Raw genomic sequence first — 72,089 nt, forward strand, 5'->3', positions numbered from 1 at the left:
AGTGACGAGCAGCTACCACTATGTTGATCCTCTCATATACCCTCCTGTCACTCCTTGTCAGCCTCCCACCACGTTGACACTGCCCTCCTGCCTCTCCTCAATCTCTGCCTTGCTATTTTCTGGCTCAAGGCATATCAAGGAGCAGTCTGCTAAGTCCTGGCCATTATCATCATCAAAACACTGAAAATAGAAAAGACAAGGGTCTGGTCACTTCTCGGGAAAAGAAAGTATTGTGACAGTTTAAATGTTTGTCATTAAAATTAAATTAATCAGAGAGCAAGATCGCTCCTGCCTGCTGCTAGTTTACATAGTACACTTTCACCTTTACACTTCAGACAGTGTCGTTTCACAAATATCCTCCATGTCAGAGCCGGCCCAAGGCATACGCCAACTACGCGGTCGCTTAGGGCCTCCACGCCACCAGGGGGCCCCGAGATCACAGAGACGTTGTGATAAAAAAGTAAATATATACATGAAATTAAAATAATATTGAATAATTTAAACGAAATTGTATTACACCCGAAAAAAATAAATTCATTTTGACAAAATACCAATACTAGGTTAATTGATGCCTCCTGTTGGCTGCTGCCACCGTTGGGCAAATTTAGATGCACCGCTTGGGTCAGGTGGTCGATGACTAATTGTGAGGAATGAAGTGAGTGCAAGTCATGTCTCAGAAAAGAAATTATCCTTCTGGAGCGGAGAAAAGAAAAAAAGAAGTTGGAAGACGAGAAAAAACAACAAGACAAAGGTAGGTTTGCATGTCCAATATTACAATTTTTGTTGTCATTATTTGCGAAATGCTCCGTTCGTTTAGTGTAAAGTGCTTTAGGTGTCTTAAAGTCAGAGGCGATTGCTCTTAGACTGCAAGGGAAGCTCAGCTTCCCCTAAAATGTCAAAAAATAAGTGATCAAATATATACTGTTGTGTGTACATGTCATTGACTAAATATGCGCTACAATGCGCTCAACTTTTGTTCAGAATCAGCTTTTTATCACTGGTAACGACGCGGCTTTCCTCTCACTCAAACCCACAGCTTCACAGTGCTTTAAACAGTGTGGACGCTGAGCGTCCACAGACTTCAATAGCGACACAAAGCATGCAGCGAAACAAGACGAGTCATAGGATAAATGCTGGGCTTTGTCCCGCCCATCGGACGCTCAGCGTCTCTGGGTGTCTATGGGGCAGTGGGCTGACCTCGGCTGGCCTGGACGCTCAGCTTCTGCATGATGATTGGATGATCTGTCTGAGGCTGAATCCCTTTTTGATTGACAGTGAAATGAGCGAATCAGCGATCTTTTGGTGTAAACATCCGTGGGAGCATTTTCATTCTGTTCTGAGTTGAACCGGAGACTTTCCTAATCCTCTTAGCGGCATTTTCTTTGTTAAAAACGACTAGCGACAAATCAAGCTTCTATTTCTGGTGGGGTTGTTTTTGTAGCTGCTTGTGTTTGGAGACTGACTTCTATCACTCTATCTGACTTCTATCGCAGTTTCTGTCCCTACTGAGCAGCGGGTGCTGCTGAGCTCCTCCACCGTCACAAAGCACTCACAGGTGGACAAACTTCACACTAGCCTCACGTCAGTCCCAGCTAGCGAGCTAGCTAGGTAGCAAGCTACACATAATGGCAGACAATTTGAATGTTGTGGACCGGATTTTGGCGAAGCCATTTGATAGTCTTCCTTACGAAGAAAAACGTGGAGTTAAACAGCAGGGCAGATCAACTCCTCAGATTAATTTGGTGCAAAAGGTGGGAAAAGTAGCTCAGCTCTCAATGGTTTGCAGGCCAAAGTTAAAGCAATAGCCCCCAGTGCAATGTTTGTGCATTGCTATGCACACACATTGCTGTTATGTTGTGGATTTCTATGTTCATTTTGGAGATTATTTAAGTATTGTATTTATTATTTAAGTATTTAATTTTGATTACAACTTTATTTTTCTGTAAGATAATGTGAATGTTATTTGATTCTATTTTGTATTTGGATATTGAACATTTTGCACACCATTGCACACCCGCGCTCCGAGCGGCCATCGACAGGCTGAAACGACCAGATCATTTCCAAAGTGAAGGCTGTGTTGATCCGGGACGTCGTCTGACTACCAGAGAAATTGTGGAAGAGGTGTACATCAGCACTTTTGCGGCACATTCCACTGTTACAGGAGATTTTGTAATGAAAGACGTGTGGAGGAATTCGCGCGTCAGGACAGAGCCACTCATGGCGCACAACAAAAAGCACGTCCGATAGTATATATATATATATATATATATATATATATATATATATATATATATATATATATATATATATACGAGGTCTGTTAGAAAAGTATCCGACCTTATTATTTTTTTTAAAAACCATATGGATTTGAATCACGTGTGATTACATCAGCCAAGCTTGAACCCTCGTGGGCATGCAAGAGTTTTTTCACGCCTGTCGGTGACATCATTCGCCTGTGAGCACACCTTGTGGAAGGAGTGGAGAAGTTGCTGAGAGACTGGCGCTGTGCTTGATCAAAATTTTTTCAAAAACTATGAGGCACATCCGAGTGGACACCATTCGAGAAATTCAGCTGGTTTTCTGTGAAAATTTTAACGGCTGATGAGAGATTTTGGATTGTTTCTATTGCTGTAAGGACTTCCCACGGAGCGGGACATCGAGCAGCGCTCCGAGGCGACGTCGTCATCCTGTTTCAAGCTGAAAACCTCCAAATTTAAGCCTCTGTTGACCCAGGACGTCGTGAGAGAACAGAGAACTTTCAGAAGAGGTCGGAATCAGCAGTTTATCCGGACATTCCACTGTTAAAGGAGATTTTTTTAATGAAAGACGTGCGGACGGATTGGCACGTCGGCTCGCAGCCGGCGCGGCGCACCCGCCACAAGAAAAACACCTGCGTTGGAAGCCTTAAGGACAAGTTGGAACATGACCTGCTGTTAAACAATTTCTCAGATACTCACTCAACTGAAAGTCACCAAAAGCCGCCTGGATTTTACAAATGGTTATCAACATGGAGGTGTTTTTCCTGTGGCGGGCCCGTGTCTCACGCTCCATCCGTCCCTCACTCATGAACAAGACCCCGAGATACTTAAACTCCTCCACTTGAGGCAAGGACACTCCACCGACCTGAAGAGGGCAAAGCACCTTTTTCCGGTCGAGAACCATTGCCACGGATTTGGAGGTGCTGATCTTCATCCCGGACGCCTCACACTCGGCTGCAAACCACCCCACTGCACGCTGAAGGTCCTGATTTGACGAAGCCAACAGAACCACATCGTCTGCAAACAGCAGAGATGAGATTCTGTGGTTCCCAAACCAGACCCCCTCTACACCCTGGCTGCGCCTACAAATTCTGTCCATAAAAATAATGAACAGAACCGGTGACAAAGGGCAGCCCTGGCGGAGGCCAACGTGTACTGGAAACAGGTTTGACTTACTACCGGCAATGCGAACCAAGCTCCTGCTGCAGTTGTACAGGGACCGGATAGCCCTTAGCAAAGGACCCCGGACCCCGTACTCCCGGAGCACTCCCCACAGGGCGCCCCGAGGGACACGGTCGAACGCCTTCTCCAGATCCACAAAATACATGTGGACTGGTTGGGCGAACTCCCATGAACCCTCAAGCACCTGATGGAGCGTGTAGAGCTGGTCCAGTGTGTTGCGACCAGGACGAAAACCACACTGCTCCTCCTGAATCCGAGGTTCGACCATCAGTCGAATTCTCCTCTCCAGTACTCTGGAATAGACCTTACCGGGGAGGCTGAGGAGTGTGATCCCCCTATAGTTGGAACACACCCTCCGGTCCCCCTTCTTAAACAGAGGGACCACCACCCCGGTCTGCCAATCCAGAGGCACTGTCCCCAATTGCCACGCGATGTTGCAGAGGCGTGTCAGCCAAGACAGTCCCACAACATCCCGAGACTTAAGGTACATACTTACTGTATTACGGCATATATCAGCGTGCTTCAACATGCTCCTAATTTATACAAAACTTGGCTATAACTTATTAGACAAATGCCTGCGTATGCCAGCATTTTTAATACTGTCGGTCGGCATACGTGGGCTAAATCATCAAGGTGTGACGGGTGTAAGCAAGCGACACTGCGTGACAACACTTCAACCAATGAATTAGCACATTACCGTAATTTCTGATCAAAATCACCCTGCCCTCTGTTGATTATAAACAGTCTATGTTTGATTCTCATAGAAATAGTGTGTTCCTTATTGGTTCAATACAGGATGCATGTATTAGTTTACAAATACAGGACGATTCTGTTTTTCATGGGATGGTTGCCAACCTTACCTACTACCAAATTTAAGAAATTATTTAGTTCATTTTACAAATGTCCAGAATTCCTATTGAGCAGAATAATCTTCTCTCTCTGAGAGCCCTGTTAGTTATACAGTATTATACAATATTATACAATATGCAATGCATTTATTTTGGAAGTCTGCTCTGAGTAGACAGGGTTCACCAGGGAACACCAGAGCTGTGCAGCAATGTGGAAACTACATCACTAAAGTTTTATGTTTTATTGGGCTGGATTTATGAAAACAGACTCAGTGCTGGATTTGGCTGAACTGTCATCTTAAGATGACTTGCAGGTAAGAACAGGTAGATTGGAATTAGAGTTAGCAGTTACACACGACTAGAAGCTGCAAACGTTTGCAGTAAAGATTATTGTATGGCACGTGCCAATAAATGGCATATGTCCCGTGTTTGAAAGTGTAACAGCTGGCTTCTGCATGCGTGCCTTGCTCCATAAATCCCATTGGACACTGACGTGTGTCCAGTTTTGCCCTTTTGCTGCGTCTGTCACCGCTCATCTGATGGTATTTTCGTTTCATTTGCCTTTGCTGCTTTGCTGTGCCAGGCGTGCCAGCATGTGACATTCACAGAGGTGCAGGAAAAGGACAGAGGCCCACATGTTCTGTGTGGATTCTCCAGACTAAAAACCTATTTGAGCCACCAAGCTTTGGCGTAATCCTCATAAAGCCCCCATGTTATTCACCGAATGGTTACCACAAAAGCCGTTAGCATTGCCAAACAATGAGATGAATGCAGACATGATTAGAAATGCCATATGAAATTAAAGAGCCAGCTACTGCGTGGGCATTTCTAGATATTTGTATTAATTTCCATGTTATTATCTTATTGCTTGCATAAACAAACTGGATAGCAATATCAGCTTGGCTGGATTTGTTTTGTTGTGAGATCTTGTGCTTTGCTGATAGAAAACAAAATACCCCAGATGGGGAAGGTGGACTAATCTATGAGTTATACACCAGCAAATAAACTGCAGTGCAAATTCAACAAGTATAATTGCATAGTGTATGTATCCCGCTCCCCTAAAGTTAAAGTATGTACAAAGTTTTCATATTAACTCAGCCCAATACCTACCCTATGGGGGAAAAAATGCCACTGTAGCAAAGAAAGCTATTTTTCTCATGACCTTTCTGATACAGGCTATTCTTACAAGCCAGGAAAGGAAGTAAAGGCCAATTGCCCCTCAAATTAACGTGCCACTTTGTACCGAACACTTTGTGCAAAGACGCAAGGTACTGTGATTGCAGTAGCATATTCATTCAGGCAACCTCTAGGCTCAGCTCACATCCATTAGGTGCCGCTTGGAGCCTCTGGTATGATAGCTCCCACGTTCCATCATCAGGGATGCACAGCAAACAGAGCAGCAGGAGAAAGGGGATGAAGTCAACCACAGCCGAGGGGTAATAGGCTGAAAGGTCAGTGATTTATTTATTTATTTTTTTCTTTCCTATATAGGATGCCAAAACAAGCTCGTGTCTCTCACTGATCATGAACATGAACATTATCTTAGCCTGCGAGGTGTAACAAAATCAGCTTGTCTAATAGTGGTAGGTAGTGTAACACATAAATGGGTGATTCTTTAACTACGGACACGATTGGCCTTGTAAATGTAATTTCCACCACACCATTGCCTTACAATATAAAGCGCCTTTGGGCAACTGTTTGTTGTGATTTGGCGCTATATACATGTGCTCTGATGTCACTGTTTATCTCCATAGAAACTACCCAAACAATCTTTCATACAAACTGTTTTAGGGACATTACAGTGTTGTGGTGGAAATTACGGCAATACACATACGGCAATAAACATTGAGTACCCCAATTATGTTTTGATTATTTTACTGATATTTTATTCAGAGATATTTTAAAACATTAGAAAAAAACGTTTCTTTACCATTCATTTTTATCATTGAAGATCAAAAGTCTGGGTGTGGGACAAGCACAAAATGGCAATATTTGCATATAATGATGCTGAAAAAAGGTGAAAAAGTCATCATAGACTACTAGAACAAATTTCTTAACACACTTTCATTGTAAAGATACTTATAAAAATGTGAAATTTCCCCTTTTTTCTGTTTTTCATACAATATGATCAAAGGATATAATAAGTGCCCGTAGTCTAAGAATCACCCAAATATACCATTATGTTCGATTCACAATTTGGTTAATACTGTCATACCAGTTCAGGACAGGAACGTTATGCATTGGTATTTCTGCTATGCTAACAACAGCCTTCTTGTTCTGTGATTCTTATGTGCTATGCGTTTTGCTCCTGTGCTGCCCCCAGTGGTGAAAAAAGGTGAACAGGGGCAGCACAGTAGCAAAAATCTGAATAAGGGCCCTTGTTTTTCATGACATATGCATTTGCAGATAAAAATGGCCACCTTTGGCTTCAAATATATCTTAGAAAATAGATACAGTTGTATGTAAAAGTTTGGGCATCCCTGATGATTTCCATGCTTTATAAATCATTGGTTGTTTGGATCAGCAATTTCAGTTAAATATATCATATAGCAGACAAACAGTGATATTTGAGAAGTGAAATGAAGGGTATAGGATTTACAGAAAATGTGAAATAATTCTTTGAAGAAAATTTGGCAGGTGCATAAATTTGGCCATCCCAACAGAAAAAAATACATCAATATTTAGTAGACCCTACTTTTGCAGAAATAACAGCCTCTAAATGCTTCCTATAGCTTCCAATGAGAGTCTGGATTTTTCTTTACAAAACATTTGTTGGTTTCCGAGCATGGACTGCCCGCTTAAAATCACACTACAGATTTTCAATAATATTCAGGTCTGGGGACTGAGATGGGCATGCCAGAACATTGTACTTGTTCTTCTGCATGAATACCTTAGTAGATTTTGAGCAGTGTTTAGGGTCGTTGTCTAGTTGAAAGATCCAGCCCCGGTGCAACTTCAACTTTGTCACTGATTCATGAACATTGTTCTCAACAGTCTGCTGATATTGACTGGAATCTGTGTGACCCTCAACTTAAACAAGATTCCCAGTACCTGCCCTGGCCACACAGCCACACAGCATGCTGGAACCACCTCCAAATTTTACTGTAGGTAACAAGTGTTTTTCCTGGAATGCTGTGTTCTTTTTCAGCCATGCATATCGCCCCCTTGTTATGTCCAAATAACTCAATTTTAGTTTCATCAGTCCACAGCACCATATTCCAAAATGAAGCTGGCTTGTCCAAATGTGCTTTAGCATACCTCAGGTGACTCTGTTTGTGGCGTCTATGCAGAAAAGGCTTCCTCTGCATTACAGCATCATACAGTATTTCTATATAGTTGAACGATGCACAGAGACACTATCTGCAGCAAGATGATGTTGTAGGTCTTTGGAGCAGGTCTTGGATTGACTATGACTGTTCTCACCATCCTTCGATTTAGGTTATCTAAGATTTTTCTTGGCTTGCCACTTCAGAGCTTAACTAGTACTGTGCTTGTGGTCTTCCATTTCCTCACTATGTTTCTCACAGTGGAAACTGACAGCTGAAATCTGAGATAGCTTTTTGTATCCATTCCCTAAACCATGATGTTAAACAGTCTTTGTTTTCGGGTCATTTGAGAGTTGTTTAGAGGCTCTCATGTTGCCACTCATTAGAAGAGATGCAAAGAGGGGAAACATTTGCAAATGGCCACCTTAAATATCATTTCTCATGATTGGACTCAACTGTGTAAGGAGGTCAGGGGTCAATGAGCTTATCAAACCAATTTTGTGTTCCAATAATTAGTGCTAAATGTATTCAAATTAATAAAATGACAAGGGTGCCCAAATGTATTTACCTGCCTAAATTTGTTTAAATAATTATTGCACACTTTCTGTAAATGCTAGAAATGTTGGGAAAGTGTCGTAACACGGACCCACAACAGGGGGCGCAAATGAACGGACAATGGATAAGAAAAGGAGTAACGATTTAATGTTGTGAAAGTACACAACGGAATACAAACAGAAATAATGGGTGCCAATTGTACACAAGAGGACTGTGGGCAGGCTCGAAGATAGGAGACCTCTGATGATCGAAGAGCCGGAGCCCACACCGCTTCCACCACCAACGGCCTGAAGAACACCGGAGCCGCCAAGTCCTGAGTCCCCAGGTGGTCTCTGTCCTCCGTTGTCGGCCCTGGTACTGCTGGCAGACAAGAAACAGAAGGCGGTGAGTGTGAGTCCTCACACCCAGCAACCTTTACACTCAATTCCTCCGGGAGGGAAAGCCTCCACCTCCAGATACGTTTTCTCTCGTGCAGCTCCTGTTTGTCCCTCTTCTGGATCTCCACAGGAATGCGGCTGCACACAGAACAATGTTAGACAATCGATAATTCAGCAGAGAAGGTTACCTCTAGTGGTAGATGATTTCTCGGCGAGGAGGTGGAGTTGTAATCCGCTTCTTATGAGGTGGTTGATGAGAGACAGCTGGTGTGGTTGACAAGTGACAGCTGTCACTTCCAATGGCTCCGGCGCCCTCTCATGCTTGAAGCCCGCACTCCAAGCAGGGCGCCGACTGGTGGTGGTGGGCCAGCAGTACCTCCTCTTCAGCGGCCCACACAACAGGACCCCCCCCTCAACGGGCGCCTCCTGGTGCCCGACCAGGCTTGTCCGGGTGTCGGTGGTAGAAATCGACCAGAAGGGCCGGGTCCAGGATGAAGCTCCTCTTCACCCAGGAGCGTTCTTCGGGTCCGTAACCCTCCCAGTCCACCAAGTACTGAAAACCCCGGCCCTTCCGACGGACGTCCAGGAGCCGACGAACAGTCCATGCCGGCTCCCCGTCGATGATTCGGGCAGGAGGTGGTTCGGGTCCAGGGGTGCAGAGTGGTGAGGCGTGGTATGGCTTGAGTCTAGAGACATGAAAAACCGGATGGATCCGCAGTGAAGCCGGGAGTGTCAGCTTCACTGCGGCCGGACTGAGGATTTTGGCGATGGGGAATGGCCCAATGAAACGGTCCTTCAGTTTCTGGGATGTCACCTGGAGCGGGATGTCCTTGGTGGATAACCACACCTCCTGCCCCGGTTGGTATGCAGGGGCCGGGGAACGCCGGCGATCTGCATGGGTCTTGGCCCTCGTCCGGGCCCGCAACAGGGCAGAACGGGCGGTCCGCCACACCCGGCGGCACCTCCGCAGGTGGGCCTGGACCGAGGGTACCCCGACCTCTCCCTCCACAAGTGGGAATAATGGGGGCTGGTAGCCCAGACACGCTTCAAAAGGGGAGAGGCCGGTGGCAGATGACACTTGGCTGTTGTGAGCGTACTCGATCCAGGCCAGATGGTTACTCCAGGCCGCCGGATGCGCAGAGGTGACACAGCGAAGGGCCTGTTCTAGGTCCTGGTTCGCCCGCTCTGCCTGGCCGTTCGTCTGTGGGTGATACCCGGACGAGAGACGTACGGTGGCCCCCAGCTCCTTACAAAAACTCCTCCAGACCTGCGAGGAGAACTGGGGACCACGATCCGAGACGATGTCCGACGGTATCCCATGCAGACGCACAACGTGGTGGACCAGGAGGTCTGCTGTCTCCTGGGCCGTTGGGAGCTTCGGGAGGGCCACGAAGTGGGCCGCCTTGGAGAACCGGTCCACTATCGTCAGTATGGCGGTGTTGCCCTGGGACGGCGGGAGGCCCGTGACGAAGTCCAGGCCGATGTGGGACCAGGGGCGATGAGGCACAGGCAGGGGTTGGAGGAGACCCCTGGTCTTGTGATGGTCCGCCTTGCCCCTGGCACAGGTGGTACAGGCCTGGACGTAGTCCCGGACGTCGGCTTCCAGTGACGCCCACCAGAAGCGCTGCTGGACTACTGCCACGGTCCTACGCACTCCGGGATGACAGGAGAGCTTGGATCCGTGGCAGAAGTCCAAGACGGCAGCCCTAGCCTCTGGTGGGACGTAAAGTTTGTTCTTCGGACCGTCTCCCGGGTCCGGGTTCCTTGCCTGGGCCTCCCGGACGGTCTCCTCCACGTCCCAGGTGAGGGTGGCCACGACAGTGGACTCGGGAAGGATGGTGTCGATGGGGTCCGACAACTCAGCCTTGGCCTCCTCTTCGTGCACCCGGGACAGTGCATCGGATCGTTGATTCCTAGTCCCGGGGCGGTAGGTGATCCGGAAGTCAAAGCGTGCGAAGAACAGGGACCAGCGGGCTTGCCTGGGGTTCAGCCGCTTGGCGGTCCGGATGTACTCCAGGTTCCGGTGGTCTGTAAAAACCGTGAAAGGCTCCATAGCTCCCTCCAACAGGTGTCTCCACTCTTCCAGAGCCTCCTTCACCGCGAGGAGTTCTCGATTGCCCACGTCATAATTCCGCTCAGCGGGGGTCAACCTGCGGGAAAAGTAGGCACAAGGATGGAGAACCTTATCGGACTCCCCGCTCTGGGACAGCACGGCTCCTATTCCTGAGTCTGAGGCGTCCACCTCCACTACAAACTGGCGAGTAGGATCAGGCTGCACCAGAACTGGCGCAGACGAAAACCGGCGTTTCAACTCCCTAAACGCGGCCTCGCACCGGTCCGACCAGGTGAAGGGGACTTTAGTGGAGGTCAGGGCGGTCAGGGGGCTAACAACCTGACTGTAACCCTTAATGAACCTCCTGTAGAAGTTTGCAAAGCCGAGGAACTGTTGCAGCTTCCTACGGCTTTTTGGTTGGGCCCAATCCCTCACCGCCGCAACCTTGGCCGGATCCGGGGCGACGGAGTTGGAGGAGATGATAAACCCCAGGAAGGACAAAGAAGTGCGGTGAAACTCACACTTCTCGCCCTTCACAAACAACCGGTTTTCTAACAACCGCTGTAGGACCTGACGTACATGCCGGACATGGGTCTCAGGGTCCGGGGAAAAGATGAGTATATCATCCAGATATACGAAGGCAAACCGATGCAGGAAGTCCCGCAAGACGTCGTTAACCAATGCTTGGAACGTCGTGGGCGCATTGGTGAGACCAAACGGCATGACCAGGTACTCAAAATGACCTAACGGGGTGTTAAATGCCGTCTTCCATTCGTCTCCCTTCCGGATCCGAACTAGGTGGTACGCATTCCTAAGATCAAGTTTGGTGAATATTTGGGCTCCATGCAGGGGTGTGAACACCGAATCCAAGAGGGGCAATGGGTATCGATTGCGAACCGTGATCTCGTTCAACCCCCTGTAATCGATGCATGGACGGAGTCCGCCGTCTTTCTTGCCCACAAAAAAGAAACCAGCACCCATCGGGGAGGTGGAGTTCCGGATCAACCCGGCGGCTAAGGAGTCCCAGATGTAGGTCTCCATTGATTCGCGTTCCGGACGTGAGAGGTTGTACAGTCTACTGGACGGGTACTCAACGTCCGGAATCAAATCAATGGCACAATCGTACGGTCGGTGCGGTGGAAGAGTGAGTGCCAGATCTTTGCTGAAGACGTCAGCCAGATCATGGTATTCCACGGGCACCGCCGTCAGATTGGGAGGGACTTTAACCTCCTCCTTAGCCGTGATCCCGGGAGGAACCGAGGATCCTAAACACTCCCGGTGGCAGGCTTCGTTCCACTGCACCACTGCCCCAGACGGCCAATCGATCCAGGGATTGTGCTTCACCATCCAAGGAAAACCCAAAATCACTCGGGAGGTAGAAGGTGTCACGTAAAACACGATCTCCTCCCTGTGATTCCCAGACACAACCAGAGTCACGGGCTGGGTCCGGTGTGTAATTAACGGGAGTAGAGTGCCATCTAGTGCCCGTACCTTCAAAGGCGAAGGCAGAGCCACTAGAGGGAGCCCCACTTCCTTTGCCCATCTGCTATCCAACAGATTCCCTTCGGACCCCGTGTCCACCAGTGCTGGGGCGTGAAGGGTTAAATCCCCACTCAGGATTATCACTGGGATTTGTGCTGATCTACGGGGTGTCCCTGTGTACATGTTATGGCCCACCCTTAGCCCAGTTTCTAAGGACGGGCGTTGGTGTTTGACCGTTTGGGGCAGTCTTTTAACATGTGTTCACATGAGCCACAGTAAAAACACTCCCCGCGGGCCAGCCTCCTTTTTCTGACATCAGATCTCACTTTGGCCCTGCTCGTGTCCATAGCTTCGTCAGCAGGGGGAGCTGTTGCCACACGGAGCCCACTGGCAATGGAGCGTGGTTGACGACGTCACCCTTTCTGACCCGGAAGAGAGAGGGACGGCTTGTGCCCGGCCACGCCCCCCGGCCTGCTCCCGACGGTGTTCATTTAAGCGGTTGTCTAAGCGTATAACCAGATTGACAAGCCCGTCGAAATCCTGCGGTTCGTCCTTAGCCAGTAAATGCTCCTTCAGTACTGGAGACAGTCCGCTTATGAAGGCAGCGCGGAGCGCAACGTCATTCCAGCCAGACCTCGCAGCCGCGATGCGGAAATCGACAGCGTAATCAGCTGCGCTCCGACGCCCCTGTCTCAGTGACAGCAGCACGGTCGAGGCAGGCTCGCCTCTGTTGGGATGATCAAACACTTGTTTGAATTCCCGTATAAACCCAGCGTATGATGTCAGAAGCCATGAATCCTGTTCCCAGAGCGCTGTAGCCCAAGCGCGTGCCTCACCTCGAAGCAGATTAATTACATAAGCCACCCGGGTGGCGTCTAATGCGTACATAACTGGACGCTGTGCAAAAACAAGCGAACACTGCATTAGGAAGTCTGCGCACGTTTCCACACAGCCTCCGTACGGTTCGGGAGGACTTATGTAAGCTTCAGGGGACGGTGGGGGGGGTAGTTGAACGGCCAGTGGAACATCTATATTAGGCTCCGGGCCAGCAGGAGGAGACACTGCAGCGACGCTCGACTCGCGTGCTTCCACTCTGGCGGTGAGAGCCTCCATCCTCCGATTGAGGATTGCATTTTGCTCGGTTACCAGCTGTAACTGAGCAGTGAAAGCGGTAAGGATTTGCTGCAGATCACTTACCACGCCTCCTGCTGACGCCTGCGCTCCTTGTTCTCCCATTGGCTGTTCAAGCTGTGGTTGACGCCCCTCGGGATCCATGACGAATGGCCGAGAAATCCTGTTGGGAAAGTGTCGTAACACGGACCCACAACAGGGGGCGCAAATGAACGGACAATGGATAAGAAAAGGAGTAACAATTTAATGTTGTGAAAGTACACAACGGAATACAAACAGAAATAATGGGTGCCAATTGTACACAAGAGGACTGTGGGCAGGCTCGAAGATAGGAGACCTCTGATGATCGAAGAGCCGGAGCCCACACCGCTTCCACCACCAACGGCCTGAAGAACACCGGAGCCGCCAAGTCCTGAGTCCCCAGGTGGTCTCTGTCCTCCGTTGTCGGCCCTGGTACTGCTGGCAGACAAGAAACAGAAGGCGGTGAGTGTGAGTCCTCACACCCAGCAACCTTTACACTCAATTCCTCCGGGAGGGAAAGCCTCCACCTCCAGATACGTTTTCTCTCGTGCAGCTCCTGTTTGTCCCTCTTCTGGATCTCCACAGGAATGCGGCTGCACACAGAACAATGTTAGACAATCGATAATTCAGCAGAGAAGGTTACCTCTAGTGGTAGATGATTTCTCGGCGAGGAGGTGGAGTTGTAATCCGCTTCTTATGAGGTGGTTGATGAGAGACAGCTGGTGTGGTTGACAAGTGACAGCTGTCACTTCCAATGGCTCCGGCGCCCTCTCATGCTTGAAGCCCGCACTCCAAGCAGGGCGCCGACTGGTGGTGGTGGGCCAGCAGTACCTCCTCTTCAGCGGCCCACACAACAGGACCCCCCCCTCAACGGGCGCCTCCTGGCGCCCGACCAGGCTTGTCCGGGTGTCGGTGGTAGAAATCGACCAGAAGGGCCGGGTCCAGGATGAAGCTCCTCTTCACCCAGGAGCGTTCTTCGGGTCCGTAACCCTCCCAGTCCACCAAGTACTGAAAACCCCGGCCCTTCCGACGGACGTCCAGGAGCCGACGAACAGTCCATGCCGGCTCCCCGTCGATGATTCGGGCAGGAGGTGGTTCGGGTCCAGGGGTGCAGAGTGGTGAGGCGTGGTATGGCTTGAGTCTAGAGACATGAAAAACCGGATGGATCCGCAGTGAAGCCGGGAGTGTCAGCTTCACTGCGGCCGGACTGAGGATTTTGGCGATGGGGAATGGCCCAATGAAACGGTCCTTCAGTTTCTGGGATGTCACCTGGAGCGGGATGTCCTTGGTGGATAACCACACCTCCTGCCCCGGTTGGTATGCAGGGGCCGGGGAACGCCGGCGATCTGCATGGGTCTTGGCCCTCGTCCGGGTCCGCAACAGGGCAGAACGGGCGGTCCGCCACACCCGGCGGCACCTCCGCAGGTGGGCCTGGACCGAGGGTACCCCGACCTCTCCCTCCACAAGTGGGAATAATGGGGGCTGGTAGCCCAGACACGCTTCAAAAGGGGAGAGGCCGGTGGCAGATGACACTTGGCTGTTGTGAGCATACTCGATCCAGGCCAGATGGTTACTCCAGGCCGCCGGATGCGCGGAGGTGACACAGCGAAGGGCCTGTTCTAGGTCCTGGTTCGCCCGCTCTGCCTGGCCGTTCGTCTGTGGGTGATACCCGGACGAGAGACGTACGGTGGCCCCCAGCTCCTTACAAAAACTCCTCCAGACCTGCGAGGAGAACTGGGGACCACGATCCGAGACGATGTCCGACGGTATCCCATGCAGACGTACGATGTGGTGGACCAGGAGGTCTGCTGTCTCCTGGGCCGTTGGGAGCTTCGGGAGGGCCACGAAGTGGGCCACCTTGGAGAACCGGTCCACTATCGTCAGTATGGCGGTGTTGCCCTGGGACGGCGGGAGGCCCGTGATGAAGTCCAGGCCGATGTGGGACCAGGGGCGATGAGGCACAGGCAGGGGTTGGAGGAGACCCCTGGTCTTGTGATGGTCCGCCTTGCCCCTGGCACAGGCCTGGATGTAGTCCCGGACGTCGGCTTCCAGTTACCTCTAGTGGTAGATGATTTCTCGGCGAGGAGGTGGAGTTGTAATCCGCTTCTTATGAGGTGGTTGATGAGAGACAGCTGGTGTGGTTGACAAGTGACAGCTGTCACTTCCAATGGCTCCGGCGCCCTCTCATGCTTGAAGCCCGCACTCCAAGCAGGGCGCCGACTGGTGGTGGTGGGCCAGCAGTACCTCCTCTTCAGCGGCCCACACAACAAGAAACTTCATTTCACTTCTCAAATACCACTGTGTTTGTCTGCTATATGATATATTTAACTGAAATTTCTGATCCAGACAACCAGTGATTTATAAAGGAAAATCATGAAAATTATCAGGGGTGCTTTATCTACATTAAACAGAGGGTCATATCAGATTGCATCATATCACACCAAATCAAATCACAGCAAATGGTTCCATAACAAAAAATGCATCATTACTGAATTGTATTGAAGCAAATGTATCTAGATACATATTGTTATAGAGCGATGCAAACCCCTAGTTAAGCCATTTTAAATTTGCTTTAAAATGTGATAACTTGGGTGTGAGACTGGGTTGGATGAACAAGAAGAGTGATACACAGATGGTTTTGACCCAGGGACCTTCAAGTTGAGAGGCAAGCATGATTATCACACATGCCACCAGTTTTTTTTTTTTTTTTTTACTAAAGGTAAGCCTGTCCGACTTTTCTCTTCTTTGAGTCAGCAAATCAGAGTTGGATCTGCATGTTGATTTGGCAGAAGTATTATTATTATTATTATTATTATAATTATTATTTTGTAACACCAGATGACCTTGCTGATGCAACTCAACATGACATAGAGAATGGCAGGGGTGGTCTTGAACTGCAACCTTCCACACTCAAAAGAAGCACACTTATCTGTTTGGCCACCACCCCTGGCCTTTTGTTTTGTTGCAATAGGTTCATATTTATTTAAAAAAGGAAGAAAAAAAAACCCTCCCCCTCGAACTGCCACATTATTGTGGTGGGGGAGTTTGCGTACCCAGATAATCCTAGGAGCTATGATGTCGAGGGCGTCGTGCCCCTGGTGGGGTCTCCCATGGCAAACAGGTTCAAGGGGATGGGTTAGACTAAGGGCAGTTCAGAAGCTCCCATGACCAGTATGAAATCAAGGGCCGAGATGTTGCCGTACCGGGTGACGTCTCAGCCCTCATCCCTGGAGCCAGGCCTGGGGTTGGGGCTCATGCGCGAGTGCCTGGTGGTTGGGCCTTAGCCCACGGGGCCCAGCCAGGCCCAGCCCCAAAGAGCAACATGGGCTCGCCCTCCTGTGGGTTCACCACCTGCAGAGGGGGCCATGGGGGTCGGGTGCAGAGAGGACTGGGTGGTGGTTGAGGGTGGGTGGCCGAGTGGCCCAGTCCGCGGCCACAGCCTCTGGCTGTCGGGATGTGGATTGTCACCTCGCTGGGGGGTGGCTGAGCTTTTGAGGGAGGTTGAGAGGTACCGACTAGAGATAGTCGGGCTCACCTCCACGCACAGCTGGGGCTCTGCTACCAACTCCTGGAGAGGGGCTGGGTGCTCCACTTTTCTGGCATTGCCCACAGGGAGAGACAGTGCGCGGGGGTAGCATTGCTTATTGCTCCCCAGCTCAGTCGCCATGTGTTGGAGTTCACCCCTATGCCTTTGGGTCGAGGACAGGTCTCTCACTGTTGTCTCAGCCTTCGGGCCGAGCTGCAGTGCAGAGTACCTGGCCTTCTTGGAGTTCCTGGAAGGGGTACTCAATAATGCTGCAAATGGGGACTCCATTGTTCTCCTAGGGGACTTCAATGCCCATGTGGGCGGCAACAGTGAGACCTGGAGGGGGGTGATCGGGAAGCACGGCCTCTCCGATCTGAATCCAAGTGGTGTTCAGTTGTTGGACTTCTGTGCTAGCCACAGTTTGTCCATCACGAACACGATGTTCAAGCACCAGGACACCCTGAGCCGGAGCTTGATGATTGACTTTGTAGTCGTATCATCTGACCTTCGGCCACGTGTCTCAGACACTTGGGTGAAGAGAGGGGCTGAGGTGTCGACCGATCACCACCTGGTAGTGAGTTGGATCCGCTGGGAGGGAAGGAAGCCGGTCAGACGTGGCAGGCCCAAATGTATCGTGAGGGTCTGCTGGGAATGACTTCAACTTCCACCTCCAAAGGAGTTTCTCCCAGATCCCGGGAGATGTTGGAGACATGGAGTCCAAGTGGACCATGTTCTCCACCTCCATTGTTGATGTGGCCGCTCATAGCTGTGGTCACAGGGTCTCTGGTGCCTGTCGTGGCAGCAATCCCTGAACCCGGTGGTGGACGCCAGAAGTAAGGGATGCCGTCAAGCTGAAGAAGGAGTCCTACTTGTCTTTGTTGGCAGGTGGGACTCTGGAGGCAGCTGACAGGTACCAGCAGGTCAAGCGTGCTGCAGCCTGTGTGGTGGCAGAGGCAAAAACTCGGGTCTGGGAGAAGTTCAGGGAGGCCATGGAAGAGGACTATCGGTCAGCCTCGAAGAAATTCTGGCAAACCGTCCGATGCCTCCGGAGGCAGAAGCAGCTCTCCATTAACAATGTCTACAGTGCGGGTGGGGAGCTGTTGACCCTGACTGGGGATGTTGTCGGGCGGTGGAAGGAATACTTTGAGGATCTCCTCAATCCCATCATCACGTCTTTCGAAGAGGAAGCAGAGACTGGGGACTCAGAGGCGGACTCATCGATCACCCAGGCCGAAGTCACAGAGGTGGTCAGAAAGCTCCTCGGTGGCAAGGCTCCTGGGGTGGATGAAAGCCGTCTGGAGTACCATAAGTCTCTGGATGTTGTGGGACTGTCTTGGTTGACATGTCTCTGCAACATCGCGTGGCGGTCGGGGACAGTGCCTCTGGATTGGCAGACCGGGATGGTGGTCCCTCTGTTTAAGAAGGGGGACCGGAGGGTGTGTTCCAACTACAGGGGGATTACACTCCTCAGCCTCCCCGGTAAGGTCTATTCCAGAGTACTGGAGAGGAGAATTCGACCGATAGTTGAACCTCAGGAGGAGCAGTGTGGTTTTTGTCCTGGTCGAGGCACACTGGACCAGCTCTACACCCTCCAGCTCGAGGGTTCATAGGAGTTCGCCCAACCAGTCCACATGTGTTTTGTGGAGCTGGAGAAGGCATTCAACCATGTCCCTCGAGGTGCCCTGTGGGGGGTGGTCCGGGATCCTTTGTTAAGGGCTATCATGTCTCTGTTCAACCGCAGCAGGAGCTTGGTTCGCATTGCCGGTAGTAAGTCAAGCCTATTTTCAGTGCACGGTGGCCTCCGCCAGGGCTGCCCTTTGTCACCGGTTCTGTTCATTACGTTTATGGACAGAATTTCTAGGCGCAGTCAGGGTGTAGAGGGGGGTCCAGTTTGGGAACCACAGAATCTCGTCTCTGCTGTTTGTGGACAATGTGGTTCCGTTGGCTTCGTCAAATCAGGACCTTCAGCGTGCACTGGAGCAGTTTATAGCCGAGTGTGAAGCGTCCGGGATTAAAATCAGCACCTCCAAATCCAAGGCCATGGTTCTCGACCGGAAAAAGGTGCTTTGCCCTCTTCAGGTTGGTGGAGTGCCCGTGCCTCAAGTGGAGGAGTTTAAGTATATCGGGGTCTTGTTCACAAGAGAGGGACGGATGGAGCGTGAGATCGACAGACGGTTCGGTGCAGCATCTGCAGTGATTCGGTCGCTGAGCAAGGGGGCAAAGCTCTCGATTTACTGATTGATCTACTTCCCGACCCTCACCTATGGTCATGAGATTTGGCTCATGACCGAAAGAACAAGATCATGAGTACAAGCGGCCGAGATGAGTTTCCTCCACAGGTTGGCTGGGCGCTCCCTTAGAGATAGGGTGAGGAGCTCGGTCACTCGGGAGGAGCTCGGAGTCGAGCCGCTGCTCCTCCACGTCGAAAGGAGCCAGCTGAGGTAGCTTGGGCATCTTTTTCGAACGCTCCCTGGACGCCTCACTGGAGAGGTGTTCTGGGCACGTCCCATCAGGAGGAGGCCCTGGGGAAGACCCAGGACACACTGGAGGGACTACGTCTCGCAGCTGGCTTGGGAATGCCTCAGGGTTCCCCCAGAATAGCTGGGAGAGGTGTGTGTGGATCAGGAGGTTTGGGCGGCTTTCCTTGAGCTGCTGTCCCCGCGACCCGACCTCGGATGAAGTGGAAGAAAATGGATGGATGGATGGAAGAAAAAACTCTGCTTTTTAATGAGATGGCTATTTCCATTGCCCCAGTCACTGTTGATTCTGTCTTCATATTTGTTTTTATCTGCTACACTGAAATTGAGTGATCAGCATTCATCATTATTATCATTTATTCTTTATCATTACTATTCTTTTCTTTGCGGCCAAGCATTTAATGAACTGCCTTTTCAACTACTGCTACATCGACACGAGTTGCCAGAAGTCAGGCGTTCCAGGATTCCCTGGCTATGTGGAACACTCAACCATGATCTGGGAGCAGATTCAGACAGCCAAGTGTGAAAAAAAGATCTATGGCTGGACCTGGAGAATGCCTATGACTTCATTCCCCATCAGCTAATCATCTTTGCCCAAGAATTCTTACACATACCATCTAGAATTTGGAACCTCATTTCCAATTACATCAGTGGCTTCACCATTTGCTGTACAATACAGGATGTAATGACTCACTGGTACCACCTAGAGAAAGGCATCACAATGGTTTGCTCAGTCTCTCCTGTCCTCTTCACAGCAGCCTTTGTAATTTTCCTCATCGGCGGGGTTAAAGGACAGTCAGGCTAATGACTGCCAGCCCTGTGGAGGTAAATGGATGATATAACCACCCTGCTTCATATACCAACCGGCTAATGAAGAGGAGGAACTCCTTGGTTGGGCCTGAATGAGGATAAAACCAGTTATGTCCTGCAGTCTCTCCATACGCAAAGGAGTCAGAAATGATCACATCTTCTTCACAGTGAATGGTAAGAAGATCACAACACTGGCAGAACAACCCATCCAGAACCTTGGGAAGCTGTATACAGCCGACTTGTCAGACAAGCACATGGCTAAAACAGTAATGATACAATGGGAGGTGGGGAATGGAGACGGCCTTTGAGAGGAAATAAAGACCAGTACCTTGACCTCACATTCCAGTACAGAGAGGCTGGGTGGTCAGCTGCCAGCTACCTGGTGGAAGTTGGCTGCAGGGGCTTTGTGGCAACATCCACCCAGCACTTCCTGAAGAAGGCTGAGCAGGGAAGCTTGTAGCTTTGGCTAAGAAGGAAGGAAGGTGTGGGGAAAGCCAGGGCCTTAGGGTCAGCTGCAGGGGGCAGCAGGGAGACGTCCCTGCCATTACTGCATCACAGTGAGATGTTCCAGGATGAATGGAGCGACACATCAATGAAGGGTGGCTCCCTGCTAATGACCCTGCAGCTACCCGCAATGGCACCATCGGAGGTGCAGCAAGCGTTAATGCTCAGCAGGCAGTCATTTGCCTGTGCTACCACCTGTGCCCAGTAGTGATATGATAAAAGAAAACTCCATGAATTCCCTCATCTCTCTTGGGATAAAAAACAAATCAGATCTATGAGTACCCATACGAATGACCCAAATCTGATACAGAAAAATCAGATTTTGTATACTGAAACAGCTGGAGTAAAATCAGATCAACTAGGACGTTGACCCATGAGGAGCCATGGGTTCTAGATGTGATTATTTGTACTATATATGGTGGACAGCTGACTTTTGGGGAAAATGTGTTTACAGTTATGCTTTTTAAGTATGGACATAGAAAATTTCCTTGGCTTTTATGAAAGTCTTCATTGAGGGTTTCATGTGTTTTCAGTTGTGTTAAATTTTCTAAAATGAATTATTGACGTCAATAAGCTTTTCTGAAGCTGCTTAACCAGTATAATATTCCATGTAAAGAACTGAAGTTTTATATTTGCACTGGCAGTGTTCACATTTGATCAAATCACCCCCCCCCCCAACAATTCTGCTATTTTGTCCAGAGTATGATGTGAACATGTTAATTCTAGGTTTGGAGTCACATACATACAGAAAATGTCCAGAATTCAATCTGCAGTCTGGGATGTTAGAGGATGGACAGACTAATGAATTCTGTCAGGTCTGCAGCAACCTCTCAGGTTTTCATTTTGAAATACAGGCTCTTATTGTGGAAGTGCTACACAAATGCTTGTTGTTTTCAAGAATTAATGATTTCTCAAAAAGTATTGGTCTGATCACCTTACTATTTTCACAACTTGAATCCTCATAAAAAAATACATAAGTACTGTATGTCAAAGGATGAAAGTCAGCTGTTTATGGATTTCAGTTGATGTTCCGGATACACAAACACACAGAAGCCACTTGCCTTTTATTATATGGATGATATATGCAGGCACCTAGAGGAAAACACGTTTCATTTGGCTGTGGCAGATATATGCCTATTGTTCAGAGGTTTGGATAAACCAAATGATTGCTTGGGTGGTTGCCATTTGTGACCCAATCCAGTTCAGTAGTATGGTGGATGTGCTGATGTGTGGCATTGACATATGCTTTTGACCTAAGGCGGCTTGAACTGGTCATGGGAATACAATGTTAGATGTGTAACCTTCAAATTACAAAGTGTACTTACAATTATTTCAGACAGCTACATATACTCAGCAGCACTCAAGTCTATGAGTATTTGGGTATTAATGCAGTTTTTGGCAATTTTGTCTCTGTACACCACCACACTGGAGTTGAAATGAGACAATCAAGATGTGCTTAAAAGGGTTTAACCACAATACCACATGGGGGGGTCTTTCATTGCCGAATCATGATGCCCGACTGTGTACATTACACTAGTCAACACGGTTTTCTTGCATGGAGTTTTTGAACGGATTTTGGGTAATTTGGGGGATTTTAATTTGAATCTGGTTTTAGTTTTTGCCAGTCACATCACGTTTTTGAGATATGAAAACATATTTCTCGTGTCAAGCATTGAAGCAAAAGCTGCTCTCTTGCACACCTCTTTGTTGCCTTAACCCTCTGGGGTCCGAGGGCATTTTTTGGACAGTTCACTCGCCTGGCATAAATGTTTTATTATTGCTGTTAACAGCTCTCCCTGCATCCCACAATCAAGTTTTGTATCTCTTTTTCAGGACAACCTGTGCTTTCAGAATATATATGCTTTTGTTGTGTTTTATAAGTGTAATAAAGGTTTACAAACAAAAATAAAGAAAAAAAGTAAAGCGGAAAAAATTTCCATACACATTTATTCAAAACACACAGCAAACTATAATAAACAACTGTTTTGACACTTTATAAAGGTAATTTGAGGTCTTGTGTGAAAGACTGTACAACACAAAGGTTAAAACAATAATCAATCAATCAAACTTTATTTGTATAGCCCTTTACAACAGTGACTACTGAACCAAAATGCTTCACATCAATGCATAAAATCAACAACAAATGAACAACCACAATAAAACTATGTACTAAAAGCAAATAGGTTTTTAGTTTAGCTTTGAACAGAGATAGAGTACTTATCGAGCGCAACTCAATGGGCAATGAGTTCCAAAGTCTAGGCCCAGCCACCGCAAATGATCGGTCTCCCCACTGTTTGCTCTTGGTCCTGGGGACCTCCAGCTGGTGTTGACTGGAGGACCGCAAAGTTCTTGTTGGTGTGTGTGTGCAGCTAACAGCTCACACAAGTAAGAAGGTGCAAGTCAGTGTACTCGTATAGCTTTAAAAACAAACATTAAAAGTTTAAAATCAATTCTGAAGTGGACTGGGAGCCAGTGAAGACTAAACAGCACAGGAGTAATGTGACTGTGTTTGCGAGTGTTTGTCAGAAGGCAGGCTGCAGCATTCTGAACCATCTGCAGACATTGGAGACAGCTCTGGTTGACACCCACATACAGTGCATTACAATAGTCTATCCTGGAGCTGATGAATGCATGCATAGCCTTTTCTAGGTCCGTCCGTGAAAGGAAAGGTTTGACTTTGGCCAGAAGACGAAGCTGAAAAAAGCTGGCTTTTACCACACTGTCAATTTGTTTGTCAAATTTTAAATATTCATCAAATTTGACCCCCAGATTTCTTACAACTGACTGACGGAAAGGAGCAAGATCATTTAAGTCAGGTATAGTAAGTTCTGCGAAAGCCAGTGTTTAATGTCTGACAATGCATTTTGCATGGACAGCAGTGCACAGGACCTGTTGTGTGTGACTGGCAGATACATTTGTAAATCATCGGCATAGAAATGAAAAGACATATCGTGTTTGGGTAAGACAGACCTCAGTGGCAACATGTATAGGGAGAAAAGCAAAGGACCAAGAATGGAACCTTGGGGCACACCTGTAGTTAGGGGAACAGTAGAGGAGGAGAGATCATTCATCATGACCCTAATGCTCCTATCAGTCAGATAAGACTGACACCACTTTAACACAGTGCCCCGGAGTCCAACCTGTTCTCGCAAACGTCTGCAGAGGAGAGAGTGGTCCACAGTGTCAAATGCTGTAGTTAGATCCAACATGACCAGCAGCATGGGTCTTTTCAAGTCCAGACACATGAGGATGTCATTCTGCACCTTCAGCAGAGCAGACTCAGTGCTGTGACGAGACCTGAAAACAGACTGAAATTTTTCAAGAATCTGATTTTGTTCTAAAAACTCTTGCAACTGTATAAAAACAACTTTTTCTAAAACCTTGGACAAAAAAGATAAATTTGAGACCGGCCTAAAATTTGCCAGGACAGAGGGATCCAGATTGTGTTTCTTAAGTAGTGGTCTGACAACAGCATGTTTAAACACTTGCGGAACTGTTCCAGAGCTAAGACAACTGTTGATAAATGAGATGAGGCATGGCCCAACAGAAGTAAAGACCTCTTTTAATAATTTAGCAGGAATTATGTCCAATGGACAATAACCAGGTGAAATGCTCTGCACCACCTCAGAGAGGAGCAAGAGAGACACCTGCTCAAAGTGATCCAGAGTCGCTGCTGGGATTGTGGGAGAGACCACTTCTACACAGACACCAGACTTATTTACAATGTTGTCTCTTGCTGCTATCTAGCCAGGCCCCTGTAGTCGGTGCGGACCAAGGTAGCTTAGCCGCCGTTAGTTCCCCCCTGGCAGACCCCGTGCAGTCGGGAAGGCAGGCTGACTGGGTGACTGTGAGGAGGAAGCGTAGCCCTAAACAGAAGCCCCGTGTACACCGTCAACCCGTTCACATCTCTAACCGTTTTTCCCCACTCGACGATACACTCGCCGAGGATCAAACTCTGGTTATTGGCGACTCTGTTTTGAGAAATGTGAAGTTAGCGACACCAGCAACCATTGTCAATTGTCTTCCGGGGGCCAGAGCAGGCGACATCGAAGGACATTTGAAATTGCTGGCTAAGGCTAAGCGTAAATTTGGTAAGATTGTAATTCACGTCGGCAGTAATGACACTCGGTTACGCCAATCGGAGGTCACTAAAATTAACATTGAATCGGTGTGTAACTTTGCAAAAACAATGTCGGACTCTGTTGTTTTCTCTGGGCCCCTCCCCAATCAGACCGGGAGTGACATGTTTAGCCGCATGTTCTCCTTGAATTGCTGGCTGTCTGAGTGGTGTCCAAAAAATGAGGTGGGCTTCATTGATAATTGGCAAAGCTTCTGGGGAAAACCTGGTCTTGTTAGGAGAGACGGCATCCATCCCACTTTAGAGGGAGCAGCTCTCATTTCTAGAAATCTGGCCAATTTTTTGGGATCCTCCAAACTGTGACTGTCTAGCGTTGGGACCAGGAGGCAGAGCTGTGGTCTTATACACCTCTCTGCAGCTTCTCTCCCCCTGCCATCCCCCTATTACCCCATCCCCGTAGAGACGGTGCCTGCTCCCAGACCACCAATAACTAGCAAAAATCTATTTAAGCATAAAAATTCAAAAAGAAAAAATAATATAGCACCTTCAATTGCACCACAGACTAAAACAGTTAAATGTGGTCTATTAAATATTAGGTCTCTTTCTTCTAAGTCCCTGTTGGTAAATGATATAATAATTGATCAACGTATTGATTTATTCTGCCTAACAGAAACTTGGTTACAGCAGGATGAATATGTTAGTTTAAATGAGTCAACACCCCCGAGTCACACTAACTGTCAGAATGCTCGTAGCACGGGCCGGGGCGGAGGATTAGCAGCAATCTTCCATTCCAGCTTATTAATTAATCAAAAACCTAGACAGAGCTTTAATTCATTTGAAAGCTTGTCTCTTAGTCTTGTCCATCCAAATTGGAAGTCCCAAAAACCAGTTTTATTTGTTATTATCTATCGTCCACCTGGTCGTTACTGTGAGTTTCTCTGTGAATTTTCAGACCTTTTGTCTGACTTAGTGCTTAGCTCAGATAAGATAATTATAGTGGGCGATTTTAACATCCACACAGATGCTGAGAATGACAGCCTCAACACTGCATTTAATCTATTATTAGACTCTATCGGCTTTGCTCAAAAAGTAAATGAGTCCACCCACCACTTTAATCATATTTTAGAGCTTGTTCTGACTTATGGTATGGAAATAGAAGACTTAACAGTATTCCCTGAAAACTCCCTTTTGTCTGATCATTTTTTAATAACATTTACATTTACCCTGCAGTGGGGAATAAGTTTCATTACACTAGAAGTCTTTCAGAAAGCGCTGTAACTAGGTTTAAGGATATGATTCCTTCTTTATGTTCTCTAATGTCATATACCAACACAGAGCAGAGTAGCTACCTAAACTCTGTAAGGGAGTTAGAGTATCTTGTCAATAGTTTTACATCCTCATTGAAGACAACTTTGGATGCTGTAGCTCCTCTGAAAAAGAGAGCTTTAAATCAGAAGTGTCTGACTCCGTGGTATAACTCACAAACTCATAGCTTAAAGCTGATAACCCGTAAGTTGGAGAGGAAATGGCGTCTCACTAATTTAGAAGATCTTCACTTAGCCTGGAAAAAGAGTTTGTTGCTCTATAAGAAAGCCCTTCGTGAAGCTAGGACATCTTTCTACTCATCACTAATTGAAGAAAATAAGAACAACCCCAGGTTTCTTTTCAGCACTGTAGCCAGGCTGACAAAGAGTCAGAGCTCTATTGAGCTGAGTATTCCATTAACTTTAACTAGTAATGACTTCATGACTTTCTTTGCTAACAAAATTTTGACTATTAGAGAAAAAATTACTCATAACCATCCCAAAGATATATCGTTATCTTTGGCTGCTTTCAGTGATGCCGGTATTTGGTTAGACTCTTTCTCTCCGATTGTTCTGTCTGAGTTATTTTCATTAGTTACTTCATCCAAACCATCAACATGCTTATTAGACCCCATTCCTGCCAGGCTGCTCAAGGAAGTCCTACCATTATTTAATGCTTCAATCTTAAATATGATCAATCTATCTTTGTTAGTTGGTTATGTACCACAGGCCTTTAAGGTGGCAGTAATTAAACCATTACTTAAAAAGCCATCACTTGACCCAGCTATCTTAGCTAATTATAGGCCAATCTCCAACCTTCCTTTTCTCTCAAAGATTCTTGAGAGGGTAGTTGTAAAACAGCTAACTGATCACCTGCAGAGGAATGGTCTATTTGAAGAGTTTCAGTCAGGTTTTAGAATTCATCATAGTACAGAAACAGCATTAGTGAAGGTTACAAATGATCTTCTTATGGCTTCGGACAGTGGACTTATCTCTGTGCTTGTTCTGTTGGACCTCAGTGCTGCTTTTGATACTGTTGACCATAAAATTTTATTACAGAGATTAGAGCATGTCATAGGTATTAAAGGCATTGCGCTGCGGTGGTTTGAATCATATTTGTCTAATAGATTACAGTTTGTTCATGTAAATGGGGAATCTTCTTCACAGACTAAAGTTAATTATGGAGTTCCACAAGGTTCTGTGCTAGGACCAATTTTATTCACTTTATACATGCTTCCCTTGGGCAGTATTATTAGACGGTATTGCTTAAATTTTCATTGTTACGCAGATGATACCCAGCTTTATCTATCCATGAAGCCAGAGGATACGCACCAATTAGCTAAACTGCAGGATTGTCTTACAGACATAAAGACATGGATGACCTCTAATTTCCTGCTTTTAAACTCAGATAAAACTGAAGTTATTGTACTTGGCCCCACAAATCTTAGAAGCATGGTGTCTAACCAGATCGTTACTCTGGATGGCATTTCCCTGATCTCTAGTAATACTGTGAGAAATCTTGGAGTTATTTTTGATCAGGATATGTCATTCAAAGTGCATATTAAACAAATATGTAGGACTGCCTTTTTGCATTTACGCAATATCTCTAAAATCAGAAAGGTCTTGTCTCAGAGTGATGCTGAAAAACTAATTCATGCATTTATTTCCTCTAGGCTGGACTATTGTAATTCATTATTATCAGGTTGTCCTAAAAGTTCCCTAAAAAGCCTTCAGTTGGTTCAGAATGCTGCAGCTAGAGTACTGACGGGGACTAGCAGGAGAGAGCATATCTCACCCGTGTTGGCCTCCCTTCATTGGCTTCCTGTTAATGCTAGAATAGAATTTAAAATTCTTCTTCTTACTTATAAGGTTTTGAATAATCAGGTCCCATCTTATCTTAGGGACCTCGTAGTACCATATTACCCCATTAGAGCGCTTCGCTCTCAGACTGCGGGCTTACTTGTAGTTCCTAGGGTTTGTAAGAGTAGAATGGGAGGCAGAGCCTTCAGCTTTCAGGCTCCTCTCCTGTGGAACCAGCTCCCAATTCAGATCAGGGAGACAGATACCCTCTCTACTTTTAAGATTAGGCTTAAAACTTTCCTTTTCGCTAAGGCTTATAGTTAGGGCTGGATCGGGTGACCCTGGACCATCCCTTGGTTATGTTGCTTTAGACGTAGACTGTGTTTCATAATTATTGTATGGCCTTGCCTTGCAATGTGGAGCGCCTTGGGGCAACTGTTTGTTGTGATTTGGCGCTATACAAGAAAAAAGTTGATTGATTGATCTTATCAGTGAAAAATTTGAGAAAATTTTCACAAGTCGAGACGGAGACATCTGCCAACACTGTCGGTGGATTTATGACTGAGTTGATGGTGTTAAATAACGCTCTAGGATTACTAGAGCTGTTAGTAATGACCCGGGAAAGATACTGAGATTTAGCCAAAGTGACTGCTCATTGATACTCCACCAGCCTGGCACGCAGAATTTCTAAAGAGACCTGCAGACGATCCCTTTTCCATCTGTGTTCAGCCTGTCTGCAGCTCCTGTGCAGGGCTCTCGTGATATCATTTAGTCAGGGGTCCAGTTTGGGCTTTGTGAATTTGCATCTTAACGGTGCAATGGTGTCCAATATCCTGGAGCAGGTGGAGGTGAAGGAGATGATGAAGTCATCTGGAGGCAGTGAGATGCTATTCACAGAGTGCAAACGAGTATCCATGAAGGCAGATGCAAACTCTGCAGCTGTGGAGGAGGTGATGGTCCGGCGAGCACATGCAGAAATTGAGGACTTGGTTATTGGACTTGAAGCAACAAAATCAAACAGCACAGGTATATGGTCTGAAATATGAGTGGCTGCTGTCCCTTTACAAGTCAATGATAGCCAATGTGAAATGACCAAATCTAGCATATGTCCAAGCTCGTGTGTGGGGCAGTCAACATGCTGGGTCAGATTAAAAGAGTCAATTAGACATTTAAATTCCTTGGCCAATTGATTATGAGGGCAGCAAACATGAATGATGAAGTCCCCACAGATCAGTATGTTATCATATTTAGGCAGAATGTCTGATAAAAAGTCAGAGAACTCAGAAATAAAATCCTTATTGTACTTCATATGCACATTTTGAACAGTATATATACTCAACAAAAATATAAACGCAACACTTTTGGTTTTGCTCCCATTTTGTATGAGATGAACTCAAAGATCTAAAACTTTTTCCACATACACAATATCACCATTTCCCTCAAATATTGTTCACAAACCAGTCTAAATCTGTGATAGTGAGCACTTCTCCTTTGCCGAAATAATCCATCCCACCTCACAGGTGTGCCATACCAAGATGCTGATTAGACACCATGATTAGTGCACAGGTGTGCCTTAGACTGGCCACAATAAAAGGCCACTCTGAAAGGTGCAGTTTTGTTTTATTGGGGGGGGATACCAGTCAGTATCTGGTGTGACCACCATTTGCCTCATGCAGTGCAACACATCTCCTTCGCATAGAGTTGATCAGGTTGTCAATTGTGGCCTGTGGAATGTTGGTCCACTCCTCTTCAATGGCTGTGCGAAGTTGCAACGACGAACTGGAGTCAGGTCGAGACCCCGATGAGGACGACGAGCATGCAGATGAGCTTCCCTGAGACGGTTTCTGACAGTTTATGCAGAAATTCTTTGGTTATGCAAACCGATTGTTTCAGCAGCTGTCCGAGTGGCTGGTCTCAGATGATCTTGGAGGTGAACATGCTGGATGTGAAGGTCCTGGGCTGGTGTGGTTACACGTGGTCTGCGGTTGTGAGGCTGGTTGGATGTACTGCCAAATTCTCTGAAACGCCTTTGGAGACGGCTTATGGTAGAGAAATGAACATTCAATACACGAGCAACAGCTCTGGTTGACATTCCTGCTGTCAGCATGCCAATTGCACGCTCCCTCAAATCTTGCGACATCTGTGGCATTGTGCTGTGTGATAAAACTGCACCTTTCAGAGTGGCATTTTATCGTGGGCAGTCTAAGGCACACCTGTGCACTAATCATGGTGTCTAATCAGCATCTTGGTATGGCACACCTGTGAGGTGGGATGGATTATCTCAGCAAAGGAGAAGTGCTCACTGTCACAGATTTAGTCTGGTTTGTGAACAATATTTGAGGGAAATGGTGATATTGTGTATGTGGAAAAAGTTTTAGATCTTTGAGTTCATCTCATACAAAATGGTCTATGCGTTTTGTCTTCATCTCAAAGCAATTTCTGTCTACTATTACACAAAGGTTACAACACAAACATCTACTTCTTTAATTTAATTTAAATTTATTTTCATTTATATAGCGCCAAATCACAACAGAGTTGCCCCAAAGCGCTTCACACAGGTAAGGTCTAACCTTACCAACCCCCAGAGCAACAGTGGTATGAAAAACTCGCTCTGAGGAAGAAACCTCAAGCAGACCAGACTCAAAGGGGTGACCCTCTGCTTGGGGCATGCTACAAACATAAATTACAGAACAATTCACAGAACAATTCTCGGACAAATATACAAGAAATGCTATTGGCGCACAGGACAGGAGGGTCGCCAACACAAATACATTCCTATCTCTGGATGGAGCTGCACCTTACACAGAGAAAAAACAGAATCAGGCATCAGAAAGACAAAAAATACTGTATAATTTGCCAGCATTAAACAACAAGAAAAACAGAGAAATACTAAGGTGATCGCTGGCCACTAGCCCTAAACTTCACTAAAACACCTAGAATTTAGGTAAAGTTGAGGCTGCAGCCCGCTCCAATTACTAATAAATGAATTAAAAGAGTAAAAAGCGTAAAACAAAACTGTACCAGTATGCTAGCCATATGAAAGGGAAAATAAGTGCGTCTTAAGCGGGACTTGAAAATCTCCACATAATCAGAGGAGGTCATTCCACAGAACAGGGGCACGATAAGAGAAAGCTCTGTGACCCGCAGACTTCTTATTCACATAAGGGACACAAAGTAGTCCTGCACCCTGAGAACGTAAAGCCCGGGCCGGTACGTAAGGTTTAATTAGGTCAGCTAGGTAGGGAGGTGCCAGTCCATGAATAGTTTTATAGGTTAGTAGCAGAACCTTAAAATCTGATCTCACTGGGACAGGAAGCCAGTGAAGGGACGCCAAAATGGGTGTAATGTGGTTGTACTTTCTGCTTTGTGTCAAAAGTCTGGCTGCAGCATTTTGAACCAATTGGAGACCCCTAATGCTAGACTGCAATAAACCAGAAAATAGAACATTGCAGTAGTCCAATCTAGAAGAGATAAATGCATGGATCGGTGTCTCAGCATCAGCCATAGACAGGATGGGGCGAATCTTCATTATATTTCACAGGTGGAAGAAAGCATCCTAGTAATATTTCTAATATGGAGGCCGAAGGACAACGAAGGATCAAAAATTACCCCAAGGTTCCTCACTTTGTCAGTGTGATGTATGACACACGAGCCGAGGCTGAGCGTTAACTGGTTAACTTCTACTCTGTTTTGGACTGTTCTGTGCTGCTCCTAAAGCAGTTTTCATTCACACTTTGGCCCACTTTGGCTCTTTACAGTCTGAGGAGTGGCCCTCCACCTCGCTCCATTAATATGGTAAACAAGTGCTTTATATCGAGAAAGCAACAGAGTTATCCAGTAACATTCACATGCAAACTAGTGGAGCAATCCTGATAGTTACACACTCTTTGTTTGAGCACGTGAGATTGTCATCAGAGGCTCTCTGTCTGCTCCGTCTGCTTTCACTGATCGCTGCGCGTAATGGCGCAGGGCGCACTGAGTATGTACTAATAGTATGTACTCACTGGAGCACCCAGGGGGCTATTCAAATGGGCCAACTAGTAACATATCACTCCTGAAAACGATCTTTGGCTTTTCATGTGAGGTAAATCTGCCCTACGATTGGATTTTGGAAAACCATGTGACGATGAACCAATCACACAGCTTCTATGAGGAGTACAAAGATGGCAGATGGCTGGCTCGAAAGTCTGCAGGGTTAACTTTTCAGCAAAAAAAAAAAAAAAAAGTATGTTTCTATCTCATATCATTAAAAAGTTATTTATAATTTAGTAAAGCTTGGTCTTAGCCGTCATATGCTACGGTGTCGGCCCCTTAAACAATATTACGGCTTTTGTTCACATTTTGTGAACCTTGTTTAAAAACTATGCTTTTGAGGCTGTTTTTGTGCATGATTAGTGGCGTCAAACTCATGAGTGAATTAGCAACTTTTGCGTAATCCATCAATAAGGAACATGCAGATTGCAAAAAAAAATCTGATGTGATACAGGAAATCTGAGCTCAGATTCAGATTCAGCATTCCAAAATTACTTGAAATAAGTTCTCAAAGTCCATGCAAGAATTTTTATTTAGTTATTTATTTTTTTGTTGTTTTTTTGACCAGTGTTATAAACACAAAAAAGTAATGGAATTCCCAACTGGGAAATGTTTGCATTTATATATATATATATATATATATATATATATATATATATATATATATATATATATATATATATATATATATATATATTAAATGCTATTTTGGAATACATTGTTTCCAAAACAGTGAATCATTAGATGTCATTCGTGCAGACTATGGGAGTTGCATGAATATGTAATCATACTCCTACATGTATTTTGCAATGGCCGGCAATACTTGCCAAAACTCATTTGTAACCAGTCATATTGGAAATACGTATTTTGTCTGCCATTTGAATAAATTGGGCCACATTTCCTTAGTTTTGGAATATACAGTGCATACAGGGGGCAAAAATCATGAATGGGAAACCACTCTTAACTATTGAGGAATTATAGCCATTTTTATACACAGACCCTCCATTTTCTGAGGACATAATTAATTGGACAAAATAAATAGAAGGATCATTGTTAATGCAAACATCACATTTTTTGAAGAAGCTGTGCATAATGCATTTTTGTGTGTTGCACCATCATCTAAACAACTTCATGGTATAGTGGCACAGAGAAGATATTCTTAAATTAAAGATACAAAATTTTAACTGCACTTTTCCAGAAGGCACATGTGACACTCAAACTTCAATCTGATCTTAATCACAGCCACATTAGCCTTTAACCTTTTCAGAGTTGTCATGTGGGTCTTGGTGGCTTCCCAAACTAGTCTCCTTTCATAAGTCACTCAGATTTTGAGATCTGCCCACTCCAGACAGAATTACAAGAAGTACCACAGTATTGGTATTTCCTAATGATTAAATTAAATGAAGTCCAAGACATATTCAGTGACTTGGAACTGGTCATTTTTCCATCTCCTGATGTGCCTAAAGAAAACTGGCTGTAAAAGTGATAATTTGTATTCAAAATAATTGTTAGTGTTAATTTACCATGAAATAACCTGGGAATGGCCCACACCTGGCTAAGAACCTACTTCTTTCTTCTTCTTAATTGTCCAAGTACTTATGGCCCCTGTACATGGACGGACTGCTCAAAAAGGCTATAATCCCGTAATTGTCAATGCCATATTTTTGTTCAACTTTTGAATTAAAGCTGAAAGTTTACTCTTCAATCATATCATGATTGTTTCATTTGAGCGCCATTGTAAAGGTGTATACATGCAAAATGACAAAATGAGGCCACTGTCCAAATACTTATGCACTGCGATGCAAATTACAGTACAGTAATTAAGACAACATGAGTAACAGATAGTCAAAAGAAACACATCAAATTGCCCACAGATATTACATTTTGTTGTTAACAGTTTCCCATTGTCATGATCGAAATCTGTATTTCATTTCACAACTCATAATTACTGTGTGATTATGCTGCCTTCACACTGCTGTTTGTAACAAATGCAAAGATGCGATTATCTGTTTGACTTTGACAGAAGGATTCATTATTATGGAAGCGACACAGCAGAGCAAATTAAAGCACAAATACATTTTCTTTTCATGAAATTTGCACTGCCTAGCAATAAATGACATTAATGTACTGTGATTATTGATTAAAATAATTAGATCAATTCATAAAGATCTGATGCAGGAAATTTTGTCCTTAGTCATAAAGGTTTCAAGTCTGATCAAAGTCAGGCCATGTGCTGCCATCAGCCAAATAAATGAGCAATGTTTTTAATAAAAGCCTCACATATTGTACAAATCCACATCACTGAATTAAAAAAGCACTATTTATTACTTAGCTAGGTTTCATTCCTAAAGTGTCAACTTGGGACACTGTCGGAACCCTTGGCCTCGAATAACAACAGCAAGGTTAAACTTCAAATCTGTGATACATGGGGAAATAGGTGGATGCAGTTATCTTATATAATAAAAGTTCAGCCTACTTTATATAAATTTGCCTGTATGGTATACAACCCCAATTCCAATGAAGTTGGAATATTGTGTGAAATGTAAATAAAAACAGAATACAATGATCTGCAAATCCTCTTCAATCTATATTCATTTGAATACACCACAAAGACAAGATATTTAATGTTCAAACTGATAGACTTTTTGTTTTTGTGCAACTATCTGTTCATTTTGAAATGGATGTCTGTAACACGTTTTAAAAAAAGCTGGGACAGTGGCAACAAAAGAGTGGGAAAGTTGATGAATGCTCAAAGAACACCTGTTTGGAACATTCCACAGGTGAACAGGTTATTTGGAAACAGGTGAGTGTCATGATTGGGTATAAAAGGAGCATCCCCAAAAGGCTCAGACCTTCACAAGCAAAGATGGGGTGAGGATCACCACTTTGTGAACAACTGTGTGAAAAAAATAGCAGTTTAACAACAATGTTTCTCAACGTTCAATTGCAAGGAATTTAGGGATTCCACCATCTACAGTCCATAATACAAACAGAAGATTCAGAGAATCTGGAGAACTTTCTACACATAAGTGGCAAGGTCAAAAACCAACACTGAATGCCCAGACATTCAATCCCTCAGGCGCACTGCATTAAAAACCGGCATCATTATGTAAAGGATCTTACCGCATGGGCACAGGAACACTTCAGAAAACCATTGTCAGTTAACATAGTTCGTCGCTACATCTACAAGTGCAAATTAAAACTCTACCATGCAAAGCGAAAGCCATACATCAACAACATCCAGAAACACCGCTGCCTTCTCTGGGCCCAAGCTCATTTGAAATGTACATACGCAAAGTGGAAAAGTGTGCTGTGGTTTGATGAGTCCACATTTCAAATTGTTTTTGGAAATCATGGACGTCTTGTCCTTCGGACAAAAGAGGAAAAAGACCATCCAGATTGTTACCAGCGCAAAGTTCAAAAATTTTGTATTCTGGTGTGTTAGTGCCCATGGCAGACAGGAAACAGTCACAGACAGGAAAGCTCTCCAGAGGGTCATCACCACAGCCCAGAAGATCACTGGTTGTCTCTTGCCTTCATTAGAGGAACTGTATACAAGTTGTTGTCTCAGGAAGGCAAGGACTATAATCAGAGACCCCTCCCATCCTGGATACTATTTGCTTGAATTGCTGCCATCAGGCAGACGATACAGGGCACTTAAGGCCAGAACAAACAGACTTAAAAATAGCTTTGTGGGAAGAGCTATTTGTGCACTGAATGCTGATAGACCTGCCATTTTATGATTGCGATTGAATGTTTTTATCTAGGTTTTAATTTTATTTATTGATTTTAATTGTGCTTTTAAGAGATTGTTTTTAATTTCATTGTCATGCACAGTATTTTTTTCTGGTGTCATGTACAATGATATTAATACATTTTATTCTATTCTATTCTATGGCATGGGCAACTTACACATTGGTTTTGGAGCAACACATGCTGCCATCCAAGGAGACTACCAGAGCAAGAATTTTAGCTGAGGAAGCTTCGGCGATTTGAAGCAAAACGTCCTCGCGTCAAGCAACCCAGTCCAGTCGAAGATTCAAGCTTCTCTACTATCAAGCAAGAATGGGAAAGAATTCCACCTACAAAGCTTCCACAATTAGTGTCCTCAGTTCCCAAACACTTATTGAGTGTTGTTAGAAGAAAAGATGGTGTAACACAGTGGTAAACATACCACTGTCCCAGCTTTTTTGAAACGTTGCAGGCATCCATTTCAAACTGAGCAAATAAAAAACAATAAAGTGTATCAGTTTGAACATTAAATATCTTGCCTTTGTGGTGTATTCAATTGAATATAGTTTGAAAATGAATTGTAAATCATTGTATTCTGTTTTTATTTACATTTTACACAACATCCCAACTTCACTGGAATTGGGGTTGTATTTTATGTTGGTGCCAATGTGCACCTAGTAAACCATGGTCATAATTGCCCACAACCTCAAACACTTTCATGTCTTAGCACTGGCACAATACCTATTCCCGACCAGTATGCACCAACACAAGGGTGCCATAATGATATGTTGGAACAGCCTGCCAAGGGCTCTGACAGGACATTCATATTTGATGCTGATTGTGACTAAAGCTAACTATAACTTTAGTCAGCATTTGTATCTATCACCTGGACCCCTACAGTCATATCCCTTTGAGTGTTGTTCACCTTTGTTATTTTGGGATCATACACAAAGCTGACACCTGATAAGAGCTGGCACCCCCTTTAGTGCTGCTGCCATACTGCTAATTATTCTATTTTCACATACATGAGGACCTGCTTTATACATCATAATGAGAACATGTTGATATTTCAGTATATTCTGCACAGTATGCCTGTATTATAAAACATATATTTTAATTTGAATTTTGAATCCCTGTTCTCACTTTCATTGATATCCATCCTGGTAAGTCAAAGTCTAGTACCTTAACCTGTGTATGAAGCTCACTGTTGCCCACCAATGTCATTTACTGCAGTGTTTCTCAAGCACTGGGCTCATCCCATAGTACCATCTAGTTGACCACATTTTTTTTCAAATTGTAACTAATTTATTTAAAGGTCTAGTCATGCTTTGATGGATAGAGCAACAGGATTAGTTACATATTTAAATATTTTGTCCGTTGGCAAATCCGTCAGTCTCCTGTGGAGTTGGGGCACTAATTGACAGATGTTGTATTGCCACAGAGTTCTGCACTGAGCAGAAGGATTTTCCTGGTTTACAGACAAATATTCTGCATTTGAGCAGAGTTTGGTGGTCTGAAAGCTTGATCTCATGTTTACTTACTCAAACAACTCTGCTGCATCTCTTTGCTGAGAACGAGAGAGAGAAAGAATGAGAGTGTGAGAGACCGAAAGAGAGTGTGTGTGAGAGAGACAGATAGAGCCAGAGACACAGGGAGAGCATGCTGCTTGTTTGGAACTCTGCTTATTGTGTTGGCCTTTTCTCCACTTGTTCTGGGCTTTTGGCCAATCAGAATGGCAGAATGAACCATCGGACAGCTGCAGGAAAAATAAGTGACATTCAGAGGACAAAATGGCAAACAAATGTGCAAGCAGCTGGAAAGCTACCTATCCTCCTGATCTCTGCTCAATGTTTTGAACATGCACAAAACTTTCTGATGATCGTGATGTATAACAGCTGACAAGGAGTGCAGTTCAGAGATGGGAAAAGGACATTTGGTGAACAAAAGCAAACACAAACTTATAGAATCAGTTCCTCATGTTTCATTGATCCATCACAGTGTGACTAGGACTTAATATTTTACAGTATTAAAAATATTAATATGGCAATATTAACCTAAACTATGATGCAAATTGGATGGTTTCAATACCATAAAAATTAAGAAAAAACTATCAAAATAATAATAAGTAATACATGATTTATTTAACTTTAAACATCATCAATTTGAGGCTCTCAGTTTGACAAGCTAATGTTCTATGCTGGAATGTAAGGATAGCAAAAAAAAAAAAAAAAAAAAAAAGGAAAAGGTCCTGAAGTGAAAAAAATAATAACAGTAGTGCTTCTAATATATAACGCTGACCACGTGTGTTTGCGTGTGTGCACGTGTGTTCCCTATGCACAACTGCACTAATTAAGCATCTGACACCAAACTTGCTATGGTGACTGGGGGCACCAAGAGGGAGGTCACTGGGACCCTTATGCTGAAAGTGCACATACTCAAACACACACACGGTCAGACTTCTATATTAGATCACGACCTGCTCCACTATGTACAGACAGTAATTAAGCAATCGACACCAAACATGCTGTGGTGACTGGAGGCACCAAGGGGGAGGTCATTAGGGCTCGTAGGTTGAAAGCGTATGTGCGCAAACACACACACACACGGTCAGCCTCATATATTGGATCAGGGGTGGCCAAGTTCGGTCCTCGAGAGCCACATTCCTGAGGACCAAACTTGGCCACCCCTGTATTAGAGCATGACCTGCTCCGCTACGCACAGCCACAGTAATTAAAGGCCCCTTCACACATAACACAACTGAAGCCAACTGCCGCACAAAAGAGGAATTGCATGCCGCTCATGAAAAATCAGAGCTGCCTCAAATGCCTCGTACAGCTGTCGCCACAACCATTTGCACACAGCAGCGGCCAAAAGACAGTGAGTGCCCTGTGACTGCTCATTCGACCTCTCTCTCGTCAGGTGTCGGCCAAATTCCAGGTGTCACACACTGACAACCAAGACCTCTCGCTGGGCACTTAGAAAAGGCAGGGCTATTCTGGCACAATAGTAGACAGCACCTGACCACATTCGAGCTGTCTGTGAAAATTGTCAAAGTGCAACACAATTGTGGCGTAATCCAGCAACACATGGGTGTGATTGTGCCAAACCCTGCCCCCCTCAACACACACACAAATGGCTTGTGAAATGTGTTGTCATCGTCCCCCAAAACAAATGACCCAAATGCTTATTGAGTGTTGTTAGAAGGAAAGGTGATGTAACACAGTGGTAAACATAACACTGTCCCAGCTTTTTTGAAATGTGTTGCAGGCATCCATTTCAAAATGAACAATTATTTGCACAAAAACAATTAAGTTCATTGGAATTGGGGTTGTATACAGGCACTGATCAAATGCATTGAGCAGTTAAACAAATGGATGTGCCAGAATTTTCTGCAGTTGAACAAGGACAAAACGGAGGTAGGTTAAATTTTAAAGCTGCAGAGCAGGCTAAAAATTTAGGGTTATGGTAAGGGTTACAAAGTCAGCCTACTATCATTCAAAGAACATATCTCGCATAGAAAAGACTGATGTCTCAGCCGGACCTGGCAAAACTTGTCCATGTGTTTGTATTTAGTAGGTTTGATTATTGTAACAGTATCTTTAAAGGTTTGATTAATACATTTATCAGACACCTGCAGCTAATTCAAAATGCCACTGCTCGAACCCTAACCAAAATCTAGAAAATGGACCATGTCACTCCAGTCCTGAAATCCTTACCCCGGTCTGTCAGAGGATAGATTTAAAAATGCAACTGCTAGTCTATAAAGCTCGTAATGGTTTAGGGCAATAATATATCAGAGACCTTCTCACTGAGTATGAACCATCGAGAACACTGAGGTCATCTGAGACAGGTCTGCTCTCCATTCCTAGAGTTAGAACTAAACATGGAGCATTCAATTTCTATGCCCCCCATATCTCCAGAACTCCCAGAAAACTGTAGATCAGCTGAGACACTAAATTAATTTGAATCAAGGTTAAAAACTCACTGGTTCACCATTGGTTTTAACTGGATTGTCTTTAATCTAACTGAATGATTGGTTCTGATAATTTTTAAATTGCATCCCTTAAGTTTCTTCTTTTCTTATTCTGTCTTAATGTCTCTGTAAAGCACATTGAGTCACCTTGTTGTTGAACTGTGCTATACAAATACATTTGCCTTGCCTTAATGGGCCCCAAATCACTACAAATATGAACAGGTGTGCCTTCAAGTAGAAAGTGTTGAGAACCCCTAATTTACCATGTCGTGTGAAGACATAATGTGCTTAACTTTTACCATGTAATACATGCAAAAAAAAAAAAAAAAGGATCCAGTGGCTTTGCATTTTGTAATATATCTCGAGTGTGGGATTTTGTCCAAGATCCACATGGAACAGTTTCCAGTTTGCTGGGAGAATTGAAATCATTGTGGTTCTTGGTGTGGGAAACTGTAGTGTGATCCCTTGATCCCAATAGCCTTATCCTTTCCAGATGAGTTGCTGCACAATGGAGCAGCACAAAATCTACCTGTATGAACCACTTTCCTTCTTTCAGACAATTTTAGATGAATCAGTCCAAAAAACAAGGATCTTGTGTGTCCGCCATTGCTCTTGTCTTTACCAGAAACTGTTGTGCATCAAGTTTCATGCCAAAAATTGTACTGCGTTGTGGAAAAGTTACAGTGAATTTATGGAGATGCAATGCCACTGGATTGTATATCCACATCATAATTTTATCACAACCATGCAGTGGTGGGCACAGATAACCAAAAAATGAACTTCAATAACAGATAATCAGATAACTGAAAAGTTATCTTTGATAAAGTTAAAACAATAAACCACCCAAAAATGTATCTGAAGTTACAGATAACTGAAGAATTCCAGTATTGTCTCCAGTACACTTGCAACTACAAGCTGAACCCGTTTGATATTCTGGCCAGCTGTCATGAGGGTATCCCACTGCTGAGGCACTATAAGCGTCCAACCTCTCACACTGTGCCTGTGCAAACACCGCTGTCTTGTTATGTTTTTTTTTGTTTATTTATTTTTTTTTTTTACTTTGATGTCTCCCATTGAGAGTTTTTATAAATTAAGTTTGGAAAAAAAAGGTTCTGTTTATGTTTTGCTTCTGGAAACACGAGTTCGAGGTGTGGTTTTTGAAGGTACAATGTGTGTGAGAACATAAATCGTGCGCTCTTAACTTTTACGCCATGCAGTTCTGTGGTACAGTTTGAGCTGGAACCAAGTACAGTGATTGAAAATATACAGTATCTGCCCAGCTTCAGGGCGAATACTGCCATGAACACTACTGGCCAGTAGATGGCAGCAGAGACCTTGAAAACTTGCCAAAACAAAATCCAGATAATCTGTGTTGCTACGTTTAAGATGCGTGAAATTTAATAAACGCAAACACATTAACAACATCTACAAACTCAGAGAATATATTCAAAAGCGTTTTAGGCACTAGAGTTTAATGCTGTTGTCCGTGGAGCCTGATCAGAGTCTCAAATGCATTTCTCATGTCGTGAACGTACTGAGATTACCCTATCCTACCCATAATGCACCTGGACACAGCATGTCCACACTAAAACCTTAAAAATTAGCGCATTACTTTAAACCTAAAACATATATCTGATATTTTCACTTTATAAAACTTCAGACGTGACGTTAATTTAAATAACTTGTCCGAAATTAGTTTGGTTAAAATTTGAACCATAAGTTAAAAATGTATGCCTCTGGATGACTTGGGTGATATTGCCCACGTATCAGTATGGGGTTAAAAGAAATTAGGTTTTTTTTTTGTTTTGGTGACTAGTTCTCCTTTGCCTGCAGAGGATAGAGTGGTTTCTTCTAGAAGCAGCTCTCCTCTGTTTGCAGAGGGTAGAACTACACATCTGCTACAAAACATTTAACATGTAGATGCTCAACTGATTTTAAATTTTATAAGTGTTTGTAGCTGTTCAGCTTTGTTTACCACGTTAACGGTCTAAAAATTATCAGACAAAAATTTATCGGAAGATAATTAGTCTGATAATGGTTTTCAAAGTTATCTGAAAAGATAATTTGATAATGAAAACATTATCTTCGATAATTATCGGTTATCGGATTATTGGAACTGTGCCAACCACTGCAACCATGGCACTTATACAAGTAGAAAACATCCTGGTGATTCCACAAAATGTCATGGGCTCCAAGGAAAAGCAAGGGATTATCAAAGTTTGTCAGATTTGGCAATGGAAAAAAGAAATTGAAAATCCTGTCTCAGCTAAAAATAGACCTTGGTACAATAACAGCATACCCCAGCTCAACAAAACATTCTCCTGGACCCTTGAAGACAAACAGTAATACACCCGGTATTATTGCTCAATCAACAAATGTTAGCCCAAAGCCTCAGACTGTAGCTGGAGCTGTAGATGTATCACTGGCACAAAACAGCTGATGTTTAGGCTTTGGCTGAGTTCAGGAAAACAGGCCATAGATAAATATGCCTTCCACTATTGTACCAATGTTTTGGTCAGTCTAATGAGATCTGTGGAGACTTGGGTATCTCATTTTGTTGCCTCTCATTTTGTTGTATCACCCATCTACTCATCCACAGGAATCCACAGTGGAATTGTCCTCAGACACATCCATTTGGATGGATGGATAGATTTGCTGAGCTACATTTGCACAGTCTATTTTTAAGTTCCTTCCACTAGAATCTCACCAGAGTCCTGTGTGATGACAGTGTTGCTGTCCTCATGCATTGCAGAGACAAATGTTCTCTAATTTAGAAAGGTAAAGACCTTTGCTGTTCTCGGTATTTATAAATTATTTTTGCTTTTTTTTCCTAATTGTACTAAATGAAATTGACAGATTGCTTTATTTTGTTTTTCATATCCATATAATAAAAGGGAAATGACCTCTGTGTTTTTGTGTATCTGGAGCATCAATTGAAATCCAGAAAAAGCTGACTTTTGTCCTTTGGCACACTTGTATTTTTATGAGGATTCAAGTCGTGAAAACAGCAAGGTGATCGGACCAATATTTTTTGAGAAATCAGTAATTTATGAAAACAAACCTGTTTTTGTTGCACTTCCACAATAAGAGCCCTGTATTTCAAACTAAAAGCCTGTGGATTTGCTGCAGACCTGACAGAATTCATCAGTCTGTCCACCCTCTAATATCTCAGATGGACCATTCAAATCTGGACATCTTCTGGTAAGCACGTGAGCCCAAACCCAGAATTAACATGTTGACACTCCAGACAAAATAGCAGAATTGTGCCTCAACGATACCAAATAAAAAAGGGGGGGGGGGGGGGCTGATGTAATGTGAACACTGTCACATAAAACTTAAAACTTCAGTTATTCGTAATTTCTTTACATGGAATATTGTACTGGTTAAGCAACTCAGAAAAGTTTAACGATGACAAAAGTTCATTTTAGAAATTTCAAAACAAGTGGAAACAGATTAAGCCTTCAATAAAGACTTTCATAGACGTCAAAACATTTCTGATAACACATTCATAACAGAGAACATTGTATTTCCTCTAGTACTGTAAATAGAATACCAAATAATTCTCAACAATAACAGCTGTTATCCTCAAGTACTGTGAAAAACGCACCAATTGAAATATCTCAACAGTAGTAGTCAGCCATAACAACAGATAATTTGTAAAATAATCCATATCATGATTCACAAAATAATTTTCCATGTCAGTACTTACAAAAATGAAGCAACTGTAAACATATTTTCCCCAAAAGTTAGCTGTCCTCCATATATATAGCACAAATGACCACATCTAGAACCCGTGGTTCCCCACAGGTCAATGTCCTAAAATAATTCTTGTTCTTGAGGAGGCCAGGGAGTCTACATCCACTTTTCTCCCTAATTTACACACAGGTAGATAATTGCTTGTGTTGACAAAGAAGGCTTGTGTTGCACGTGACTGTATTGCAGTCACCATCGCTCCTCAGTCGAAGGCAGCAGCTACTGCAGAGGAGCTGAACAACAATCACACGATGCTGCCAAGGAGGTCACACCCACAACACTACCTGTGTGTTTGTTGCAAAGATAATTTTAGCAATGACGGACCATCTGCCTGCTATTTGTAGAAGCAGAGTGAGCAGTGATTAATCAGGCAGCCAACTATTCCCAAAGTCTCATCTGTTTTGTTTGACTTTAATAAGAGTCATATTTTTCTTTTAAAAATTTGCATAGTTTTCCTCCTTAAACACACTGGGCTGGATTTACTAAGATCCCAGATAACGATTGGTAAATTATGTGGTCAGTCCAAACTTTTGAGCCTTGTGGTGGAGACTGTTTTGCAAGTGATTTGATAAGACTAATTGTGCAATTGATAGTGGGTGGTAATGTGACATAGAGAGAAGTATGTAAGTGAGGATTTTGTTTGTGTTAATGGCTATAAGAGCTCCATGAAATTAACTCAATCACAGCAAGATTTTGTTACGCAAGACGTCTGAGTGTATTCGCGCATTGCCAGTTAACACCAAAAAAAAGCCCTCTCTGCATTCCACCAACAGAACACAACATAATTATTCAGCGGAAGATGGTGCTGTCTGTTGCTCCTACTTTTGTCTGTGTTTTTAATGTTTTTTAAGCCTTAACACCTCTCAGATCGAGTTTCTGCTGGTGTATGATCGCCAGTCCCTCTTTGACCTATGAAAAAATGTCAGAAACTTAACCATTTTTAATCATAATGGACAAAAAACTTTACCTCCGCTGTTGTTGGAGATTCCGACTTGCCTTCTCCGGGCCTTTGCATTACCTTCTCGGTGGAAGCATCATCGTCGCTGAAGTAAATGCAGCGGCCGGATGGTAAAGTTAAGGATCTGTCTGGCATGTTCCTCATATGACTCCCGTACTGCACAAGGATCATGGTATCCCCTCACGGTTCCCCGGGGCTTCCTTGATCCCATTGATAGCTGTCTGGTACCTGTTACTGGTTTGGATGACGTGGGACTGTTCCAGCTGCGTGGCTCCCTCTCCCCGCGGCTTCGCCGGCGAGGGATAAATTTCCACAACTTGAGGATGCCCATCCGTGTTCAGCGATTTGCTGGGTCACAAGTTCCAGCTCTGAGCAGAATTGGTCTGGTTAATGCCAGATCGCTGGTAAACAAAACTTTTATTTTAAGGGATTTATTCAACTCCCGTGATGTGGACTTCCTTTGCGTAACGGAGACGTGGTTGAGCGCTGGTGAGAGCAGCCCACATGTGGAACTCTTATCGGCCGACTGTTCTTATTTTAACTCTCCGCGGGCAGTGGAGGAACGACGACTGTTTTAAAGAAACTTTTAACTGTAAACAGTGTCCTGCATCCTTCTCCAGCTTTGAAATGACTGTTTTTGAAGTTGGTCGCTTGGACCTGGGGCTCTGTGCCATCATTTACCGGCCACCAAAATATAATAAGGAGTTCATAAATGAGTTTTCAAACTTCCTTGCAGGAGTGATGACCATGATTGTGTCATCCTTGGCTGCAATTTTAATCTCCATGTTTGCTTTCCTGATAAGCCTCTGGTGAAGGATTTTTTTAAATATCACAGACTCTTTTAATTTGAAGCAGTGTGTGTGTCTGGCTCCACACACGAACAGGACACTAGACTTGTTTTTTCTTATGGTCTGACTGTGTCAAAGTTGGAGATTGATGATTGTGTGTTTTCTGATCATGCACCAGTTTTATTTAGTGTTGATTTATCTCGTGTGGCAGCTAAACATTGCACTCCTCTCAGCTGCCTTCTCTGCTGTCTGTGTGTGTCCCAATTCAGCTCACGCTGATACAGAGGAGTTCTGCTCCTGGTTTAACTCCTCCTGCCTTTCTGTAATGGACTCTGTGGCTCCTCTAAAACCCAGGCAGTCTAAGGCTCGGCCTGAACCCTGATTCAATGTCAGAACCCATGCAGCCAGACAGGAATGTCACAGAGGTGAACGCAGGTGGAAGAAGGACAAGCTGCAGGTTTCATTTCAAATTTTAAAGGACTGCTGGTGCTCTTTTCAAGACATTATGTCAAGCATAATCACAGAAAACTACAAGAACCCTAGTGTACTGTTCAGATCAGTTGACTCTGTCCTGGATGTCTGGAAACATCCATTGACGTGTGTAATACTTTTCTGTACTTTTTCAATGGGAAGGGTGCTTCTGCAAGAGCTCTCATTTCTCCACCCACCTTTGACCCCTCTGTCCCTGTTCCTTCTCTAGGGATCTTCAATGGTTTTGAGCCTGTCACTGTTAGAAGATGTGGTGGCCCATTGTGATGTGGTCCCTCATCACTTCTTTAAAGAAGTTTTTCTACCTTAGGGCAATTGGTTCTGACCATTATAAATAGCAGTCTGAACTCTGGTGTTGTCCCTGTAAGCTTCAAATATGCAGTAATACAACCTCTGCTGAAGAAGCCTGGCCTTGATAGCACAATTTTAGGGCCCCTTCACACATAGTACGAATGTGGTTGAATTGCTCAAGAATTGCAAATGAAGCAGGAATCATATGCAATATGTGTAAAATCGGAGCTGCCTCCAACGCCTCGTACACCTGTTGCTACAAGTATTTGCGCACACCAGCGGCTGAAAGACAGATTGTGCCTTGTGAGAGCCCATTTGATCCCTCTCGCGGCAGGTATTGGCCAAATTCCAGGTGACACACACGAACATCCAACACCGCTCGCTTGGCCATTCGCGCTGTTAGCACGAAAACAGTCAGCAGACAATTACTTTCAAGCTGGCGGTGAAATTTGTCTAAGTGCCCCCACGACTGTGGAGTTGTCGAATACACATGTGGCGTGCCAAAGTGTCAGCTCTCCCCACAACACGTGTGTGTTTCGCGCGCTTCCCTTGCTACTCCCCCCAACACGTGCATGCATGTGGTTCACGCGCCCCCTGCAGGCACGCGCCTCTCATCTGATCACAGAGTGACACCTTGGTCTGTGCACTGAATGGACAGGGGCGTGGCTGGCTGCCAACAGTAGGAGCTGTTGACAACTCTGGTCCTGGACGTTACAGCTGCAGAACAGCTGTAACATCACATAGCATGTTTTGACAGACAGGACCTTACAACTGTCTACCGTGATGCACTTGTGTGTGGTTACTGTCCTCATGTGGAAATACATTAAAACATATATCACTTTTGCGACGGGCTGGAGAGAGCGCACACTGACAGGCTGTCCCAGCTGCAATGGACCATCAGTTCATGGGGACACACAGCAGGTGATCTGAATGTCACGTCTGCCAACAGTGTGACAATTATGCAACTTTCAGTCACGTATCAGCAGAAATATGCCGTAACAAAAGCCATTTGGTCAGTTATAATGGTGCTTTTTTCTCTTTTTTTAAAGAAGATGTTGATTTCAGTAAAGTGGTAAAGTTTATGGCTGGCAATCAGAGCTTTTGTAAATTGCAGGTTTGAATCCCGTGGGTGGCATGTTTTTTTTTCTTTTTCACAGCAGCTGTGCGATGTGGTTACACATTCTCAAGCTGCTCAATTTCAATTTCAATTTATTTTCATTTATGTAGCGCCAAATCACAACAAAATTGCCTCAAGACGCTTCACACAAGTAAGGTCTAACTTTCCCAACCCCTCGCACTGTGTTCCTGCTGCGACGTTTTGTGCACGCGATGGTATCGTGCACAAAACCATCGCAGCGGGTTCGTTCACGCCTGTCCGTTGGCTCGATGTTTTTGTGATTCCCTCATATGCATTGTTTTTCTCCCTGTATATGCTTCCCCTCGGCTCTATCCTCAGAAAACATGGTACCGCTTTTCATTGTTATGCTGATGACAGCCAGATATATGTCCCCTGAGGAAAAGTGATGCCTTTTCTTACAAACCTCTGCTGTCATGTCTTGAGGATATTAAGACATGGATGACCCTAAATTTCCTTAATTCCTAAACAGAGGTGATTGTGTTTGGCCCTAGTGGCTCCTGTGTACCCCCCCATTGAGTTGAGTCCATTGGCAGCTTATGTAAAGAGTACTGTTCGCCTTGGTGCTGACCAAAAATCCTTCTCCATGGTGACTCCGAACTCCTCCAACACCCTTTGCTTTGCCTCCCTCACAAAAGAGACTGCTGCCCTTCGGTCTGTCGGTACTTTGCACCTGCCCCGGGAATCTTCTGAGATAACATATCCTGGAAGGACTGGTTTAGTCAGACGGCTGACCACCGGTGTCCACCACGGTGTTTGAGGGTTGTCACCCCTAACTTACACCTAATAACGTCAAGCCACAGATCCTCGCTGCAGCTTCAGCAATGAAAGCTTTGAACATTGCCCATTCTGGTTCAATGCCCCAACCTCCACAGGGATGCTAGAAAAGCTCCACTGCAGGTGTGAGTTGAAGATCTGTCAGACAGTGGGCTCCTCCAGACATTCCCAGTTCACCCGCAGTATCCATTTGGGCTTACCAGGTCTGTCCAAAGTCAACCCCGACACTCTGGTGATCAGTTGACAGCTCTGCCCCTCTCTTCACTCGAGTGTCCAGCACATGCGGGTTCAGATCAGATGATGCAATCACAAAATTGATCATCAATCTTAGGCCTAGTGTGCTTTGGTACCATGTACACTTTTTGAGCATCCTTATGTTCGAACACGGTGTTCGTTATGGACAATCCATGGCTAACACAGAAATACAATAACAAATGACCGCTCAGGTTTAGATCAGGGAGGCCGTTCCTCCAAATCATGCCTCTCCAGGTGTCTCTGTCTCTGTTGTGTGTTGGGGGGTTTGGCTGGACATTTGGGTGTTCTTTTCTTTTCTTTGCTCTCCAGGTGGTATGCAAACTGATTTATTGTCTGTGGAGAAGGTGCTGGCAGAAGAGTCCTTCACCCTCATCAACATGATGTGCAGCACCTGTGTATGGTGCTCACGTGCAACCTTAAAGACTTTTAGCTGAAGCAAATAATGAGATGGCGTTCTGCATTTAAGTCATGTGTGATTCAAGCAGAATTGCCGGGAACTCGACCTTGTGATGTTCGTTTGTGAGACGCTGAGGACCGCGCCTGGGTTTGACACATCGTGCCTGTGAAGGAGGAAGGGTGAGGGACACATGCTGTCAGCACACATCAGAGGTGATTAATTGTCTGAATAATTGTTAATAGTAACTTGGTATTTTGTTACGCAGTATATTTGAACTTTGATGAGAATTGTGCAGCTTGCTTCTCACTGCCGTGGCATGCGGACTGATGATCCTCCACCTGTTGTGAGAAGCTGCTCATTTACATAAAGCTTAAATTCAGACCTGAATGTGTTGCTGATAGTGTGTGCCTTTTGAAGGATATTAGTTGTAGCTGCTGACTTACCTCACCTTTTCTATCCTTCGCAGAGTCGGTTTGTCGTGTCCACCTGGGGGGTGTTTGGTGATGAACGTGGGTCCAGAAGCGCCGGGCTTCGATCCTTTTGGCCGCTGGCAAAAGGGTGCCATCCTTCACTCCGCCAGACTGACGCTGTTTTCGTTTGTACACTTTGTTATGCACCAAAGGGGGAAAATAAATTGTTTTGTTATTGGAACCGTTTTCTGGTTGTTTTAGCGCTGGGTTCCGTCAGACGCAGGTCCGCTCCTCAACCCACGTCGACACATAACAAATTTTCCCCAAACAAGCAATGTAGTATTCCAGTAATTCCAGTGATGTTCTCCTCTGGGTGACCAATCAACCACCATTTTTTGTGATTAGAAGCCATCACATGTACCTGTAAAACAAAAATAATGGCATCAGAGTCTTATCCCATTCGGATGACGTTATTTTGCCAGTGGAGGGAGACGAAAATGTGTCATTCTGGGGGACCTCTGAATGTTATCTGATTGAGTTTAAATTTGATTTGCACCTATAAAACACTCTCCTACTGCTGTCTGTGGCTATGGTGTTTATGCGTGAAGTACCGCCTAATGTTTTATTAACTGGTGCCTCTTGTACTGACAATCCTGATCCACAGTCCAAAGTCTTGGAGGCATTCAGTTTATTTTCTGATTTTTGGTGTAGTGTGGATACATGAATGCATTTAACTTGCGTGGGATGTCATTCCTAATCGCAACTTGCAACTTCTGAGGTAACTGGAATGTGGCAATTTTCCTACTTGGCCCACGTTCTGAATTCTGCCTGGGGGGAGTAAACAGACTCTCCTCCATCGACTCTAAATTGAATGTTGTTTCATAACCAAAATTAGTAGGTCATAAAGCGAAATGTACATTGGAGTCTGTGGAATCATAAATATAGGATGTCTGGAAATCCCATCTTGAAAATATTAAGTCTCACAAAAATATCAGCTTTTCCACCAGCATGAATTTCCAATGCAGTTTTAAAAAACATGCACAAGAAGCAAAGATCTCACTATCTGCATTTAGTCCAGACCACTGTGGCATTCTGTCCAAGCTCACAGTGTCCATTTAAAGTGTAACTAGGAAGACTAAGCCAATCACTCAAGTTGTACCCATGATTGCAATCAACTTTCCCACTACAACTTCCATTCTCCACTTTTTAATCAGGCTGTGCTTCACATGAAAGAGGGTGGGGGAAATAAAAAGCAGCCTTTCATATTCTGTTCCAAAAAGGAACTCAATTAAGAGGTCCCACAAGGACCCTTTAATGGCTTATGAGGAAAGCAGTGATGAAAGCGACAGAGGTTATAAATATTTCAGGTAATTTTGTTATCTATTCATCTACTCTTCCATATCTAGTCAGCGATCTGTCTCATTATCTCACAGCCAGATTGTTCTACTTGTACTTGCTCAGGTTTCTGTTGTTTCATGACACACTGTGCATTTCAAGACATTTTATGCTGTCTTTTATCAAATTCATTGTGGTTTGTGTTACAATTGCCAATATTTTCATAGAAAAAAAAAATCTCTTTTACTCTAATCCATTATAGTTTATACAGATTAGAGTTGTATCCAACTGCTGTAGGTTCCTACATTTCCAAACAAGAAGTTGCATATATAAACCTGAGTTCCATGGCTAAAACTCTTTGTACACGCATTTAAATTTAAAAATGTGGAACATTTGTATCAGATTTATAAAACCATCTATGCACATCGTTCTATTTTTCAGTCGGTATGTGTGCAGAAGCACAAGCCTCCATGTCTTCTCTCAATAATAAGTAAACAAAAATATACCAGTTTTTGCACTGAAATGCTGAACCGCTTCCCTGCTCCAGTTGGCATTACACACTGAATCACAGAAATAATACAGAATCTTTAATTATTGAAACTGTTTATGTATTCCAACATGAGTTACAACAAGCATCTAAACTGTAAATCAAGGCTTGGACAGTTGTGCTTAAACGTTTACATACCCTGGCATATTTTTGGGGGCCATTTTTCCAAGAATATGAATGACAACATAATATTTTTTTTTTCACTCATGGCCAGTAAGTGTAGTTACTCTTTTTAAATCATAATGACAACAGAAACTACCCAAATGACCCTGAGCAAAATTTGCATACCTCAGTTCTTAATACTGGTTATACTTTGTGACATTTGCGTAGCATCTCGAACAATTTTCCTGCCAATTGTTGCTGAGATTTTTGTTGGTCGACCTAACCATGGTTTGGTTCCAACTGAATACCTCAGGTTCCACTTTGTAATTATAGTTTGAACACTACTCATTGGCATTTCCAGTCTCTTGGATATATTTTTACATCCCTTTCCTGTTTTATACAGTTCAATTATATTTCTTTGACAATTATTTTGCTTTCCTTATGACTCAGAAACCAGAAACATCAGTGCAGCAATAGATGAAAGATGCAAGGGTCTGTCAGCAGCACAAGAACTCACTGAGCCTTTTATACACGCAAACTGAGTTCAAGCAAACAGATCACAGGTGAGGATGGTTAGCTTTTGTAGCCATTCAAACTCTTTTGTGTCAACTTGTGTACATATTATCAGGCCAAAATCACCAGGGTATGTAAATGTTTGAACAGGGTCATTTGGTTAGTTTCTGTTATTATGATTTAAAAAGAGTAAACACAGTTGTTTGGGATCAAGTGTGGGAGGGCTAGGGGTTTTGACCAAACCATGCCTAAATGTGCACCAACGTTGCATTACGTGCTGCTACATGGATCATATGTGGTTTGACGTGGATCATATGTAGCGCCACGAGCCATTCTAGGCTGGACGGGGCTCAAATGACAGGTTAGTCGTGGCTCACTAGAGACTGATACCTGGCACATGTGAGGTACAGAAAAGCACATAGAGGTGCCTTAGTAGCAGATACGTGATAGCTTAAAACGTGGATCATTTTTTGAATAATTGCTGACATGCGTGGCTCATTATTCATGGCTTATTATTCAGAGGGGGTCGAGGCTTAAGACACAAAGGCAAGCAACAGAAGTTTGCAATAGCTTTCGGTTAACTTGAATGAATCCAAAAACCTTTCAATCAGAATAAATTATGTTATTCGGCTGTTCAGAGCACCCCATACAATGCGCATTTGGCATAATTAAGATCTCAGTGGCAGCTGTGTTAACATAAATATTGTTCACACAGGATTAATATCGTTAACACAGGATGCATTGCAGTGTCTCAAATCTTACTATACCTGCTGTACAGTCCGGATCTTTTACCCTCTGTCTTTTTCCTTTTTCTCTAGCTGGAAAAAAAAAACACCTCAAAGGATAAGTTACACTAATAATGCAGAACTGTAAGCAACTGTGTGTCTTCTCTCTTTCAGCTGTGTCTTCTCTCAGCTGAAAGAGAGAGTATATATATATATATATATATATATATATATATATATATATATATATATATATATATATATATACGAGGTCTGTTAGAAAAGTATCGGACATTTTTTTATTTTTTTACAAAAACCTGATGGATTTGAATCACGTGTGCTTGCATGAGCCAACCTTGAACCTTCGTGCGCATGCATGAACATTGTCACGCCTGTCGATTGCGTCATTTGCTGGTAAGCAGCATTTGTGTGAGGACGTGTGTAGTGCTCTTGACGGATTTTCATTGCAAGTAAAATGGCAGAAGGACTGGAGCAGCGCTACTGAATCAAATTTTGCCAGAAACTGGGCAACAGCCAGGTGGAAACCATTCGGAAGATTCAGATGGCTTTCGGTGGCTTTTCAGTCATGTGACTATCCGAGAAATTGTGGAAGAGGTGGGCATCATTTTTCTGAGTCCAGCATGTCCTGTGAGACTTCAACACGGAGGTGCTTTTGCTCCGCCATCAGCTTCGGCACGAATTTCACCTCACTCTTTTCATGACCAAATCTTCTGTCACAGTGGAATGTGCCGAAAAAGTGCTGATGTCCACCTCTTCCGCAATTTCTCGGATAGTCACACGACGGTCCCGCATCACCACAGTGTTCACTTTAGAAATGATCTGGTCATTTCGGCATGTTGATGGCCGACCGGAGCGTGGCTCAGCGTGGCTCACTCTCCACTGTTGTGCGGACGTCTTTAAACCGGTTGTACCGCTCCTTAATCTGTGTGATGCCTATAGGATCATCACCTAAACCCGTCTGAATCTTCTGAATGGTTTCCACCTGGCTGTCGCCCAGTTTCTGGCAAAATTTGATGCAGTGCTGTTCCAGTCGTTCCGCCATTTTCCTTGCAATGAAAATCCGTCAAGAGCACAACACACGTCCGCACACAAAGGCTGCTTACCAGAAAATGATGCAATCGACAGGCATGAAAAAGTTCACGCATGCGCACGAAGGATCAAGGTTGGCTCATGCAAGCCCATGTGATTCAACTCCATCAGGTTTTTGCAAAAAATTAAAAGGTCCGATACTTTTCTAACAGACCTCGTGTGTATATATATATATATATATATATGAGGTCTGTCCGTAAAGTATCGTACCTTTTTATTTTTTTCAAAAACTATATGGATTTCATTCATATGTTTTTACGTCAGACATGCTTGAACCCTCGTGCGCATGCGTGAGTTTTTCCACGCCTGTCGGTGACGTCATTCACCTGTGAGCACGCCTTGTGGAAGGAGTGGTCCCGCCCCCTCGTCGGATTTTCATTGTCTGGAAATGGCGGAATGAAAAGGACTTTTTTTCCATCAGAATTTTTTCAGAAGCTGTTAGAGACTGGCACCTGGAAACCATTCGAAAAATTTATCTGGCTTTCAGTGAAAATTTTACGGGCTTCACAGAGAATAAGGACTTTAACTACAGGTTTAAGGACCCCTTTAAAGGATGGTCGGTGCGCCGCGCTGCGAGCTGCGACGATGCAGCACAAACCACTGGATCATTTCTAAGCTGATGGCTCTGTGGATACGAGACCGTCGTGTGCTCTTTCTCTGGTTATCACAAGACCTGGACATCAGCCATTTTCCGGCAGATTTCACTTTTAACAAGAGATTTTGTCATGGAAAGCCGCGCGGAGGCTTCGCGCGTCACGACCGATTCGCTGATGAAGCGAGACAAAGGAACACCTCCGTTTCGGCGTGTTAGAGGACAAGTTTGGACATGTCCAGCTCTCCACAATTTCACTGATACTTACTGGACTGGTAAGCACTGAAAGCCGAGATAGACATGTCCCAACTTGTCCTCTAACACGCCGAAACGGAGGTGTTCCTTTGTCTCGCTTCATCAGCGAATCGGTCGTGAGGCGCGAAGCCTCCGCGCTGCTTTCCATGACAAAATCTCTTGTTAAAAGTGAAATCTGCCGGAAAATGGCTGATGTCCAGGTCTTGTGATAACCAGAGAAAGAGCACACGACGGTCTCGTATCCACAGAGCCATCAGCTTAGAAATGATCCAGTGGTTTGTGCCGCATCGTCGCAGCTCACAGCGCAGCGCACCGACCGTCCTTTAAAGGGGTCCTTAAACCTGTAGTTAAAGTCCTTATTCTCTGTGAAGCCCGTAAAATTTTCACTGAAAGCCAGATAAATTTTTCGAATGGTTTCCAGGTGCCAGTCTCTAACAGCTTCTGAAAAAATTCTGATGGAAAAAAAGTCCTTTTCATTCCGCCATTTCCAGACAATGAAAATCCGACGAGGGGGCGGGACCACTCCTTCCACAAGGCGTGCTCACAGGTGAATGACGTCACCGACAGGCGTGGAAAAACTCACGCATGCGCACGAGGGTTCAAGCATGTCTGACGTAAAAACATATGAATGAAATCCATATAGTTTTTGAAAAAAATAAAAAGGTACGATACTTTACGGACAGACCTCGTATATATATATATATATATATATATATATATATATATATATATATATATATATATATATATATATATATACACACATATACACACCCCTGGATGAGCATCGGCTCACCCCCTTTTCTGAAAAAAGTTGGTTAAATGCCCACCTGAAATCAAATTATTTATTTTTTATTTAAAGTTTATGTTGAAATGTGCTCTTATTATGAAAGACTCTTGTGCAAAATATGGAGTGTTCCAGTACAAGTTTTAAAGTTTTAAAGTTACACATAGATAGATTATGATTTATTTTGTACTAATTTGACCCTCAACAAGCTTTTTTGTTTCTACAATCATCACCTCCAATTCAAAGGTAAGCTGTACATTTTCCTCTTTTTCTGACTTCATGCTGTAAAGTTCCTAGTTTGGACATGTCTATCTCGGCTTTCAATGCTTACCAGTCCAGTAAGTATCAGTGAAATTGTGGAGAGCTGGACATGTCCAAACTTGTCCTCTGACACGCCGAAACGGAGGTGTTCCTTTGTCTCGCTTCCAAAGCGAATCTGTCGTGACGCGCAAAGCCTCCGCGCGGCTTTCCTTGACAAAATCTCTTGTTAAAAGTGAAATCTGCCGGAAAATGGCTGATGTCCAGCTCTTGTGATAACCAGAGAAAGAGCACACGGTGGTCTCATATCCACAGAGCCATCAGCTCAGAAATGGTCCGGTGGCTTGTGCCGTGTCGTCGCAGCTTGGAGCGCGGCACGCTGAGCGTCCTTAAAGGGGTCCTTAAAGCTGTCCTTAAAGCTGTACTAACTGACCTTATTCTCTGTGAAGCCCGTAAAATTTTCACCGAAAGCCAGATAAATTTTTCGAATAGTTTCCAGGTGCCAGTCTCTAACAGCTTCTGAAAAAATTCTGATGGAAAAAACCCCCAAATCATTCCTCCATTTCCAGACAATGAAAATCTGACGACGGGGCGGGACCACTCCTTCCACAAGGCGTGCTCACAGGCGAATGACGTCACTGACAGGCGTGGAAAAACTCACGCATGCGCACAAGGGTTCAAGCTTGTCTGACGTGAAAACATATGAATCAAATCCATATAGTTTAAAAAAAAATAAAAAGGTACGATACTTTATGGACAGACCTCGTACTTTGCCATCAGACGGGACATTTTATCTGATGTGAGCGAAAAATCCGCTGTACAAAATCCGTTATACGGTGTTTATTACATGGAAAACAATACAAAAACCTTTGGGACTTTTTTTTGTCTGGTGACTGCAAATATCTGGTTTATACAATGACAGTTTAGGTGAGTTTACTGTACATTACTGCACATGAGACTGAACAATAAATTTACCTCTCAAAGCTTTGATGAAGAAGTCGCTTCCATCCCACACGGCTGACTTTATTTTTGCAAATTTTTCTTCTGTTTGCACCTGAAGGGAATCTGTACATCTTGATCCCCTTGCTGTGTGTATTTGTGCATCCAACACACAACAACCTGTCATTTTCAGCGAATAAATAAATAAAATAGCTGGATTTCCATGCAGACAGATTAACATCAAATGCTATTTTGAAACCAAGATGGCACCAAATGTGACTGTTTTTTTCAACTCGTCATGTCGCCACTCTCTCAGTGAAGGCACTCTAATGTATCTGATAAGCCTGGCTCTGTCATTTATTTATAAAACATGAATTTTGTCAGTCTGAGGTCAATTTTGGGTCAAGAACCTGCATTGTGGTGTCCAAGTTGAGAGAAGCTCATATGTGGGATGTACTTAGTGAAATTTGTTGTTTAGACAGAGTTCTGGAACTTTGGGTAAAATTTTGTTCATAGCATCAAATTGTTGGGCTGTGTATGTTCCATGTTGTGGGGTTTTCCCTTACCAAAAAGTAGTATATGCAAGTATGTTTCAAGTATACTTCTAGTTTACTTTTTATATACTTATCAGTACTATTTTTTGGTAAGGGTTCTGGCCACCTGGCTGGTGTGAACTGATAACAAACCAAACTCCTCACTAAGAATGCACTTTGAATGTCATAAATCTGATAAAGGTGTCGCTTTTAAGGCACCTCCCCATCCTGTGTTGGGCTCAGAAAAACATCTTTTGGCACGTGGACAAGATGCAGACCTGGGCCAAGGGTTTGGTCTCTGTTTGAAGAAACTTTTATGATTTTTGCTTCAGGCAAACTCAGGAAGTTGGAAGTTGAACACAGGCTTCTCACTACATTGTCATTAATGAACATTTGCCACAAACAAACAGTGAAACACAACACGTTACACTATTGGCTCTGATTTTATATCCACATCTCCATTTCCCAGTCTTTGTTTAATGGAACTTTATGAGTATCTATGCATAATATGTGACACAGAACTGTATTTACTGGTTAATAAAATCACAATGTCTTCATAAAAATCGGGAGAAGGAAAAAGAAAGTAATCTACAAAGGACATGGTGTGTAAAATTGGATTTTCCATAGGAACCATGGAGAGGAACAGTTGTCGATAGAGGTGGATGAACACTAGCTTGTTTATCATTTTTGCCTTTTTAAGGCAAAAAAAAAAAAAAAAAACAGTTCATGAAGAATAACAGTCATATATATTTTGTCGTTTGAATAGATTGTTCCAGTATCATTGTTATTGAGCAACATAGCAGCAGTTGCTCAATAAATTTGTCGACCTCAGCATTTTCATGCAGTGCACGTATGTGCATTAATTCTGAACAAATAGGATATGAGTCACGATCATGAAGTCGACCTATTGCAAAGAAGTGTACATTTCACAGTACATTACCATTACATTAATGCAATACCGATTCACTTCCATCTGGAATCCAAACTACAACACAGTCTGTTAAATTCAGAACACATGTGGCACAAATTTAATGCAGTGTATAAAAAATAAAATGATTGGTTAAATGTCTCTCATGTTAATGGTGACAATTTTATTGAATGACACTGAAACACACATATGACCAATAAAAGTAGACTGTATTTGCATCATGATCTCCTTTGACTGACAATGTAACACAGAATCATTTTCATATTATCTTCAAATTAGATTTGATTGGATTACATAATGTGAAATTGCAGACATACGTTTACACCTTGGCTACTGAAAATAAGAACAAGTTGGCAGAACTAAAAATAATTCTATTTTTTAAAGTTGTGTACTCAAAAACCCATCATTACAATTTTAATGAGCTCAATTTGTGATTGTGAAACAAATCAGCTTAAATGAGTATGATGTAGCATCCCAAAATATTTAAAAGGTATAGGGCCACTAAGCTGTTTAAGATTTAAAGCATGAAAAGAATGTTCTTTGGCACCACTGCAGTTTTATTTATTAGCCTTTAAATAGGGGATTCACAAAATAATATTACCAATATGATCAATATTCAAATTCTCCAGTATAGAAATAATGAATGTTTATGAGTTCAATGGTACGAATATTTTATGAGGTGAAAGCTGGAACATACCAAATTCAATTTGAAATACCATTCAACTCGGCTTCACCTCGTTGAATGGTTTGTCCCAGCTTTCACAGAATTAAATATTCGTTCAATTGAAAGAATGCAAAAACATTCATTATTTGGTTTATATAATGGCTAAAATAGACCCTTGTCATTTTATATTTTATTAATTTACAAATAATAGAAAAGGGGCTTACATTTTGGTACCTCCTCAGTGCAGTGAAAAAAATAACGTCAGAAATTAATTCAGCTTTGGTGCATCACTGCTGCTTTGACATCAACAATCCAGCACAAACTTTAAATAGGAGTCCAAAAATAATTCTGACGATGAATTCATGCCATGTATCAAATCGTCAGCCGTCAGCAAAACAAACTCCGCCATGTTTGTTTTAAAGCTAAGCACTGCATGGCTTGTGTGAGTTGCGCACTGCATGCACACTTGTGCGCGTGTGTACTACCTCTGCTTGGGCCATGCTACAGACACAAATTACAGAACAATTCACAAAACGAATATACAGGAAATGCTGTTGGTGCACAGGACAGGAAGGTTTTCAGCACAAATACCATACCCATCTCTGGATGGAGCTGTACCTTAAACAGAGTGAAAAAACAGAATCAGGCATCAGAAAGACAAGAAATACAGTATAATTTGTCAGCATTAAACAACAAGAAAAACAGGAAATACTAAGGTCATCACCGGCCACTAGCTTAGCTTTTGAAAATTTACCGTAATAACCAAAAACCCAACACAAAGATTAACATAATAATATTATACGAATAATGAATGTTTTTGAGTTCAGTGGTAAGAATATTTCATGAGGTTAAAGCTGGTTTGTTCCAGCTTTCACCAAATTAAATATTTGTTCCATTGAAAGAATGTAAAAACATTCATTATTTGTTTTATATAATGGCTAAAATAGGTCCTTGTCATTTGATATTTTATTAATTTGTAAACAACAGAAAAGGGACTTACACCACTGCTGCTAAAGTCCAAACTGTGACGTGTAGTCCAGTGATGCTGTGCACTGACTTCAGACTTCCATTAAAAAAAAAGAAAAAAAAAGACTTTGTGTAGTTCCTCAGTCCAGCCAAAAATCATGTCAGCTTTTCATCTGAACAGTTCTTCATTCATCCAGATGGCTTACAGCGGAGTGGAGTTTGTGTGTGTGTTACAAGAATTAGCAGTGTCAGTTAGCTCAATCAAATTGTCTCAGTAGTCATTCTCCTCCACATGTGCGCGCACACACACGAAACCGGGTTGGTGCTTGTGCACACGTGTACTACCAAAGAAAGACTCTGTGCACTGAAAAAAAAATCACATCAGAAATTAGTCCAGCTTTTCATTCCAGCTTCCTGCTAACAGCATCCAGACAGCACAGTGGATTTGTTTTTTGTGTGTGTGTGTGTGTGTGTGTGTGTGTGCGCGCGTGTGCGTTGTGTGTGTGCAGGCGCACACGCATGTGTGGGCGCGTGTGCATGTGTGTGCGCAAGCATGTGTGTGTGTGCATGTGTGCAGAGTGCAATGGTACCAAATGTATGTAACCAAATTTGCACTCTAAATGGAACCAAACTGCACTCTAAATGCAATGCAACACAAATGGGATGAATTAATCCATGTCATGTGACATACAAAGCACCAATCAAATGACAAGGATCCACTCAGCCATTAATATAAAAGTACCATATTCACCCGTCTGAGTGCTCCACACAAAATTATGTCAGAAAAGGTGGTGGGCAGATGCATAAGCCTGGTCAATATTATGTTTGTCGGAATATCCATTTCAATAATGGGTATTGGGTAATGTCTGATTTCATCACAAAGAAATGTGTCCATTTTGTTCTTTTCTCATTCATTAAATGTGTTCGTTGTAATTTAATTTGATTTCAGGTGGGTGCTTAACCAACTTTCCTCAAAAGAGGGAGTGGGCTGATGCTTACCCTCTGATGGATGAATACGGTACATATCAAAATAATTGAATATCTTGAAAAGTTCAATATTTTCTATCAGTCATTTCAAAGTTTTTTTAATTTAATATGTAATTTAATAATTTTTTTATGCTAGACTCATTACACATAAAATAAAATGTTAATTTTTCCACAGCCATGGCGTAAAAGGCTGTCAGCCAAGAAAGTACCCATTAATCCACTAATGGCGTGACAAAAATTTTGTGATCTTGTTCTTGCCATCAACTGTCAAATTTTCATTTCATTATATTTCATTTTCTTTCTTTGTTTGTTTAAGCAGTTTTGGATTTGTTTCCTCCTTTCCAAGACAAAGCCATGTGTCTTGTGCATGTCATTCCTGTTGATGGAATGCATTCCAGTCATTCACCTCAGGGAGCTTTGGTGGCTGCTCCTGTGTATGATCCACTCATGCATTCCATGAGTGGATCTTTGTGGCTTTATGGCAAATCTGTCACTTCTCTTGTGTTAGTACCAAGCACCCCATTTAAATAGCAATGTTCTGAATGAACAGCACTTTTAAATGGAATGACAGGTAACTGTTATATGCCGACGCGGGTTGAGGAGCGGACCTGCGTCTGACTGAACCCAGCGCTAAATAACCAGAAAGCGGTTCCAAAAACAAAACATTTATTTCCCTTTCGTGCAATAATTGTGTACAACATAAAAGTGCATTTGTCTGGTGGAGTGAAGGACGGCGCGCTCTCCAGCGCCCAAAGGGATCGAAGCCCGGCGCTTCTGGACTCAAGTTCACCACCAAACACCCCCCAGGTGGACACGACAAACTGACTCTGTGAAGGATAGAAGAGGTGAGGTAAGTCAACAGCTACAACTAATATCCTTCAAAGGCACACACTATCAGCAACACATTCAGGTCTGAATTTAAGCTTTATGTAAATGAGCAGCTTCTCACAACACGTGGAGGATCATCAGTCCGCACGCCACAGCCGTGAGAAGCGAGCTGCACAATTTTCATCAATGTTCAAATACGAGGTCTGTCCGTAAAGTATAGGTCCTTTTTATTTTTTTCAAAAACTATATGGATTTCATTCATATGTTTTTACGTCAGACATGCTTGAACCCTCGTGCGCATGCGTGAGTTTTTCCACGCCTGTCGGTGACATCATTCGCCTGTGAGCACTCCTTGTGGGAGGAGTCGTCCAGCCCCTCGTCGGAATTCCTTTGTCTGAGAAGTTGCTGAGAGACTGGCGCTTTGTTTGATCAAAATTTTTTCTAAACCTGTGAGACACATCGAAGTGGACATGGTTAGAAAAATTAAGCTGGTCTTCAGTGAAAATTTTAATAGCTGATGAGAGATTTTGAGGTGATTCTGTCGCTTTAAGGACTTTTCACGGTGTGAGACGTCGCGCAGCGCTCTCAGGCAGCGTCATCAGCCTGTTTCAAGCTTAAAACCTCCACATTTCAGGCTCTGTTGATCCAGGACGTCGTGAGAGAACAGAGAAGTTTCAGAAGAAGTCGGTTTCAGCATTTTATCCGGATATTCCACTGTTAAAGGAGATTTTTTTAATGAAAGACGTGCGGGCGGATTGCAGCGTCGGCTCGCAGCCGCCGCGACGCTCCACCACAGGAAAAACACCTCTGTTGGAAGCCTTGAGGACAAGTTGGAACATCTCCAGCTGATAAACAATTTCTCATATACTCACTCCACTGAAAGCCATCAAAAGCCAACTGGATTTTAACAAATGGTTATCAACACAGAGGTGTTTTTCCTGTGCCGCCGCGCCGCATCGGCTGCGTCCCGACGCGCGGACCCGTCCGCATGTCAAACCCAGGCGCGGTCCTCAGCGTCTCACAAACGAACGTCACAAGGTCGAGTTCCCGGCAATTCTGCTTGAACCACTCATGGCTTAAATGCAGAACGCCATCTAATAATCTGCTTCAGCTGAAAGTCCTTAAGTCTGCACGTGAGCATCATCCACAGGTGCTGCGAGTCATTAGGCCTGCACGTGGACATCCTTCACAAGTGCAGCCAATAATGTTGATGAGGGTGAAGGATTCTTCTGCCAGCACCGTCTCCACAGACAAAAACCAGTTTGCATACCACCTGGAGAGCAAAGAAAAGAAAACAACACAAAAACATCCAGCCAAACCCCCCAACACAGTAACAATGTGATTGGTTCCATTCACATTACACCAAAAATGCTTACATGATTAATTAAAAGACTAAATTCAACCTCGTTGCACTATGTGTCTTTTCTTGTGCTCTGACTATACCAGTCTTGGACACAGTTTTGCTAATCTGCTAATTATCAAAGCTAATGTTTTTTTGTTGTTGTTAGCGGATCAGCTTTTCAGATAACTTTGAAAACCATCAGCAGACCAATTATCTTCCGATAACTTTTAGACTGCTAATATATTTTTGCAGGTATAGTGAATAAAGCTTAACAGTTATAAACATTTGTAAAGTCTGACACCAAAGATTTCAGTACCTACCTGTTATAGGTTTTGTAGCAGACACACAGCTATGAACAGCAGAGCTCTATTCTCCGCACACAGAGAAAAGCTGACTACCAGGAGGGGGGAGGGGGAGATCATTTATTTTTAACACCATATAGACTTGGCAGTGTATCACTGGAGTCATGCACTGGCAGACAGTTTTGACTTATGGTTAAAATTTTAAACAAACAAATTTTGGACAAATTATTGAAACTAACATCACATCTGTCATTTTACAAAGTGAAAATATCAGCTTTAGTTTTAAAGTAATACACTCATTTTGAAGGTTTTAGAGTTTAGACACACATGCCACAATGCATTATGGGAACATTAGTTTCCTGACATCAGTGGTTGGTTAGTCTACAAGTTACTGAAACGTGTGGTCGGTTTTACAAATAAATCTGTATTTGCAAATATGTCATTTTTTTCATTTGTAAAAAAAAGGCAATTGAAAACTGAAAATTCTGTTTAAGTGATTCCACACTTTTAGTGAATGTGTGGCACTTGATGTTCACACTGGCACATGTTCATGCCACACATTTGCTATAAGTGTTGAATACATTCTCTGAGATTTTGGGCAAATTGCATGCAAACAAGGTGAAAATACAAAGATAAAGTGATGATGCGGTGGAAAGTGGACATGTGTTGTGGTTTGTTTATAAACCAGAGCTCAAACATGTCAAGGCAGTTTTGTAGGTGAGATAATGGAGCTACTCTGGTTAGCTGTGTAGGCTAACACTTACCGATACGACATCTCCCATTCGCCTCGTCTTCCCTTCTCCACTGGAAACTGTAAAACCTGCAATTTTCATGACTGCTTCGGTGATTGCAGCCAAAAACAAAACTTTCCACCTTTCTCCATGTAAAGTTATACTGTGTATATATTGCACAAGGGGAGGCTGTCCCCATAAGTGGCCAAATCCCGCGATATCTCGCAGGGTTCAAATGAGACTGTGCTGCTCCATAGGCACTCAAAACCAGCCCACCAGAAAAAAAAAAAAAAAAAAACCAACTGTTCAATTCACCCTATTGAGGTTTCAAATCCCGCAAAATCTCAGAGGTGTTTGACAAGCGAGATGTCAACAACATTGAGAACTGGATTGAGACAGTCTGATAACACTGCAATGTAACCGTTGCATACGGATAATGGCATTACCATCTCAAGGTAGAACTCTTTGTATATTGTGCCTAAAATCTCCCGTTAATATATTATCTAGGTTTTTAGACGTTATTTTGTTTGTTTTTATGTAAACACGTGAGAAGCTCAGGTTGTCTCTCCATTATTTTCAGTCAGATTTCCTATGAGCTGTTCATGTCATTCTGGTGGAATGTGAAGTTTGCTCTTTAACGCCCTGCTTATTGTCTTTGACAGCACTGTTTGTGCTGTTTTTTCCAGAGTAATATACAGGTGCTGGTCATATAATTAGAATATCATGAAGACTTTGATTTATTTCAGTAATTCCATTCAAAAAGTGAAACTTGTATAATGTATACATTCATTCCACACAGACTGATATATTTCAAGTGTTTATTTCTTTTAATTTTGATGATTATAACTGACAACTAATGAAAACCCCAAATTCAGTATCTCAGACAATTAGAATATTGTGAAAAGGTTAAATATTGAAGACACCTGGTGGGACACTCTAATCAGCTAATTAACTCAAAACACCTGCAAAGGCCTTTAACTGGTCTCTCAATCTAGTTCTGTAGGCTACACAATCATGGGGAAGACTGCTGACGACGTCTTGCCTGGGCTAAAGACAAAAAGGACTGGACTGCTGCTGAGTGGTCCAAAGTTATGTTCTATGATAAAAGTAAATTTTGCATTTCCTTTGGAAATCAAGGTCCCGGAGTCTGGAGGAAGAGAGGAGAGGCACAGAATCCACGTTACTTGAGGTCCAGTGTAAAGTTTCCACAGTCAGTGATGGTTTGGGGTGCCATGTCATCTGCTGGTTTTGGTCCACTGTGTTTCCTGAGGTCCACGGTCAATGCAGCCATCTACCAGGAAGTTGTTGAGCACTTCATGCTTCCTGCTGCTAACCAACTTCATGCAGATGCAGATTTCATTTGCCAACAGGACTTGGCACCTGCACACAGTGCCAAAGCTACCAGTACCTGGTTTAAGGACCATGGTATCCCTGCTCTTAATTGGTCAGCAAACTCACCTGACCTTAACCCATAGAAAATCTATGGGGTATTGTAAAGAGGAAGATGCGACACGCCAGACCCAACAATGCAGAAGAGCTGAAGGACACTATCAGAGTAACATGGGCTCTCATACCACCTGAGCAGTGCCACAGACTGATCGACTCCATGCCACGCCAAACTGATGCAGTAATTCAGGCAAAAGGAGCCCCAACTACGTATTGAGTGCTGTACATGCTCATACTTTTCATGTTCATACTTTTCAATTGGCCAACATTTCTAGAAATCCCTTTTTTTGTATTGGTCTTAAGTAATATTCTAATTTTCTGAGATACTGGATTTTTGGGATTTACATTAGTTGTCAGTTATAATCATCAAAATTAAAAGAAATAAACACTTGAAATAGATCAGTCTGTGTGTAATGAATGAATATAAGGATTCAAGGATTCAAAGGATTCAAAAGAATTTTATTGTCATATGCACAAAAGAACATGTTCCCTGCACAATGAAATGTGTCTACTGCATTTAACCCATCCTAATTGCCAGTTAGGAGCAGAAGTCGCCATTAGGCGCCCGGGGACCAGCTCCAGATGTACATCCCTGCCTTGGTCAACAGCAGGGCTGAGCAAACCAAGACCGACCCATAACAAACGACACACACATAACACACAACAAGCCGGCCCGGTACATAAACACATATAAAAAGCACACACGAGGTAAGAAAGAGGAAAAAAAAACCCTCATAGCTGCTGCGTTACACAGCAGCAATGAGGAAAAACCCCCCCATCAGCACAGAAAAACAATAATCACACAGACAAACAAAGACGAAGGATGACAACCGAGATTTGAAAGTCCAGTTTATCAGAACACTCCGGAGGCAGCCTATTAGGTGCCGTCAACGGCCTTGTCCGACAATCCTGGAAGGGGAAGGGGCTCAGCCCTGAGCAGTCCACTGTCCACAGTCAACGTCAGAGCTGTAGAAGCTGAGGGGAGGGGGATGACCAGGGAGCGAGGCTTAAGTGCTGATCTTCTTGAGGAGGTTTTTTATCGCAGCGGCCTTGAAGTGCAGCTGTGTTTGGGGAAGCCAAATGAATATCCAGATTAGCAGACGTCTGAAAGATTCCACAGTTCTGAGAACAGAGTGGCTCTCAATACATCTGAATGTAGGATGTGGTCTTTACTGACGGTCAAAGCGGATTTCCAGAGCTGCAATCCTGCCCGAGATGTTTTCCAGCATGTGGTTAACACCCGCCGACTGCGCAGCCACTGCCTTCCCAATCGAATCAATCATGTGGGGCAGCCTGGACGGCCCAATTATCGCTGCTTCCACCTTCATAATTTTCCGGTAAACCAGCGCCATGCCTGCTCCACACAGCAGAAAGCCGGTCACCACCAAGCCAAATATATACACATCTTTGACGTCCTCCACAGAAAGCGTGTAAAGGCACATGACCTGCCATCTCCTCCACGAGTCCATCACGTAACTCATCACATGCGTCCCATGCAGGACAGGCCGGGTCCTCTGCTCCCGAATGTCTTGTGGAAAAAATAGTGTCAATTGCATTCAGAGACCACTTTAACAGATCCATTTTTGTCGTTTTCCAGAAGAGCAAAGCTGCAGCCTCACAGACAACATGCCACAGAAGCAGGAAAGATAAGGAAGGAGGGAGAAGAGAAAAATGCGTCCGTCTCGGCCGAGTGCAAGCTGGCAAAAAATAAATAAATAATAATAATAATAATAATAATAATAATAATAATAATAATATACAAGTTTCACTTTTTTGAATGGAATTACTGAAATAAATCAATTTTTTCATATTTTAATTATATGACCAGCACCTGTGAAGGTCCACAGAGGTTGAAGGTAGCAGACATGGAATATTTGTAATATTTATTTTAGCAAGTGTTCAGGGGTCTCATGCATGCAGTCTCTTATAATTGTTCTGAAAGGCAAAAAAAATTACATTTCGGTAGTATAATGTTCATTTTCATTTTGATGGACACCGCAAGGACAAGGTTACATTTTTGGGAGGTGCATGTCAGGCTACAGAGAAGGGCTCAGAAAGGGTACGTAGTGACCCAGAGGTGTAACATAAATCAGGCTTATATGTATTCCTGTTATTCATACTGGGTTCATTCATTCCTCTCCTACATTTTTGCTGATTGGTACCGTGTAACACCAGGACTGCATTTGCCCATCTGCTCACCGAAACTGAAAAAATAAAATGAAATAAAATAAAAAATTAATCTGGACATGCCCTGTGCCCTTGTGGCCAGTCTGAGCTCATGTTTTTGGCCATGTTCAGGAAAATATTGCATCTGGAGCAAGACAAAAGGAGAGAGGTAAAGGATAAAAGCCTTTTCTCTGGTGTAAATCATCAGTCATGCTGACAATTTGCTTTGTACTTTTCTCCCCATTGGCCACTGATATGGCTGATTGGTTGGCTGTACACAGACACACAGGCACGATACAGACAGCATATAAAATGTTAGCTGTAGAAGAGAATGGTCAGTGCCTGTCTGCTTGTTTAAACAGATGCCCTTTCTGTCTCAAAGCTATGTTTGCCAAAATCAAAGCTACCATCCTCACTTTTCCTTTCAAAGTATATAAGGTGTTTGTTTTTTTTGTTTGTTTTTTTGTGAGCGCTAAAGTACAAGAAAATACAATCTGTAGATTGAATAGGTCACATGTACGCATGCAGAGGTCCAGCTGGTGCAGGGTCATTTGTTCAGCTGCCCTTTGTCTGCAACAACAATCATTTTTCAATAGTACTGTCTACACAGCATGTGTGAATTAATGCCTTTGCATTGCAGTAAATGCATTTCTTTACTATTCAAAACCAGCAGTTCTGCTTTGTATGCATGTCTCCCTGCAGTGGAATTTACAAAGTGAATCGTTTGAATAACACTGATGGAGTGACATTATTCATGACCCTGTTTTATTCACATAGAGGTAATTAAACCCCATGCAGAAATATACGTCTAAACTAAAGGGTTATTTTGCATAATTTTCCCTTCATTTCACTAATGTGCCTTTTTGCCATGACGAGACTGACAGGGTCATGTCATCACCACAATACCTTGTTCCTTCAGCTTCAACTTAATTACAATGTAATCTTTCTCCTAGGGTGAAGGATCAAATGTAGGCTATTAAAACTGACCTCTCCGAGACCATTTCTCCAATTTTGTCCCCAAAACTAATGTTCGTCTCTTGTGGTAATGCAAATAAAATGTCATTTTAGACATGAAGACATCATATTATACGTCTTTACAGCAAGTTAAAAGTTTGGTAGATCAATTCTGAAGTCTTTTTGTTTTTTGGATATATTACTTGACTATCTTCTTTACATCCCATTAGTAACCAAATGCTTTGAAATCAAAATGAAAAATAAGCATCACCTGGAGAAGCCACAGAGCTGCAAAAAAGCTCATCCAATCATTGAGCATGTCAAATCATTGGATCATTGAATGTTGGACAATGGTGCTTAACCAGATTCTATGCTCAAGCTAGAATCCCTTTATTCAGAGAGCAGCGATATGATGAGTCGAAAAAAAAATAACGGTCACATGACTCATGGTGAGATCTTGGGGCCAAAATAGCATTCCCTTTTAATCTATCTGCATGTAAATACAACTATTTTATTTATTTATTTGCTGAAAATGACGGGTTGCTGTGCATTTGGAGGCAAAAATAGACACAACAAGGGCTTCAAGATGTAGAGATTCCCTTCAGATCTGAACAGAAGAAAAAATTTGAAAAATAAAGTCAGACATATGGAATGGAAGTCAATTCATCATCAAAGTTTTGAGAGGTAAACTTATTGTTCAGTCCCATGTACAGTAACATACAGTAAAACTCACCTAAACGGTCATCGTATAAACCAGATATTCACCGGACAAAAAAAAAATGTCCCAAATTTTTTGTATTAATAAACACTTGTAATAAACACTGTATATTATACAAATAATGAATGCTTATGAGTTCAATGGTATGATATTTCATACCATTGAATATTTCGCTGAGCCAAAGGCCTTGCCTTCTGGCTCAGTTGCTTCCGCCGACGACTAAATACATGACTAAATACAAGACTGACAGACAGCGTTGATTTAATTACAATGTCATCAACTGCTTGAACAGATTACACACTGTCAAAAAAGGATAGTGGAGTTGGAGACACTCGATATATATTACAGTGCATGCTTTAGATTGTATGTTATAAATTGTTAAGATATGCCCTGTTATGTTTTAGTTACAAATTCAAAAGTTGCAACTATTTACGCTGAGACTCCTCTATTTTTCAAACGTTTCACTACAGAGGTTATGAGATTGTCAGATTTGACAGACCTTCTGTTCTGATGCCTGCTCTGCTTCAGCCATACAATCTGAGCGTAGGGTTGACAGCGTGTTTATAGGCAGTAATAACGCATTAATGTCACCCTCAAATGTTTCTTGACACCAAAATGGGAGGCAATGTTAACACACATTGAGCAGCAGCCCTGTCAGGCTTAGTTGTACAGCCAAGAAACAATTTAGCTAACCGCATAAGAAGGTTATTTATCTTGGCTAGCCACTGCCGCAGGGCGGAAATGGCAAAACACTTAATAGCAAACAAGTGACATCTTTTTTCAAATGATTCAACAGTCGTCTAAAAACAGAGCTGACCAGTGGCCTGTGGCTATTGTCAGAGTCTAGTGTGACTTATAGCATTATGTCACCACAGCCGCAGAGGGGCAAACACAAGGCTTAGCATAAATTAAACTCTCCCAAAATAACTGTGTTGAAGCATTACGAGCAAGGCAAACTGTCAAATCCATGGTAAAGTTTTTGAACTCATCACTATTTTTTTAGTAACGAGTAATCTAACGTGTTAATCTTTCCAAATCAGTAATCAGATTAAAGTTACTTCTCCATGTCACTGTGCGTTACTATTATTTTTCATTGTGGGTCGATAGCAGCATTAAACTTGGTCCGTGGGGAGGAGGTCGGGGTTCGACTGAACTGCCCACTTTAAGCGAGCTGTGAGCTTTTCATCCGCGTTTTTTTGCAGCTCCTCGACTCATCCTCACCTCTTAAAGCACGGTGATCAGCACACCTGCACTGAGCTTTACAAAGACATTTTTATACTTTTTCCCCCTCCTTTATTTAGAATTCTGAGCTGAGCTGCTCCGTATCTGCACGTTAAAAACAGCTGATCCTCCGCGACGCGTCAACAACTAACACTGTTTTCCACTCAAATGCACCTAAACGCTCTTTCTGAGGACCACATGATGTGAAAACGCAATAAAACTTTCTTACCTGTAAATCTGGTCCTGTTTTCTGCATAAATAAATGGTATCCATTCTTTGTGCTCAAACGCCAAAGCAGGGGCGAATCCAGATGGAATGGGGGCGTGGGGCAAGGATGTGCCCCCCTCCCCCACAACACCCCTAGATTAAAGGTCCAGTTTTGAAGCCGTTTTTTACTACAACTACTAATACTGCTTAAAATAATAATAATTTCGACAAGTAAAATGTTTAGAGAATTTAAATGTTAGAAAAATGTTAGAATTTAATAGTTACATTTATAAACAATGTAGGTTTGAAATTGCAAGTTTTACTGTTACAGTGCTGTCAACAGTTAAATATGAGGTCAAGAAAGAGGTCTTTATTTTACTTTTTATAAAACAAGTATTTGTTTTCATTGAAGTCAAGAAAGGGTGACTATAAAGTGAGTTTTGGCAAAACAGGTATCATTGTCATGTTGAGGTGGGTTGTTGTCGGCAGCTGGGGAAAGTAACTAAAAAAGTAACTAGTAATCTAACTTAGTTACTTTTACAATTGAGTAATCAGTAAAGTAACTAAGTTACTTTTTCAAGGAGTAATCAGTAATTGGATTACTTTTTCAAAGTAACTGTGGCAACACTGCCTATAACAGACTAGTATCCTGTCCAAGGCATACCCCACCTCACGCCCTATGACTGCGGTGTATCCTCCAGCACCCACATGACCCTTGAATGTAGTAAGCAAGTATAGAAAATTAATGAATAAACCATTTGTGCATTCGTGCCCTGGTTCCCAACCTGGGATATGAGCCCCTCTTAGGGCTGCTCCAGTGATCACAGGGGGTGCCTGAGGCCATTATAGCATACTTACTTGAGAATTAAAACTAATTAAAAAGATAATTTTCTTTGTATGAACCAATGAGAACAAAGGGGACACTATCATGTCAGTTTTTTTTTTGTATCTTTTTTGGGGGGTGGGGTGGGGGTTGTCAACCTTTCTTAGGTGCAAGTCGGTGGGGGGGGCTCCAAATAATACAGGTTGGGAACTTCTCAGTGTATCTGCAACAACAAATGAATGTGTTTTTTATGAGACCTTCATGACACAAACTACACACAATAACATCAAAAAGTATGGACCATCTATTTTAAAATTGTTGTGTGGACCGCTGAACAGGAGGTACTGCTGGCCCACCACCAGAGGGTGCCCTGCCTGAAGTGCGGGCTTCAGGCACGAGAGGGCGCTGCCGCCTCGCGGGAACAGCCGGGAGTGACAGCTGTCACTCATCATCTCATGACTTGGCGGCTCCAGTATCCTCCGGGTTCAGTGGCAGTGGAAATCGTGTGGGATCCGGTTCTTCTCTGGACAGACGTCTTCTATCCTCGAGCCTGCCCACACGTCACCTTTGTACATTTGACTCTATCCAAATTCTGTATTTGTCTATATTTTGTTGTGCACATTTCACAGCAGTAAAGTGTTGTATTTTTGGCTCATCTATTGTCCGTTCATTTACGCCCCCTGTTGTGGGTCCGTGTCACTACACTTTCCCAACAGGATATCTCGGCCAGCGTCATGGATTCCGAGGGGCGTCAACCATCTGTTGAACAACCAATGGAAGAGCAGGGTGCACAGGCGCCAGCGGGAGGCGTGGTAGGTGAGTTGCAGCAAATCCTCACCGCCTTCACTGCTCGGTTGGATTTAATGACCGAGCAGAACGTCATTCTCAATCGCAGGATGGAGGCTCTCACCGCACAGGTGGAAGCGCGCAAACAGGGCGCTGCTGCAGCTCCTCCTCCTGCTGTCCTGGTGCCAAATCTAGACGTTCCAATGGTCATTCAACGACCCCCCCACCATCCCCTGAAGCATACATAAGTCCCCCGGAGCCATACGGAGGCTGTGTGGAGACGTGCGCAGACTTCTTGATGCAGTGTTCGCTCGTCTTTGCACAGCGTCCCGTGATGTACGCGTCAGACTCCAGTCGGGTGGCTTATGTAATTAATTTGCTTCGAGGTGAGGCACGCGCCTGGGCTACGGCGCTTTGGGAGCAGAATTCACAGCTCCTAACAACATATACTGGGTTTGTGAGGGAGTTCAGAACAGTCTTTGATCACCCAAATAGAGGCGAGACCGCTTCAACAGTGCTGCTGTCTATGAGACAGGGGCATCGGAGCGCAGCTGAGTATGCAGTCGACTTCCGCATCACAGCTGCGAGGCCCGGCTGGAATACGACTGTGCTCCGTGCCGCCTTCGTAAACGGACTGTCGTCGGTCCTGAAGGAGCACCTGG

General features: G+C 43.6%; 2 long non-coding RNA genes across 2 annotated transcripts; one reads left to right on the top strand and one right to left on the bottom strand.

The window, feature by feature from the left end:
* Window positions 1-22,782: 22,782 nt before the first annotated feature.
* On the top strand, window positions 22,783-35,283 carry LOC117502098. Its single transcript, XR_004558179.1, has 3 exons — window positions 22,783-22,813; window positions 28,694-28,698; window positions 35,173-35,283. It is a non-coding gene; the product is annotated as an uncharacterized LOC117502098 (long non-coding RNA).
* LOC117502091 lies at window positions 24,689-35,305 on the bottom strand. The gene is made up of 3 exons (XR_004558177.1): window positions 35,171-35,305; window positions 34,955-34,960; window positions 24,689-24,701 (listed from the first exon to the last, which is right to left on the bottom strand). It is a non-coding gene; the product is annotated as an uncharacterized LOC117502091 (long non-coding RNA).
* Between the last annotated feature and the right edge of the window lie 36,784 nt (window positions 35,306-72,089).

Source organism: Thalassophryne amazonica, chromosome 2 (genome assembly GCF_902500255.1).
Source record: "Thalassophryne amazonica chromosome 2, fThaAma1.1, whole genome shotgun sequence".
In the NCBI taxonomy this organism is placed as follows: Eukaryota; Metazoa; Chordata; class Actinopteri; order Batrachoidiformes; family Batrachoididae; genus Thalassophryne; species Thalassophryne amazonica.